The sequence below is a fragment of the Chiloscyllium plagiosum genome, unplaced genomic scaffold, assembly GCF_037043375.1.
Source record: "Chiloscyllium plagiosum isolate Xiang-an unplaced genomic scaffold, Cpla_swu_hap1 HiC_scaffold_2, whole genome shotgun sequence".
NCBI classification, from domain to species: Eukaryota; Metazoa; Chordata; class Chondrichthyes; order Orectolobiformes; family Hemiscylliidae; genus Chiloscyllium; species Chiloscyllium plagiosum.
The window spans coordinates 43,587,317-43,659,405 of record NW_028270140.1 but is presented as its reverse complement, the minus strand read 5'-3'; the positions used below and the strand labels follow the sequence as shown (position 1 = coordinate 43,659,405).

General features: G+C 43.3%; 1 long non-coding RNA gene across 1 annotated transcript; it reads left to right on the top strand.

Moving 5' to 3' along the window:
* Positions 1-32,536: 32,536 nt before the first annotated feature.
* LOC148151871 (uncharacterized) lies at positions 32,537-60,957 on the top strand. The gene is made up of 3 exons (XR_015760135.1): positions 32,537-32,669; positions 51,340-51,823; positions 58,085-60,957. It is a non-coding gene; the product is annotated as an uncharacterized LOC148151871 (long non-coding RNA).
* The last annotated feature ends 11,132 nt before the right edge of the window (positions 60,958-72,089 follow it).

The window sequence follows — 72,089 nt, the reverse complement described above, 5'->3', positions numbered from 1 at the left end:
AATTTCTTAATTATCAATTTTCTAATGGGTTAGGGGACAGTGTGTGTAAAAGACATAGAAGTGTTTAAACAACCATCTTTGTAATAAATAGTGGAACAGGCTTAGTGGACTGAATGACATATTCCTATTAATACATTATTACAATCTGATGCACCAATCTTTACAAAGGTGGATGGAGCAAACAGTGGAAAGAGAGAGCAACAGTTAAGATCAGCATTATTTTATTTGAATCCATATGTTGTATCTCTGCAGGAAGCAAAAATAATAAGTGATATTACAGATCCTCACATAAATGGGTTTTCTGCAAGGTATACCATCAGGAAAGTTAAAATTCAGGCAAATGACCCAAATCCTTTGATCCCACTGCCTTCGCCTGGTTTCATGTAATTCACCTTCACTTTTTAAGTAGCTGAGCTGAACACCCACTCCAGGTTGTCTGATCCTGTTAAAATATGCTGATCTAAGGATAACACTTCTGACTATATCTCTGACATTTCCATTATGTCCCTTAAATCTCAATCAACAAGAGAAGGTGTTTCCTCATGAATTCAATGACCTCTTTCTGTTGGATATAATATACTTTAGGTTGTTACCTACAGTCTCCTGCCTTTTTGGCATATGGTGCACCTTAATATTCCACAACATGGTTGTGGATCAAGTGCTGGGTGGTGGGATTAGAATGGGTTGTGGCCAGTGCAGAAATGATGAATGACCACTTTCTCTGCCACAACATTTTGATGGTTCTGCAAGCATATGTAAGCTCTGGAACTGCTAGACCCTGAGGAAAAAAAAATGAAGCAGCATGGGAAGACTGAAATCATGTGGTGATATTAGCCTCTTAAAGAGGCTTCCAAAAGAAGTGAAGAAATTAATTAAATTGATTACTGAAGTGTTATGGTATTCAGTTCATTATGTCTGCATTAGCTCTCCCAATGAGCATTATGCATTAGTACCATTCTCCTGTCTTTTCCTCATGCCCTTGCACATTGTTCCTGTCTAATTAATCATTCACTGACCTCTTAAATATTTAAATTGAACTTGCTTCTACCACATTTCTTGCAGTGCAGTCCATATCCTAACCACTTGCTTTGTGAAAACACTTTTCCTCACACCATATTTGCTTGTTTTGCAAATCACTTTAAATCTGTATCCTCTTTTTCTTTATGACCTGGAACAGTTTTCTGTATCTATCCAGTCCCCTTGTATCTTTGTAACTACAATGGCTTGCCAGCCTGGACCCTGAAGAAAATTTTAACTGTTGGGCCAAGGCTTGGTTTTGTTTTGGGTTTTGCTGTGGGCTAACCTGGAGTCCCTTACATCAGGGTATGCCCAGAGTTAAGCTAGGCAATTGCCTGCACTCAAGTGGTGTTCCCCAAGCTCAGTCAGATAGGCAGATTTCAGCTGAGGGGCTCTTTTGCATGGTTATATCATTACTCCTACAGACCAAACTGTTTCTAAGCATATCATTAAGGGATAAACCAAAGTCACATGCCTCTGCCAGTTGTCTTAACCTCGTCAAACGTCCTGACAAGGATTCCCCGGTTCTCGAATTGCCAAGTAAGAATGACAGTGTGTCAGAATTAAATTCAAAGGCAACTATTGCAAATAAATTTCTTCAGGAACATGCTTTACTTTTGTCACCACTGAAATAACGCCATAGAGGCTGGTATTCCATCACCAGGTTACCCTTTATTTACATGCGAAAAGTCCTTGCTGTGCTCCTCCTGGCCTGGCATGGCGGCCTACTATGGCAGCCTCCTGGTATGGCATGTCAATCCACCGGCGTGACATCCTTTCAGCCTGGCATGCTGGTCTCTCAACCTGGCATAGCCTCAGCATGGTGACCCAGCTTTGAGGCGGTATCAGAGCAATCTCCCAGTCTCACGGTCCTCAATGTAAATCCTGGCACAGTCTGGAGCCAGGGGCCTGTGCAGACTGGAGGCCAGGTGCCAGCATGGTATGGGTTGGAAAACTGCTGTTCTGGACTTTTATTTCTGCAATGCTGGACATTTCGTTTCTCTATTTTCGAAGATCTTCTAACTAAAGAAGTTATATCTGCATATCTTTGTATGTAAAATGGCACTTTCAGTGGCAACGTATAAACAGTTCACTGCACTCCTTTGAATATATGTGGCAATAAAACTAATTCAGTTCAATTCAATTCAACTCAATTCAACAACCTCATTACAGTCAGCACCCAGAGAGTCAAAACCTCTGACACTCCTATTTTTATCTATCAGCCAGAGCTCCCTGATTGGACCAGACTAAAAGCCCCAATTCAGAAATTCATATCCTATCATATCCAGCTGACTGACCTCATTACAATCGCGACACATTTCAGACAGGAAATGTCAAAAGCGAGTGAGAATGTTGTGAAGTTCCATCACTCTCATATGTCAGGATGATGTATCCTCTTGTATTGGGAATCAATCTAATGCTAGCAACTTTAAAAGATATCATGACATTGAAATTCCAAGCCTGTAGGTCTATCAAGGATTCCACTGGAGCATATGTGGCATATTGCAGGTGGTCACTTGCAAATTACAGAGGTTGTCAATGTCCTTTCAGAAGAGCCAATTATTAGATTCACTACAATCCCAAAGAGTCAGAAAGTAGGAATTGTGGGACTCACTGCCGTCATTGGATTTTCACAACTCCAAAGGTCAATCAACTGCACACCCATGGCACTGGAGCAGCCAACAACACTCATAAACTGAAAGAGTGGTTACTTTTCAATGTACAGCCAGTGTATAGTCACTGGAAACAAGTTATTGAGATGTGTGTGTGCTACCTTGGAGCTTTCATGATCCTTACACTGTCAGTCAAGTATTTGCTGCTCCTCACCATCTATAGGATAAGCTCAGAGGGGCCAGGAGAAAACCACAGAAGGCATAGCTAATGGTACCTGTGTGGAACTGGCGAAGTCCAAGAGAGAAGATGTCCAATGCTATCCACATCTCGACAAGAGCAACAATAAAACAGACCATCAGACTACCAAAGATGAGCATCCAAATCTTGTATGGTTCATTGTTGTACATGACAGAGAGAGTGTTTGGGATTATCCTGATCTCCTGTACCTTGCACAACCTCATGTCGCAAAACAGTGAGGAGTTTACAGACAGGAATGGATGGCACAGCTTTTTGCTGGGTGATGTGGCAGAAAGGCTTTTGATATTGAGCAGAACATCCTCAATGCAACCAGACTCCAGCTAGGATGAGGCCCCACAACATGCCTCAATGTAGTTCTCAATAGAACCCGAGGTGGTGTTGCCAGCAGGACTGGAACAACACCTCAATCCCACAACTTCTGGTCCTTTGAAGCGATAATGTTGCAGGCCTTGACATGATCAAGTCTATTTGCACGGTAGATTGAAAGCTGAATGTGCTTGTAATTTTAAAGTAAGTTGTCCTTATCTCAAGAAATGAGCGTCATGCCAATGGGCATACAGTTGTTTAATGAGCAAGTGTGCCCATGCATGAGTCATCCTATACCCTCTCTAATAAGTGTTCCACACAGAAATCATCATGCAGCTGGAATAATTTCACAAATTTAGTACACATGTGCTATCAGAGTCTGAGGCCTGCAGTCCAAACTTCTGATTGACAGTCCTCTTCATTCACACATTGATTTTGCTTGATGCCCTTATAAGTACCAGCTTGAAGTGAACACAAAGTGTCACTTACCCCCTTTCCTGAACTGTAACCCAGTTCTAGTGTGGACCCTGAGCAATCACAGGATTTCAAATTGAGTCAATCTGAATAAATCTGACTTTGGGGTGCCTATTGTCCAAAGGGCATAATGCTTCTTGTTTTGCAAACATATTTGAATTGGCACCAAATGCAGAGGTTGGAGATTGCAATGACATCTCTCACTGCAGACCTAGTGAGTTTACAGTTGTAAAGAACTGAAAGGGAAGTCTTTAAAAATATCTATCTGCACCACCAATCCACATTGCCCTGAATTTTCACCATACTGAGTTGAGGAAATCCAAACAATCAACTCTTTTCATAGACATTTAAGGGCCTATTGTTGAACTTGATGCAAAATAAGTTCTCTCCTTAGATTTGTGAAAAAAATTGTATTATAAAGCATAAAGACATAGTATCATAGAGATGGACAGCACAGATACAGACCCTTTGGTCCAACTTGTCCATGCTGACCAGATATCCCAATCTAATCTAGTCCTACTTGCCAGCACCCAGCCCATATCCCTCCAAACCCTTCCTCTTCATATACCCATCCAGATGCCTTTCAAATGTTGTAATTGTACCAGCCTCCACCACTTCTTCTGGCAGTTCACTCCATAGATGTACCACCTTCTGCGTGAAAAGTTGCCCCTTAGGTCTCTTTTTATATCTTTCCCCTCTCACCCGAAACCTATGCCCTCTAGTTCTGGACTCCCCAACACCAAGGAAAAGATCTTGTCTATTTATCTGATCCATGCCCTTCATTATTTTATAAACATCTATAAGATCATCCCTCAGCCTCCGACGCTCCAGGGAAAACAACCCCAGCCTGTTCTGCCTCTCCCTATAGCTCAAATTCTCCAACTCTGGCAACATCCGTGTAAATCTTTTCTGAACCATTTCAAGTTTCACAACATCCTTCCCATAGGAGGGAGACCAGAAATGCAGACAATATTCCAAAAGTGGCCCAACCAATGTCTTGTACATCCACAACATGACCTCCCAACTCCTGTACTCAGTACTCTGACAAATAAAGGAAAGTATACCGAATGCCTTCTTCACTATCCTATCTACCTGCGACTCCACTTTCACGGAGCTATGAACCTACAATTTCAGGTCTCTTTGTTCAGCAACACTCCCTAGGGCGTTACCATTAAGTGTATAAGTCCTGCTAAGATTTGCTTTTCCACAATGCAGCACCTCGCATTTATCTAGATTGAACTCCATCTGCCACTTCTCAGTCCATCGGCCCATCTGACCAAGATCCCATTGTAACCTTCTTCGCTGTCCACTACACCTCAAATTTTGGTGTCATCTGCAAACTTACTAACTATGCCTCTTATGCTCACATCCAAATCATTTATATAAATGATGAAAATTAGTGGACCCAGCACTGATCCTTGTGGTACTCCACTGGTCACAGGTCTTCAGTCTGAAAAGCAATCCTCTACCATTATCCTCTATTTCTTACCTTCGAGCCAGTTCTGTATCCAAATGACTAGTTCTCCCTGTATTCCATGAGTTTTCACCTTGCTAACCAGTCTCCCATGGGGGAACCTTGTCAAATGCCTTACTGAAGTCCATATAGATCACGTCTAATGCTCTGCCCTCATCAATCCTCCTTGTTACTTCTTCAAAAAACTCAATCAAGTTCATGAGACATGATTTCCACACACAAAGCCATGTTGACTATTTCTAATCTCACATTAGTCAGACATTCGAATGGATCTTTGGTAAGAGTTCCTCATTTAAGATTTTAATTCCCTCCTCAGGGAGTCCTCTGCCTATCAAACACTCACTGGGGATTCACGTGTCTCAAATCCCAAGGCCCCAGTTAGATTAGATTAGATTACTTACAGTGTGGAAACAGGCCCTTCGGCCCAACAAGTCCACACCGATCCGCCGAAGTGCACCCACCCAGACCCATTCCCCTATATTTACCCATTCACCTAACACTACGGGCAATTTAGCATGGCCAATTCACCTAACCTGCACATTTTTAGACTGTGGGAGGAAACCGGAGCACCCGGAGGAAACCCATGCAGACACGGGGAGAATGTGCAAACTCCACACAGTCAGTCACCTGAGGTGGGAATTGAACCCAGGTCTCTGGCGCTGTGAGGCAGCAGTGCTAACCACTGAGCCATCGTGCCGCCCACTTTTTTTTTAGATATCTGTCCACTGACTGGTGACTTGCATTACTCATTCTCTCTCCTTTAGTTGTACATCTGTATTCTGACTTTTGCCTCTCATTTTCCCATCTCTCTCTCTCAGGGGGATTAGTGTATTTACTTAGATTAGTTACTTTAGCCCAAGGCTTCAAACCTGTTTTAAAAATGACAGGGCCACAATCCAACAGGACCCAGTTAACCACAGGCCCTGTAAAAAGCCATCCCTCCACCAGAGAGGACATTAAGCCTTGGGATAATATGCAGAACAAAACTCACCCGCGCACCATGGGGTGCAGCCTGTCGAGTAGGCCTCAGGACCATGTCCCCATCTTGTTTGAAAGTTTCATGGTCCCAAACTCTATCACTTCGAACCTTCAAGTGGCCAGAAAGATCCCTGGGCCCCACGGGAGGGCAGAGCAGTAGATGTGATCTATATGGACTTCAGTAAGGCATTCGACAAGGTTCCCCATGGGAGACTGGTTAGAAAGGTTAGATCTCATGGAATACAGGGACAACTAGCCATTTGGATACAAAACTGGCTCAAAAGTAGGAGACAGAGGGTGGTGGTGGAGGGTTGCTTTTCAGAATTAATTCTTAATCACAATGTTTGGAGTTGTAAGCACAATTTCTTATGTGATATTAGGTTTTCATGTGAAGGTTGGTGCGTGAATGGAATGAGCTGCCAGAAGAAGTGATGGAGGCTGGTACAATTACAATATTTAAAAGCCATCTGGATGGGCATATGAATAGGAAGGCTTTAGAGGGATATGGGCTGAGTGTTGGCAAATGGGACTAGATTAATTTAGGATATCTGGTCAGTATGGACGAGTTCAACCGAAGAGTCTGTTTCTGTGCTGTATATCTCTATGACTCTATGACTGTCTAACTCAAATAAATATTACACAGCAGTTTAGTATTGGCTTGGCTGTCAGAATGGCCTCGTGGCAATAGATTGCCCACCCATTGTGGAATCCACTTAGTCCGAAGGGGTCTGGTTTGCAGTCAGTTATATTTCTGATGTTTAAGCGTATCAAATCGCTCTCAATGCCTGCTTCTGCACACTGGACTTATTAATCAGGATGTAATGAAAAGGCAACAGACAGATGTTTGAGGTTAAAAAACCTCTGATTTTATTTTGTGCAGCAAAGGTAACACAACAGTACAAGACAAAGTAATAAAACTATTCACTATTTTAGAGGATGCACTACTGTTTAAAATACACTATAAATTAGAATTACAACACACTGATACTATCCGCCTCCCACTAAATTGGAACTCTGAGGACTTGGGATTATGCTTACCACTTCGACTGTGGTTTTGAAGTTTGTCTGATATGATTGTTCTGGTTTGTCATACCTTGAGTGTGGTAGAGGACTTCAAGCTAAGCAACCGTTCAGTCTGGGTTGAGTCTGCTGATGCCATTAGGTGCACATTGGATCTATCAGATAAATGCTTGGTTTTCTTGACTTTCACTGGTTTATTGGGTTAGTCAGTGCTTCGAATTTTTGTTGGTCTGGGTTCTGGTTAGCTTGGTCATTCGTGATGGCCGTTGTGATTTGCTGTTGAGTTTCTATCACCTGATTCAGAAGCTCTTGGTTTGGATACCTCGGTTTGGATACCTCTCAAGCTGAGATCGGGGCCTATAATTAGACGCATTGCAGGTCTCCAAATCTCCACACCAAATCTCCCATTGTCTTGTCAATGATCCTTTTGAGTGCTTCATTGTTTCAACTGGAATTCTGATGTTTAGACAAGATAATAATGGCTTTGACCGATAGATGCTGGTGATTCTTACAGTAATCCTCTTGGCCCTACACTATTTGCATAAATTGATATCTTCTGGAGCTGTGTGGCCAGAGGTTTAAAAACCATCTCGGATTGGTTTCCTTTGATTTTTGGGTCGATTGTCTCAGATGCAAGGTGTAAATTGTAGTTGCAAGATAATGGATCGAAACAATGTTCCCCGCTGACAGTCATTCCTTTGTAGTGGCCTCCAAGCCCTGTTCACTGGTCTGTTGGTGGTTTGTTTGCTCCTCTGCAGACCCAGCACAGTTTTTTTTAAGTTTTAAAAATCCAGAGCTCTCTCCATGTGTTTCTGAAACGGAGGACTTATGCAAAATATTACAAATCTTCATCCCCTTAAATAAAAACCAGGCAGAGATTTAGAATGAGAGAGAATCCAGGTGGGTAAGGTTGAGAGTGATTCCCATTGAATCCAATTGCACGCTGACGCTATGAGGGATTCTCTGTTACATTAAAAACCTTTTCATGTTAGTTATCGTTAATGAGGTTTGCAATAGATACTGTGATGAGAGAGGGCATTAGGTGGGGTGGGGTTTGATGGCAGCCTCTTTCTGGACAACATGATTTCAAATGTGGAGAAAATGAGCCCTGCAGATGCTGGAGATCAGAATCGAGATTGTGGTGCTGGAAAAGCACAGTAGGTCAGGCAGCATCCGAGGAGCAGTAGAATCGATGTTTCAGGCATCAGCCCTTCATCAGGAATGAGTTGATGTTCCTGATGAAGGATTTATGCCCTGAAACGTCGATTCTTCTGCTCCTCAGATGCTGCCATGATATGAAATGTATCTATCTGATAATACTTTTACCATCAACATTAGAGCATGAGGAGGGACATTTTAAACCTGCTTGTTTGTTATGTTGCAGTTCTGTTACCAAGACTGAAGCTAGAATTTTTAGTAATTAGAAGTACCTCCATTGGACTTGTGGTATGAATTGCACTTAAACGTTACTTTGATGAAATGATAATTCATCTGGTGACATTTTGAGTTGACTGCCATTCCTGGCTTGATGCTACAGTGAAAGGGACAAATGGCTAATGACAGATTCTCACCTCAGGCAATAATATGTCTGCAACAGAGTTGATTAAAGGCTATTTTGAGCCACATAAATCTCTGCAGCTTCCTCGTTAGTTCATCTCTGCATTAAAATAATAAAAATAAGTTGCATAATTCCAAATCAGGGTGACTAGCTCTTTCACCACATTAAGTTAAATAAATCAAATGCTTAATCCTTTTCAGAATATAAGTAATTATCTTTGGGCTATCACAACTGTCATAATCTTTCTCTTCAAATGCTCACTTTTGACAATCTGACCATACAAATTATTGCTCCATCTTCAAGTTCCTTTACCTCTGCAGATGTCTGTCACTACCCACAAGTGCTGTCCCCAAAGCTTGTGACCATCTGTTCTGCAGCTCCCACTTGGTATCTCGCCAAGGTTTTGCCCTTGCCACAGAACCAAATAGCCCAAAGCAAAGTCACAGTGATATTCCATGTAGGCATGATTGGGGTAAACTATTCTTCTTAACTTCTTTCTAGCCCTTAACAGGGCTAACCATTCTACTCCAAAACCTGAATAGGTCAATTGAATTGCCACCACTCAGTATCACTAATACCCATTCAGACTTACTGGCACCTGGTTCATAGCCATGCAGATTTTTGCACTTTGAGTCTTGATTCAAGTTCCTTTTAAATGAAGTGAGTGTTTTCCCCTTAACCACAAAACTGGGCAGCAAGTTCCAGATATCCACCAGCATCTGGGTGAAGATGTCTTTCCTCATGCCTCTCTAATCCTTTTGCAAATCACCTCAAATTCCCTCCTCCTCACAGTCATTGGCCTTTCAAATAGGAAAAATGGCCTTCCTCATCAACTCTGTTCAAAGCACCTGTTCATTTGTACACGTTGATTAAGTCACCCCATAGCCTTGATTTGTTAGCCTAGAAAAGGTTTTCTCATACCTGCAATTTTTAAGCACAGTCATCATTCTTGTAAATCTCCTCTGTGCACACTTTCTCTCTCTCGCTCTCTCTCTCTCTGTCTCTGTCTCTCTCTCTCTCTGTCTCTCTTGTAAGGCCATAAAAGATAGGAGGAGAAGTGGGCCATTCAACCCATCAAGCATTCTCTACATTCAATGAGATCATGATTGATCAGATAATATTTCCCCAAAACCATTTCCTCATAAGACAGTCTCTCTATATCAGGGTAAACGTAGTGAACCTTTTCTGGACTGTCTCCAATGCCAGTGTATCTTTCCTTAGATAAGGGGCCCAAAATGTTCACAAATTTCCAGCTGTGGTCTGACTGGTGTCTTGTATGGTTTTAGCAAGGCAGGAGAAAGTGAGGTCTGCAGATGCTGGAGATCAAAGTTGAAACTTTATTGGCTGGAACAGCACAGCAGGTCAGGCAGCATCCAGGGAACAGGAGATTCGACGTTTCGGGCACAGGCCCCCTTCCTGAAAAGGGCCTGTGCCCGAAATGTCGAATCTCCTGTTCCCTGGATGCTGCCTGACCTGCTGTGCTGTTCCAGCAATAAAGTTTCAACTTTAGCAAGGCAGCCCTACTTTTACACACCATTCCCTTTGAAATAAAGGCCAACATTCCATTTACCTTCCCTATCACTCGCTGAATGTATATGCTATATATAATATACTGGAGAAAGTGAGGACTACAGATGCTGGAGATGAGAGTCGAGAGTGTGGTGCTGGAAAAGAAGCAGCTCAGGTAGCATCCGAGGAGCAGGAGAGTCGAAGTTTTGAGCATAAGCCCTTCATCAGGAATCAATATAATTTAGGTACAAGGACTCCCAAATTCCTCTGTGAAATTCTGTCTTTCTTGTAATGTTGTGACCAGAACTGTACACAAAATTCCAACTCTGGCTACACAGTTTCTTAAATAGTTCCAGCATTACATTTCTGCTCTTATATTTAATACATGTCTATTAAAGGGAAGCATTCCATATGCCTCCTTTACTACTGGTGGACATGCCACTCAAAGATCTCTCACTTGCTCTACCCCACTACAGGGTAAATGTTGTTGTGTCGCCATAGTCTTGCCAGTCCCTAGGGGCTGCTCTCTCATTAGAGAGAGAAGCAACTGGTGGTGATTTAACCTCAGGGCCATCAAACCTCAGGCAAGGGAAGAGGTTGGAAAGGTGAGCCCTTCATGATAGCCTCAAACTAGTAATGGGAATTGAATCCACACTGTTGGCACTACACTGATCTGTAAACCAATGATCCAGCCAACGGAGCTAAACCAAGTACCACCCCACTAAATGACATCCTAATTACGGTGTATTTCCTTGCTTTGTTTACCCTTTCTAAGTGCATAAGCGTGCACTTCATTGAACTGAATTCCATTTGCTGCTTTTCAGTCCACACCATCAAACAATTGGCATCAGTGCAGTCAATAACTGAACTTTTCCTTGTCAATAAACCAGTAGATTTTTATGTAGTCTGCAAATTTTCTAACCTTAACTCCCACAGTCGGAGAAACTTCAATGTAGCCTCTGCAAAGGAAAATATTGCAGATGCAGGAGATCTGAAATAAAAACAGGAAATGCTGGAGAAACTCAGCAGGTCTGGCGGCATCTGTGGGAAGAGAAACAGAGTTAATATGAAACAAAGTTAATATATAGTGTCCAATAATGAGTCCAATATGAAAAGTCATATTGGACTCTAAACTTCAATTCTGAGTTTCATCAGCACTTCCCGTTTTAATTTCAACATCAGTTCATCTTCCTCCCTCCGTGTACTAGTCTCAAAGTCTCTAGTTTACCTCAAAAGCATGATCAGGTCCTACCTATGCTGACAACATGCACCTCTAGCCCACTGTCATCTCTCTCAAAACTCATTACTTCCTCGGTATTGTCAGACTGGTATCAGACACTGAGTGCTGGCTGAGCTTCAATTTTCTCCAGCTAAATGTTGGACAGGTTCAAAGATATCAACTATGACACCCAACACTATCTCTAGAATTCAGCTACATGTTCAAACCTTCTCTTTAATTAGGCAGTCTCCAGCTGAGTCAGACTGTTTACAATAGCCTTTTCCTATTTAACACCACGTTAGTTGTCTGACCCCATGTACTCTGCACCATATAGACTATTTATTTATACCTCTGTAATAATGCTGCCTCAGACAAATCTCTGCTGAAGGGTTCTCATCTATGGCTTTTTCTGGTCAATGCTTGACTGTTCTAGCACTGTAAAGGCTAATCTCCCCTTCACTGTCTGCATACAGCTGATTACGTGATATATTGTTGCCTGCATAGGAACAGAGGAAAAGACAGTTCAGACCACCAAGTCTGTTTGACCATTCAATGAGATCATGGCTGGTCTGTTACTTACATAAATCCACCGAATTAACACATGCAGCAGGTACTGGGGATAGCACAACAGTTGCATTCAACTGATCTTCTGGGTGTTGGGTGTAATGGTACATGCATACCTACATTGCCTATTTCAGAGTGAACCTAATGCTAGGGGAGGACACAGCTTTCATGTGGACATTGTGCAGCTTGCACTTCTACAGTTTATATTCATATGACACCATTGCCATGAGGTACATATCTTCAGCATACTTTCTACTAACATACACAACATACTCCTACATAACACTGTAAATTGTATACAATGGATATTTAAGGCAAGGGACTTCTTTTAAAAGAAATATGTTTTCATGGATGTGGAAAGACCAGAACTTGTTGACCAACCCTCATTGCTTTTGAAATGAGGAGCTTACTGGGTCATTTCAGAGAAGTAGTTAAGAGTCAACCACATTATGTGATTCTGGAATCACATGTAAGTCAGAATAGATGGGGATGGCAGGTTTCATCTCCAAATGACTTCAGTGAATAAATTGAATTTTTACAACAATCAATGCTGTGGTCACAATTATAATAGCATTCATTTATAAATTTTATCAGTTGAACTTAAATTCCAACAGCTCCATGGTGGGTCATGAACTCATGTCCCTAGAACATTAGATAGCGCTTTGGATTAGTAACCATGAATATTAGCAATACACCATTGACTTCCCCTTTGTCAATTAGAATTCTGGATAATGGGAGTGAATATGAATAATTAAATTCACTACCCCAGAGAGCTCTAGCTATGTTAGATATATCAGTCCTTATGTGCGTTCATATCAAACATTGATAACTATCTAAATACTAAGGGAATTAAGAGATGTGAGGATAATGCAGGAATTTGAAGCTAAGGTAAAATACCATTCATGCTATTGTTGAACGGTAAGCAATTTGAAAGAGCCAAATGGTCTATTTCTGCTCCTATTTCTTGCATCTATGTTTTTATCCTTCACTACCTCTGGCTCACAACAAGCTATCAATCTCAGTTTTAAAATTAAGAATTGGTCTAGCGTCAATTGCGGTTTGTGGAACAGGGTTCTAAATTTGCATCAAATATTTGTTTCACACCTAATTTCACTCCTGAAAGATCTGACATAGGTTTTTGGCCATGTCTGTGAAACCTAGAAACTCCAAGCAGAAGAAAGAGTTACTCTTTATCTATCCACTATATTACTTTCTGACACCCCAGAGTCTGTGCACCATGTACACAAGTCAGGAGTATGATGGAATATTCCCCTCTGCCCTAGATACGTGTAGCTCCAATAGCACTCAAGAAGCTTGATATCACCCACGGCAAAGCTTCTGGCTTGATTGGCACCACATTCACCACTTGAGCATTCACTTTCTTCACCAATGACGCACAGTGGTAGCAGTGTGTACCATCTGCAAGATCTGATAACAACATTCTAAACCTGAGCCCTCTCTATCAAGATGGACATGGGTAACACTTGTATGGGAATGCCACCATCTACATATATCCTTCCAAGCCTCACCGCATCCTGACCTGGCACTATATCACTATCCCTTCATTGTTAAATTTCTGAGACACCCTTCCTGATGTGGGTGTACCTACATGATGTGTACTGCAGCAATTCAAGAAGATATGTCACCAACACCTTTGCCAAGGCATGATGTGGATGTATTGGTGTTGGACTAGGGTGGACGAAGTCAGAAGTCACACCACACCAGGTTATAGTCCAACAGGTTTATTTGAAAGTCCAAGCTTTTGGAGTGCTGCCCCTTTGTCTGGTGAAGTGAAGAGAATACCTTGGCACAGACTTTATAACCAAAGAGATCAAAGATCATACAAATGGTGTGAGTGAAGTGTCAACAGCTGAAAAGCAAGGACGAGATGATCTATAATCCAATTAATTGAGGCAGCGAGATAATGACAAATAATTAAAAATGAGATGGTGCTGGAGACAAACCAAGTGACTGGAATAACATTCTAAGGTATAAGAATCACATGCTTAGGGTTTAACCCTAACAAGTAACAAGTAATTCAAAAGGTACAAACTAATTAGAGAGATCATAACAAGTTGAAAATGTGTTGCTGGAAAAGCGCAGCAGGTCAGGCAGCATCCAAGGAGCAGGAGAATCGACGTTTCGGGCATAAGCCCTTCCTCAGGATTTTTTTTAGAGGGAGGAAGAGAGCTTCTTCAAGGAAGGCATCCTTGCAAGAGGATTCGCAGTAGGTTAAAATCTTCTAGGAGAAAGTGAGGACTGCAGATGCTGGAGATCAGAGCTGAAAATAAGTTGCTGAAGAAAGACTCTTGCCTGAAACGTTGATTCTCCTGCTCCTTGGATGCTGCCTGACCTGCTGCGTTTTTCCAGCAACACATTTTCAGCTCTGATCTCCAGCATCTGCAGTCCTCACTTTCTCCTAGATCATAACAAGTTGTCAAGGTGATGATGCTAAATCAGGACAGAAAGGAAGATTTTACAAAATAATATGGTGAGGTTACATGTAGAGCGATGTGACCCAAGATCACGGTTGAGGCCGTCTTCATGGTTACGAATCATCGACCATCACATGTAGGAACACCACCCACCAGATACACGGTGTGTACTCATGTGACTCAGCCAATGTTGTCTCTCTCATATGTGCAGACAAGGATGCCCTGAGGCATAGTACAATGGCAAGAGCATGCAGATGCTAAGACAGTGAATAAATGACCACCATGCAACAATTACCAGACAGGAATGCTCTCTCCCAGTTGGGGAACACTTCAGCAGTCAAATTTAGCCTCCGATCTTCGGGTAAGCATCTTCCATGGCGGTCTATGAGATACAAACCAAGCAGAATTGCCAAGCAGAAACTGATAGCCAAGTTCCATATATCAATCATGATCTTGGTTTCATGTCGCTGTACATGGGAATTCACTATACTGTTCAGTAAAATCTTCCTTTCTGTCCTGCTTTGGCACCATCACCTTGATAACTTGTTTTGATCTCTGTATCTTCATTAGTCTGCACAGTTTTGGACTCCTTGTTACTTTGGTTAGAGGTGGAAATGTGTTGCTGGAAAAGCGCAGCAGGTCAGGCAGCATCTAGGGAACAGGAGAATCGACGTTTCGGGCATTAGCCCTTCTTCAGGAAGGGCTAATGCCCAAAACGTCGATTCTCCTGTTCCCTAGATGCTGCCTGACCTGCTGCGCTTTTCCAGCAACACATTTCCATCTCTGATCTCCAGCATCTGCAGACCTCACTTTCTCCTACTTTGGTTAGACCCTTGGTATGTGACTCTTATACCTAGCATGTTATTCCAATCATTTGGTTTATCTCCAGGACTACCTTCTCTGCCTCAATTAATTGGATTATAGATCATCCCTTCACTTGTTATCCAGCTGTTGACTCTTTGCTTACACCATCTGACACTCTTGATCACCTGCAGAGACTTATTATTCAGCCTGTCGACACTCCACTCACACCATTTGTATGATATTTTGATCTATCTGAGTATAAAACCTGTGCCTGGGCGCTCTCTTCATTTCACCTGATGATGGGTTTGCGCTCCAAAAGCTTGTGATTTCAAATAAATCTATTGGACTGTAACCTGGTATCATGTGACTTTTGACCTTGTCCACACCAGTCTGACACCGGCATGTCCACATCATTTCTCCAAGGCAATTAGGGATTGGCTATAAATGCTTTTCTTGCCAGACAAATGCCTAAAAGATTTTTTTTTAAAGTTGCCAATATATAAATGAAAGTACAGAGACCAATGATCATGAAAGAAAGCGAGACTTCAGGATCTTTTATGCAACTCAGGGACATCAATGCAGTTCTGTCAATATTTGCATTAGGCACTTAAATCTGACAAAAAGCGTTTTCAATTCAGGTCACCCTCAAATGTTAGAAGAAGGTAATGAGAGAGATCTGAAATCTGCAGTGTCATTAAATCTAGCATCAGGCACTGTTTCAGTTCAAACACACCTCATATTTCACATTTATGGCACTAAAATAACACATAAAATACTTACTTCTGAGTTACCAAGGGTACTTCACACTTAATTGAAGGAAACCTTGAATGGGCACTTCCATTTCGTACAGAAATTATAATATGGCGTGCAATAGTAATTTTAATTTGTGATGCAAGAACTATATTAGAAAATGTGAAAATGCATTCACTTCTCCCACCAGTAAAGGCCAGTTATTTAAAAAAATAGGTATTTGCTATTGATTTACTAAATATCAAATCACAAGTCTTATTTTCACTCATTTCTGTTTAAACAAAAGAATGCATATTTCATTGCAAAAGCCCATAAAATGTCCACCTCCATTTTACTATTCACATCCTGATATAGTTTGGTAATTCCTCCTGAAGCCTTCATTCAACTTGTCTCAGTTACTGTTAATAATGTACAGAAAGAAACATCTACATTTATGCAGTGCCTTTAATACTTTAAAACATCTCAAGGCATTTAACAGGCTGATTAACAAAGAAAACACTGATCCAATAAAGTAGATATTAGGATGGGAGAGGTAGTGTCTTGAATGAATGTTTTAATGGAGAGGGTAGAGGTCAAGAATTTGATATGTTTGCAGGGGGAGGAATATTTCAAGGCTTAGCTATGGCCTGGACATAGGAAGGTGCAGCTGCCGATGGTGGAGAGATTAAATTCGGAGATGCAGAAAAAGCCAAAATTAGAAAAGCTCAAGGATTTTGGAATGGAGGTGATTTGCTGGGACAAAGAAAACTGAAAATTACAAGAATGGCTTATTCAAAGCTTTCTAGCTTCACAGTGTCACATCATCTACATACACATACACATATTTAGCTGCCCGACCTGTAGTCAAAATTGCTGTGTACTCAGTTACTGCGTAAGATGGTGACTTCAGCTAAACAACAAGCTATTGGAAGCATGGGTGAAAAATAGTGAAGTGTTTTAGTCACATTTTCAATTACGTTTTTTGGTTATTCGTTATGAGATAATGGAATTGAGGTTAAAGTTGATAGATGGGCTAGGCACTTGCTATGGGAAGTAATTTGACAATATTTCCAGGAGAATATGTTCAGTCAGAGTTGACAATGGCATATATTAGTGCATATAGCTAATTTAGATACTTCAGTATTCAATAATGGCTGTCATGGAATGGTTGCAGATGAGCCACAGTGGATATGTGCAGATGGTGCAAGACAGAAAAGCATGGACTAACATGGCAGCATGTCTACTGCTGGGAGCTGCTTCATGCAGCACCAGCAGCAGTAGACACTTCAACATAACAATGTTCTTTGCTACAAAGCTTAGGTAATATATACAGCTATGGAAGAATGCGTGACTTGGACAGTATATGAGTCATAATGTGGACTTTACATTTTGCACTGATTATAGAATCATAGAATCCTACAACACGGAGACAAGGCCTTTGGCCCAACTGGTCCATACTGATCAAAATGTCCATCCACACTAACCCCATTTCCCTGCACCTGGTCTATATCCTTATAATCCTTTCCTATCCATGTATTTGTCCAAATGCCTTTTAAATATTATTAATGTGCCCACCTCAACCACTGCCGCAGTCAGCTCATTCCATATGCATACCACCCTCTGTGTATAAAAGTTGTGCCTCAGATTCTATTTTATTCTTTCCTCCCTAACCTTAAACTGATGCCCTCTGGTCCTTGACTTCCCAAATATGGGAAAAAGAGTGAGTGCATTCACCCTATCCATGCCTCTCATGAGCTTAATACCTCGATAAGAACCCCTCACTCCTACGCTCTGAAGGAAAAAGACATAGCTTGTCCAGCCTCTACCTATAACTCAGACCATTGAATCCACCAACATCCTTGTAAATTTCTTCTTCACTCTTTTCAGTTTAATAACATACTCCAAGTGTAGCCTCACCAATGTCCTGATTCTTGGTGTAAATATAAATTTAAGAAGGCAGAGGTGAACTGGTCATAGTTGGGTTATTTTCAAATGGATCCTAAACAACCCATTTAGAATTTGTGTTAATATTTAATTTCTGATTGTAACTCATATTCTGCACAATGGATATTATGGGTGTAATTTTAATATTTGTAAAATGAGGCGGGGGGGTGAGGGATGTAGAGGATGCAGGGGGTGGGGACTTACAACAAACCAAAATTGTTGACCAGATCAGAACTTATGTCCATCATGTCTGTTTCTATTTTTAACTGAGGGAGATTGAGGAGCAGATGACCATCATCCTCTCAAGAGGTTTTTGTTTTGCTTTATCTGGATTTGATATTCAGCGAGGAGAAAGTGAGGACTGCAGGTGCTGGAGATCAGAGTCGAGAAAAGCACAGCAGGTCAGGCAGCATCCAAGGAGCATGAGAGTAGACGTTTCAGCATTCCTGATGAAGGGTTCATGTCCAAAACATCGATTCTCCTGCTCCTCAGATGCTGCCTGACCTGCTGTAGTTTTGCAGCACCATGCTCTCGACTTTGATGTTCAGTGCCAGCCTGTTGGGTTTCTTTCTGTACCTGTAAGTTAAAATGTTGGTTTCCACGTGACTGGACCCTTCAAGGATCCCCCCACACTTTACCCCCTTCTCTGCTCATTACCTAGCAGTCAAGTGTCTATGCCTCCAGCGTGAACTCTCCAATACTTGACTGACCTCTTTTGCCATGCAATGTATCCTATCCATGACTGAGCTTTCCCTGATAAACCGCCTGTCCATCCCAATTTATACTCTTACCTCAATCACTCCAGAATCTCTAGTGAGGTCATTCCCCTTCAACGACAAACCCATGATCTTTCCTTCCTTTGTACTCCCTATGTGTGTGTGCATGGCCTGATGTCTTAAGCCTATCCTCCTGATGGTCAGGTGCCCTCTTAATCTTGCTGGTGCCTGAGAAATTGATTCGAAGAAAGATTAATCAGTTTACAGTAGGGCTTCGAGAAAAATCTACCCTTGTGTTACCCAACCATTAAGATCTCCTTTCCACTTTCTTTGATCCCCCTGAAAATATCAAAACCTATCATTAGATTGGGTTAAAGTAAATATTCCCACAGTTCTTTTGCGGTACTGTTTTAGAAACACGTGTTGCCGAAATGATCATGCTCATAATTTTCATGACAATTTCACTCTTTGTTTTTTCTGATATTCATACATTATCCCTTTTATTGGTCTCCCTCAACTACAGGTAAAACAACCCACCAAGGAATATGCAAGTGAACTCCAGTGGTGACTTTCTCTGCAAAGAAGGAACAAAAGATTTCATTTTCTTTTTCAGATCATTTCAAAACTTTAGGATATCCCAGAGTGTTTTTAAATCAACAGCTAATTTTGAGATGGTTGATGTTTGTCATGTAGAAAACATGCAACAATTTTTTTCTCAGCACCCTCTCAGAAACACCTATGAATTGTGCCCAGATGACCTGTTTTTTGGCAGCTTTGGTGAAATACTAGTACTTTTGGGATTGCGCTAAAAATGACATTGGTAATTCTTCAGTGTGAGGAATAATAAGTTTCGAATCAATGTTTCATCTTCCTTTAGCATCATATGTTGGAATCAAATAAAATGCATGTCCTATTATCGAACAAGGCCTCTTCTAATTTATCAGCCATGTGGAATGTTGCTGAGAATCAATTTTATCACTTAACCATGCATTTGAAGTTAATCTAGAAATTGGCCAATCCCAATTTCTCACTGTGGGAATGTTGAATTGTGACCTGCCTGCTCTGATTCCACTGGAGATGCATAGCATGCAGATTTGGTGCTGTAACCCCATTCATCATGATTGTCATCCAGGGCAGAGTGTCTTCTCCATTGCTATTTGCCTATGTGCTGCTTTCAGGTACCATTGTGTTCAGCAGAAGGCCTAACAGCATTGTGTTGAGAGCCCATATTCTTATAACACCATAAAATCTGCAGAAACACTTCTTAATACTTCCAGAGATGTTTCAATAGCAGAATTCCTTTGAAATTGAATATCTTGCCTGCAACATGTGCAGCCTGTCCTTCAAATCAGGCTCTAATGTCTGAAGTCAAAGATTGGTGAGAAATGGATTTGTACAGGGCCGGTTTAGCAGCTCATGGTTTCCTGTTGGCAAAATGCATACAAATTCATTACCTGGATCTGCATGGTCCAAATTACAAAGTCCATTGTCACATTCGCTGGTAGGACTTTGTTATATATCATGAAAGTGACCCAATACTTCCTGCTGGCACATGTGTTGGTCACCCATCTGGCTACCTTTCACAAGAGGGTATGCTGCCCAAGTCACATCAGAAATGGCTACCAGCACAGCACACACTTCCAGGAGAGCATAAGGTACACTTAACATGGCGTGCAACTATACAACAGAGATTAAATTCACATTCGAGATCTTGATAGATCACAAGCAGAATTGTATTTGAGATGCCAAATCTAATTCATTTTAAGATTCTTTCTAACCATGTCCATTAACATTTTGAACTAACCAATAATTCATAGTTAAGATGGCTGATTATATTTGGACTTTTGACTCAGCTAGTTCTCAAGCCTTCAAGCAGTCACCCGCAAAATAATTACAAAGAACAAAATCAATAGCAATACCAAATGGTTTATTAACTGTGACTTCAAAAACATAAAGCACATTGAGCTGTGTTATATTACACTGATATAGGTTGAGACATAAAGAATTAAATCGCACTGTTGTGGGAACAGATTTGTTTCAAAAGGCACTTAAATTTGAATTATCCAACCCTAAGCCAATTCCCTTGCAAAAAAGCTGTTGTGATAATACCAATTATACAGTCCATGTAAATTGACTGAATAAATAGCAACATTTTTAACCACACAATCAAAGGAAATGTCATTGTTTTAAAGTACAAATCTCCCCTAATTTGCATCCCTCATAAACATGAGGATTATAAAGGGCCAAAGAGATTGGGCAGAAAACCAAAAATTGACATAGAGTGTATGAGGTATCATGGAAGGTGGCTGTGTGTGTTGGGTGGAGCACACAGTGACACAGTTTGGCCTGAATTGGACTTAAGGAGCATGTGGAAAAAGCAGGGAAGTGTGGGAACTCAGACTTTGTCAGGCTATTTCATGTCTCACACATGTTTTTGATACTTCAACACACACCGGTGTACCAAGGCAGGCCTTCCAGCCAGCCTACCTCCAGGTCCAACATCCTCCACTTTCATTCTGGGCCCACCCAGCCTGGCTCCCAGAGAATTTTACAAACCCCAGAAGGTAGATCCCATCTTCTGGGCTACTTTTTACAGGGTCAGGCCTGCAGAGCCAGTAAAATGACCAGAATTTGCACTCCAGACCCCAAGCAATAACTCAGGCATTGGTATCAAATGCATTTCTTTGTTGTTTGACCACGCTGAGTACCTCTGGCATTTAATTCTGTCTAGCCTTGTGCTCACAATCATATGTCACAATCATATGAATAAATAAGTGTGTAATCTAACCAGTCTTTAAATCTTTTATGTCATTCATTTCGAATCATGTATTTTTCCTTTAACTGCAAAAATAATTGTGTATGTTTTTAAACAGCAAAGAACAAGACACTGTTTGAGTTAACCTTCAAACAAAATTGCTCCAATTAGTTTAGATCAAGCACTGCGAAATGACAGACTCTATTGCCATTAAACATATCCCCATGTAGCTATTAACAAAATGGAACACACATCGAGAAGCTAATGTTTGAAGTGGCTGTATGAAATCACGCATTAGTTCCTGGGTAATAGGATGCAAACTTTTAACTCTTTAAAGTACCTATCAGTTCACTTGTTGAAAGTGTGAAACTTATTCATATAATTCATGGAAAAAGAAATAATATTTCACATTTATCACATGAGGATTTGAGTACAGGAGCAACAAAATTGTACGGAATGCTGATGAAACTGCACCCTGAGTATGTGCAGAGTTTTGATCCCCTGCCTAAGGTAGGATAGACATGGAGGGAGTGCAGCAGAGGTTCACCAAGCTGATTCCTGGGATAGTAGGACTATGTAATCAGGAGAGATTGAGGGGACTAGGCCTATGTTTAGCTGAATTGAGGGGTGATTGCATAGAAACTTGCAAATTCTTAGAAAGATAAACAGAGTAGATGTAGAAAGAATCAAAGACAGAGAGTGCTGGAGAAATTCGATGGGTCTGGCCGCATCTGTTGACAGAGAGTGAAAGTTAAAGTCTTGAGTCTGGTAATTATAGTTCTTCAGTTGTGAAGTCTCAGCCAATGAGGTCTGCAAAATAGCAGATGCAGGGACGTTCTGAGCCAGCTGATCCATAACAAACAGAACAGTCAAAGAAACTGAAAGAGGGCAACTATGAGCTTTTCATGTGCCTCTCTGGCTTATTGAACCATAGCCTTGTTATCCTAGTGTTTGTGACAGCCATGATTTGTCATCACAACTTCCTTCGTGTCATCTTCTTCTTTGTGGGAGACCTCCCACTCCTGCATCACTTCCTCTCCCAAGACTTCCCTTCTTTGTTCGGAGAGAGCACAGCAAATAGCAATGATGTAAAACACTGGAGTGCACAGCCTTGCACCACTTGATGAGTGAGACATTTGAATCTAATTTTCAGAAGCCCTATGGTCTGTTCTACATTAAGGAGGAGAAAGTGAGGTCTGCAGACGCTGGAGATCAAAGCTGAAACTTTATTGCTGGAACAGCACAGCAGGTCAGGCAGCATCCAGGGAACAGGAGATTCGATGTTTCGGGCACAGGCCCTTCTTCAGGAATGAGCAGAGAGTGTTCAGCAGGAGAAGATAAAAGGTAGGGAGGAGGGACTTGGAGGAGGGGCGTTGGAAATGTGATAGGTGGAAAGAGGTCAAGGTGAGGGTGATAGGTCGGAGTAGGGTGGAGGCGGAGAGGTCAAGAAGAAGACTGCAGGTCAGGAAGGCGGTGCCGGGCTGGAGGGATTCGGCTGAGACAAGGTGGGGGGAGGGGGGATGAAGAAACTGGTGAAGTCCAAGTTCATCCCCTGTGGTTGGAGGGTTCCCAGTCGGAAGATAAGACGCTCCTCCTCCGACCGTCGCGTTGTTGTGGTTTGGCGGTGGATGAGTCCAATGACCTGCATATCCTCGGTGGAGTGGGAGGGGGAGTTGAAATGCTGTGCTACAGGGTGATTGGGTTGGTTCGTCCGGGTGGCCCAGAGGTGCTCTCTGAATCGCTCCGCAAGTAGGCGGCCTGTCTCCCCAATATAGAGGAGGCCACACCGGCTGCAGCGGATGCAGTAGATAATGTGGGTGGAGGTGCAGGTGAATCTGTGGCGGATATGGAAGTTTCCTTTGGGGCCTTGGAGAGAAGTGAGGGGGGAGGTGTGGGCGCAAGTGTTGCACCTCCTGCGGTTGCAAGGGAAGGTGCCGGGAGTGGAGGTTGGGTCGGTGGGGGGTGTGGATCTGATAGAGGAGGGGAGGGAAATATATCCTTGGTGGTGGGGTCCGTTTGGAGGTGGCGGAAGTGACGGCGGATGATGCGCTGTACATGGAGATTGGTGGGGTGGTAGGTGAGGACCAGTGGGGTTCTGTCCTGGTGGCGGTTGGAGGGGCGGGGCTCAAGGGCGGAGGAGCGGGAAGTGGAGGAGATGCGGTGGAGGGCATCGTCGATCACGTCGGGGGGGAAATTGCGGTCCTTGAAGAAGGAGGCCGTCTGTGTTGTGCGTATTTTGAACTGGTCCTCCTGGGAGCAGATGCGGCGGAGACGAAGGAATTGGGAGAATGGGATGGCGTTTTTACAGGGGGCGGGGTGGGAGGAGGTGTAGTCCAGGTAGCTGTGGGAGTCGGTCGGTTTGTAGTAGATGTCCGTGTTGATTCGGTCGTCTGAGATAGAAACAGAAAGGTCTAGGAAGGGGAAGGAGGAGTCCGAGACTGTCCAGGTGAATTTGAGGTCGGGGTGGAAGGTGTTAGTGTAGTGGATGAACTGTTCAACCTCCTCGTGTGAGCACGAGGTAGCGCCGATACAGTCATCAATGTAGCGGAGGAAAAGATGGGGGGTGGGGCCAGTGCAGTTGCGGAAGATGGATTGTTCCACATACCCTACGAAGAGGCAGGCATAGCTGGGGCCCATGCGGGTGCCCATGGCTACTCCTTTTGTTTGGAGAAAGTGGGAGGATTGGAAAGAAAAGTTGTTCAGGGTGAGGACCAGTTCAGTCAGTCGAAGGAGGGTGTCGGTGGAAGGGTACTGGGTGGTACGGCGGGAAAGGAAGAAGCGGAGTGCTTTGAGTCCTTCGTGATGGGGGATGGAGGTGTACAGGGACTGGATGTCCATGGTGAAGATGAGGCGTTGGGGACCGGGGAAGCGGAAATCCTGGAGGAGGTGGAGGGCGTGGGTGGTGTCACGGACGTAGGTGGGGAGTTCTTGGACTAATGGGGACAGGACCGTGTCGAGGTAGGAGGAGATGAGTTCGGTTGGGCAGGAGCAGGCTGAGACGATGGGTCGTCCGGGGCAGTCAGGTTTGTGGATTTTGGGCAGGAGGTAGAAGCGGGCGGTGCGGGGTTGTGGTACTATGAGGTTGGAGGCGGTGGATGGGAGGTCCCCTGAGGTGATGAGGTTATGGACGGTCTGGGAGATGATGGTTTGGTGGTGGGGGGTGGGGTCATGGTCAAGGGGGCAGTAGGAGGAGGTATCTGCGAGCTGGCGTTTGGCCTCAGCGGTGTAGAGGTCGGTGCGCCAAACTACTACTGCGCCTCCCTTGTCAGCTGGTTTGATGGTGAGGTTGGGGTTGGAACGGAGGGAGTGGAGGGCTGTGCGTTCCGAGGGTGAGAGGTTGGAGTGGGTGGGAGGGGTGTGGGAGTTCAGGTAGCGGTTAATATCGCGGCGGCAGTTTGCAATAAAGAGGTCGAGGGCAGGTAGGAGGCCAGCATGGGGTGTCCAGGTGGACGGGGTGTGTTGGAGGTTGGAGAAGGGGTCGTCAGAGGGTGGGTGAGGGTCTTGATTGAAAAAGAAGGCACGGAGGCGAAGGCGGCGGAAGAATCATTCAATGTCACTCCGTGTATTGAATTCATTGACCCGAGAACGTGTGGGAACGAAGGTGAGACCCCTCCTGAGGACTGATCTCTCATCCTCAGAGAGGGGCAGGTCCGGAGGGATGGTGAACACACGGCAGGGCGGGGATCTAGGACCTGGTGTGGGACTGGAGCTGGATGTGGGGGCGGGGTTAGGCCTGGGGGCGGGGACAGAGGTCGGCGGGGGGGCGGGGTTAGGCGCGGTGACGGGACTCGGCCGGGGGGCGGGGTTAGGCGCGGTGACGCCTAATTAAGGGTTCTACATTAACCCTTTGGAAGCATGCACAGATTTGTCCCTCCCCTCAGTGTCAGTCTATGGATTCCTGACTGAAGTCCTGAGCCAGGGTTTCAGAGACAGCCTTTATCACTGACCAACCATCCCTTCATGTGGGAACTCGCTGGATACTAGGCACACACCTGCATTATCCAGCTGATGCAGTTACAGGTGATCTGAATGTCCATAGAATGGAACTGTTGTGTACATAAATGCCACTGGTTGCTAATAGTGCAATCTGATGGCAAGAACGTACTGCTAATCACACCCTGCACATGTGTAAATCCTGCAATGGCAGCAAAGCTGTCCTGGCTGCATAACTCGTTGCTTTGCAGGGAAATTAATTAATCAGTGAGCTTCGGTAAAGACAGCATTAGTCATTCCCTCTATATGTTTCTGAGTGGATGCCTGAGAGATTTCACAGAGATTTCTAGTGGCTTCCTGAAATGGTACACTGGCAAGGAAATTGATTTCATTTGATTCGATTTATTTATTGATATTTAGTTATAAAATACAGTGAAAAATGTTTATATACCGTCGCCACTCTTTGGTGCCAGCTTAAACCCAGAAAAATAAACCAAAGCGGAGAATATGAAAGGCAGAAGGATAAAGAAATATAGAAAATGTGTTCAACTTTACAGCCCCCTTGTTAAATGCTCCACCATAGGCCATGGGTCTGGTGACCAGGCACATGTACCCTTCACTGCACCACCACTGGAATGAGAGTTGCCACTCTTCGGCATCATCTCGATTCCACGAACCCTCACCACTATGAGTCCTCACTGGACTTTGCAAATGCAGACGGCACTGATGGCACTGGATACCACACCGGGCCAAACTCAGATCTTCTGCTGCCGTTAGTCTGGTTTGGGCCCACCTCGCTAATGCGGTCACTGCCAATGCTGCAGGGTCTCGCACTGAGCTCAAACTCACCTCTGGCACTACCTCAATGAATCTGCGCTGAGCCCACTCACATACCGCCTCGAGTCTGCGCTGGGCCCACTCACATACCGCCTCGAATCTGCACTGGGCCCATTCACATACTGCCTCGAATCTGCACTGGGCCCACTCACATGCCGCCTCGAGTCTGCACTGGGTCCATTCACATACTGCCTCGAATCTGCACTGGGCCCACTCACATGCCGCCTCAATTCTGCACTGGGCCCACTCACATGCCGCCTCGAGTCTGCACTGGGCCCATTCACATACCGCCTCGAATCTGCACGGGGCCCATTCACATACTGCCTCGAGTCTGCACTGGGCCCATTCACATACTGCCTCGAGTCTGCACTAGGCCCATTCACATACTGCCTCGAGTCTGCACTGGGCCCATTCACATTCCGCCTCGAATCTGCACTGGGCCCATTCACATACCGCCTCGAATCTGCACTGGGCCCATTCACATTCCGCCTCGAGTCTGTACTGGGCCCATTCACATACTGCCTTGAGTCTGCACTGGGCCCACTCACATACCGCCTCGAGTCTGCACTGGGCCGACTCACATACCGCCTCGAGTCTGCACTGGGCCGACTCACATACTGCCTTGAGTCTCCACTGGGCCCACTCACATACCGCTATGAGTCTGCACTGGGCCCGCTCACTTACCGCCATGAGTCTACACTGGGTTCACTCACTTACCGCCTCGAGTTTGCACTGAGCCCACTCACATACCGCCATGAGTCTGCATTGAGACACTGCCGGGAACCCCAAGTCACCTCTGCCGCAACAGCCATCAGTTGGCACTAAGACCACCTCATCGATGCAAACATTGCCAAGAATCCAAAGTCTCCAATGTTGCCGCGATAAGTATGCACAGAGCCTACTCACCGACCAGCATGATTCTGCACAGAGCCCACTCACATACCGCCTCGAGTCTGCACTGAGCCCACTCACATACTGCCTCGAGTCTGCATTTAACCCACTCACGCACTGCCTCGAGTCTGCACTGGGCCCACTCACATACCACCTCGAGTCTGCACTGGGCCCACTCACACACTGCCTCGAGTCTGCACTGAGCTCAATCACATACCGCCTCGAGTCTGCACTGAGCCCACTCACATACCGCCATGAGTCTGCACTGAGCCCACTCACCACCTCAAGTCTGTACTGGGCCCACTGACATACCACCATGAGTCGGCACTGGGCCCCTCACTTACCGCCATGAGTCTGCACTGGGCCCACTCACATACTGCCTTGAGTCTACACTGGGCTCACTCACTTACCGCCTCGAGTTTGCACTGGGCCCACTCACATACCGCCATGCGTCTGCACTGAGACGCTGCCGGGAACCCAAAGTCACCTCTGCCACGACAGCCATCAGTTGGCACTAAGACCATCTCATCGATGCAAATGTTGCCATGAACCCAAAGGCTCCAATGCTGCTGCGATAAGTCTGCACAGAGCCTACTCACTGACCAGCATGATTCTGCACAGAGCCCAATCACATACCACCATGAGTCTGCACTGGGCCCACTCACATACTTCATCGAGTCTGCACTAAACCCACTCACATACTGCCTCGAGTCTGCACTGGGCCCACTCATATACCGCCTCGAGTCTGCACTGGGTCCACTCACACACTGCCTCGAATCTGCGCTGGACCTACTCACATACCGCCTCGAATCTGCGTTGAGCCCATTCACATACTGCATCGAGTCTGCACTAAACCCACTCACATACTGCCTCGAGTCTGCACTGGGCCCACTCATAAACCACCTCGAGTCTGCACTGGGTCCACTCACACACTGCCTCGAATCTGCGCTGGACCTACTCACATACCGCCTCGAATCTGCGTTGAGCCCATTCACATACCGCCTCGAGTCTGCACTAAACCCACTCACATACTGCCTCAAGTCTGCACTAAACCCACTCACATACCGCCTCGAGTCTGCACTAAACCCACTCACATACCGCCTCGAGTCTGCACTGGGCCGACTCACATACCGCCTCGAGTCTGCACTAAACCCACTCACATACCGCCTCGAGTCTGCACTGGGTCCACTCACATACCGCTTCGAGTCTGCACTGGGCCCACTCACATACCGCCTCGAGTCTGCACTAAACCCACTCACATACTGCCTCGAGTCTGCACTAAACCCACTCACATACTGCCTCAAGTCTGCCCTGGGCTCACTCACATACTGCCTCGAGTCTGCACTGGGGCCAATTGACGACTGTCACGAGCCTGTCACTGATGCCATCGCCATGACCAAACTCTTTAACAACAGGTAAGTAAAATGAAAGAGAAAATAAAATATAAGAGAGGGAAAGAAGAAAAGAAATGAGAAGCAAAGGGGATGAGCCCTGGGTTCAGAAGCCCTACTCCACTGCCACCTTGTTGGAAATTGAAGGTAATAGATATTCCACTGATAGTGGCCTTTCAAATTCCACCTTATTCTCCAATGTCAAATTGTATTTTGAGTTCTTTGTTGTGATGAAAGGAGTCTACTTTATACATATTAGTTTTGAACTTTGGATATTCAATATGATGGAATATGGATGTTGGTGACTTTAGCGAAATGCTTTTAAGAAAACCCTTCACAAAAGTCAGCAAGGTCAGACCGTCCTTCCGAAACAGTGACTTAATAACCCAGTAGTGTCAATGGAAATTTGTTTGTTCTGTAGCGGTTTAAAACCGTTGGGTAAACCTGAAAGCCATGAGCTGTAATTATTAAATATGTAATTATTGTGAGATCAGAAAATCTAGAAGTTGAATTTTTGTTTTGGGGCAATTCAGAGGAGACTTGACTCAGGTCAGAAACAAGTTTAGTTTTCCCTCCTAACAGGAGTATTGGACAGTTGAGTGACAAAACAGTCACATCAGTAGAAACTTTTAGTCTGTGTAGCTTCCAAAGAGAGTTTGTTTAGAAATCTACAAATTATTAGAATTGAGAAAATTTAGGCTGTCACGGATGTGGAAAAGTCCTTGTTGGCAGATTTGGAAAAGGCTAATCAAATTGTGTCCACATTTCATAACCAAGAAGCTGTCAGAAATCAGTTAAGTGGAATCTGAAGGCATTGAGAGATGCAGGTTACTGTCTGTAAATTGATAGTATTGGGAAATAGTTTGAAACCTTTGTTTTACTATGTTTTAAGATCTTTCTAGGCTGTGTTCTATATCTAGATACCATGTTTTGTTTTGTTTGTGTCATTTTCATAATTACCTTCTGTCCTTTTGTTAATAAAACTTGGCAGCCTCCTGTGATTATGTTTCAGCAATGGCTGCTGCATTAAATAACCAAACAAAAAATAAGAAATGACATATCAGGCCAGATTTCCATCTGGGATCTGACTTATTCAGTATTGCCATCAGCTGAGATCAAAACATTGTTTAAAAGTTAGGGATATAATGCTAAGGTGGGCTTTAACTCATTTGTAAGTTTATCTCAATAAATTTCCATCATCCTTGGTGCTACAGATATCTCCAGTGAATTATCCAACTCACAAGACTAGCTTCTTTGTTTGGTTACAGTTTCTTGTTTCAAGGTATGATGTACTTCCAGTCTGTAATTGGAGCTGACGTGTCCATTATAGCAGTATGTTAAGGTTCACATCAATTTATTGAGACTCAAAGAACGTTCATCTTTCTGGCAGATGCCAAGTTCATATAAAAGGAATTGAGTGAGCAATGATCTATTTGGCTGTCTACTCCATACCGTCAACAACCTCAGGGAGAGTAACCTAAACTAATCTGACGTTGGTTCTTCAGGACAGATTGATGAAAGCATCCTATGCCGATATGCCAATGAAAAGCTTACTGCAATTTAAACAGAGTCGAGAGTGCGTTGCTGGGAAAGCACAGCAGGTCAGGCAGCATCCGAGGAGTAGAAGAATCGATATTTCAGGCATAAGCCCTTCATCAGGAATGAGTTATATGGGCCGGGGTGGAGAGATAATTAGGAGGGGGTAGGGTTAGAGGGAAAAGTAGCCGAGAAAGCAATAGGTGGATAAAGGTGACGAAGAAGCTGATAGGTCAGAGGGGGGAGTGATGGACAGGTCCAGAGGACGGTGCTGAGTTGGAAGCTTGGGACTGGGATAATGTGCGGGGAGGGGAAATGAGGAAGCTGTTGAATTCCACATTTATCTTGTGTGGTTGCAGGATCTCAAGGCAGAATATGAGGCATTCTTCCTGCAGGCATCGGGTGGTTAAGGTATGGCGATGGAGGAGGCCCAGGATCTGCATGTCCTTGACGGAGTGGGAGGGGGAGTTGAAATGTTCAGCCACGGACGACGGGGTTGGTGGGTGCAGGTGTCCGAGAGATGTTCTCTGAAATGATCTGCAAGAGGGTGCCCTGTCTCCCTGATGTAGAGGAGACCACATTGTGTACAATGGATGCAGTAGATGGCATTGCTAGAAGTACAGGTAAATTTCTGACAGATATGGAAGGATCCCATGGGGCCTTGGACCGAGATGAGGACAGTAGTATGGGCGGAGGTTTTTCACTTCCTGTGGTGGCAGGGAAAGATGCCAGGAGTGGGGTGTGGGTTGGTGGGGGGTGTGGACCTAACAAGGGGTCACTGAGGGAATGGTCTTTTCGGAAAGCTGATAGAGGTATGGAGGGAAATATACCTTTGTTGGTGGAGTCTGGAGGTGGCAGAAGTGGCAGAGGATGATGCGATGTATGCGAACGTTGGTATAATGGAAGGTGAGGACCAGGGGAGTTCTGTCCTTGTTGCATTGGGAAGGGTGGGGTTCAAGGGCGGTGGTGCAGCAAGTGGAGGAGATGCGCTGGAGGGCATTGTCAATCACATGGGAAGGGAAGTTGCAATCATGGAAGAAGGAGGTCATCTGGGACTTTCTGAGGTGGAATTGGTCATCCTGGGAACATATGTGGTGGAGGAGGAGGAATTGGGAATAAGGGATGGCGTTTTTACAGGAGGTAGGGTGGGAGGAGGTGTAGTCTAGGTAGCTGTGGGAGTCTGTGGGCTTGTAGTAGATGTCTTTGGTTAGTCAGTCGCCGGAGACGGTGATGGAGAGATCCAGGAAGGGGAGGGAGGTATCTGAAATGGTCCAGGTGAATTGGAGGTCAGGTGGGAGGTGTTGGTAAAGTTAGTGAACTGCTCAACCTCCTTGTGGGAGCACGAGGTGGCACCGATATAGTCATCGATATAGCGGAGTAAAAGGTGGGGAGTGGTGCCGATGTAACTGTGGAAGATGGACTGTTCCACATATCTGACAAACGGGCAGGCATAGCTGGGTCCCATGTGGGTGCACATGATTACCCCTTTGGTTTGGAGGATGTGGGAGGATTGGAATGAGAAGTTGTTGAGGGTGAGGACCAGTTCAGCCAGGTGGATGAGGGTGTCAGTGGAAGGGTACTGGTTGGGACGGCATGAGTAGTGGATCGATTTGTACGGGGACTGGATGTCTATGGTGAAGATGAAGCATTGGGCGCTGGGGAAACAAAAATATTGGAGGACGAGAAGGGTGTGGGTGGTGTCCTGAATGTAGGTAGAGAGTTCCTGGACTAAGGAGGACAGGATGGTGTCCAGGTAGGAAGAGATGAGTTCAGTGGGACAGGTGCAGGTGGGACAGTGTGTCGACTGTGGCAGTCAGGTATGTTAATCTTCGATAGGTAGAATTGGGCGGTGTGGGGTTCACGAACAATGAGGTTAGAGGCTGTGGGTGGGAGATACCCAGAGGTGATGAGGTTGTGGATGGTCTGGGAGATGGGAGGTGAGGTTGTGATTTAGGGGAGATTAGGAGGAGATGTCTGCGAGTTGGCACCTGACTTCAGCAGTGTAGAGGTCAGTGCACCACACTACTACTTCCCCACCCGCGCTGTTTGCAGGTTTGATGGTGAGGTTGGGGTTGGAGGGGAGGGAGTGGAGGGCTGTGCATTGTGAGGGCGGGAGGTTGGAATGGGGGAGGGGGGTGGACAGGTTGAGGTGGTCAATGTCACGGCAACAGTTTGAAATGAAGAGATCAAGGGCGGTTAACAGGCCGGCACAGGTTTCCAGGTGGATGGGGTGTGTTGGAGGTGGGAGAAGGGGTCCTCGGTGGGTGGGTGGGTGTCCTGGTTGAAAACGTAGGCCTGGAGGTGGAGGAAGAAACGTTCAAGGTCGTGACGGGTATTGAACTCATTAATCTGGGAGAGTGGAGGGCTAAAGGTGCAGCCTTTGCTGAGGACTAAATGTTTGTCTTCAGTGATGGGGAAGTTTGTGGATTGGTGAACACACGGCAGGGATGGAAGCTAGGACCTGGAGTGGGGCTGGAGCTGGAGATGGGGGCAGAGACAGTTGATTGAGTGGGCGTGATTATAGCATCAGGAGTGACATCACCAACAGAAGTGACGCTCACAAAGGGGTCAAAGTAGGGCTTATAGCTGTGTCCATTGGGGCAGAATTGATGTCATGAGTGAAGCGGGTGACATTTTTGTTTTGTTCTCGGCGGATGATGTCACTGGTGGCGGAAGTGACATCGACGGTCAAGGCTTCTGTGTCTAGGTGAGTGATGTCCATCGCGGTGGAAGTGGCTGCCATGGCAGTAACTTCGGGGGAGGAAGTGATGTACAAGGTAGGTATCGCATCTGTGCTGGGGGCTGTGAAACTGCCGGTGATGGTGGATACTGCAGCTGTCGGGCCGGCGGTAGTCTTCCTGACTGTGTCGAAGCTGATTGGGTGGATGGTGATCTCAGAGGTGGTGTGGTGGGCAGTGGCAGCGGAAGTGGAAGTGATGTCATTGATCGCCCCGGTGATTCTGGAAGGAACGGCCGCATGGCTAATGGCATCTGCGCGGTTCCACAGGCCAGGACAAGATTCGAGGAAATCTGTGTATTGAGGGAAGTACATGAAAGCTTGTTTAACTTGCGTTCTTTCATGTCTGATGTTGTGGAGAAAAATAATTCGTTGAGTGTATGAATCCTTCTGAGAATGTAGAAATGCAGGTCTGGGAAAGTGAGGCTCTGAGCTGGGGCAGGATTGACTGTAGGTAGTGTAGACAGCAGAGCATGGCTGATAATGTAGAGCGGAGGATCCAGAAAGAGAATCATTGCTGAAGGTTTCGGATTTGTGGTATGTACTGGGAATCCTGTTCAGGTCCAAACTGTGTTGGTCTGAATGTGGCCCGGAGTCCATGTGGGATCAGACGATTCCATAGACAGGCACTGAGGAAGGAGATGTGGCTGTGGTAGTGAGTCTGGTTGAGGACGTGGCTGAAGAGCTTCAGGGCAGAGGAGAGGACTTGGGGGGAGTGCAGTGTGAGAGGGACTCACTAAGATCTTTGTAGAGAGAGGAGAGAACTTCTTCAAGGTAGGCATCCTTGGAAGAGGCTTCACAGTAAGGTTAAAATAAACTAGTAGAAAGTGAGGACTGCAGATGCTGGAGATTAGAGTTGAGAGTGTGGTGCTGGAAAAGCACAGCAGGTCAGACAGCATCCGAGCAACAGGAGAATCGACGTTTCAACATTAGCCCTTCATCAGGAATGAGACTTGTGGGTCTTTTAATTGTGGGCAATTTAAACAACAGAGTAAACTAACACTCTAGTCCCATTAGTCTACAGGTCACCACAAAAAATAAAAAAAGTTTTGCAGTTAGTTACCAAGATGACCAGTTAAACACCTTATCTATCTCAAATTTTTAAACATGAAGATCTTTCATTGAAGGCTCTAAAGAAAATCCAGTATTGTCACACCTCCCCTCTTAAAAAAATGAACCATCAATATTCAAAGATGTCTTCATTTTTAAGAAACCTTTAGCCTTACTTTATTAGTACACTACAGTACATAAACATTATGCTAATTCTCAACTTGTAACCATTCACTGCTACAGTCCATTTCATTCCATTTTTATATAATCACCGAATGCTTCAGTCTTCCTTCAAAGTCATGACAATGTGTCAGCAATTACGTTCTCACATCCTGCCACGTGTATAATTTTCAAATTGAATGGCTGCAATAATAAGCTCTATCTTGAGTCTGATACTTTCAGCCCTACTTTTTTTCCAAAAACTTTAAGGGGTTATGATCAGTATATACAATTGTCTCAGACCCATTTCTAGCAATCGAAATGTTGGTATGTTGCAATGCCAACACCCATCTCAAAGTCTCTCTTCTCAATTATGGAACATTTCTGTTGATGATTATTTAATTTTCTGGTAAAATTCCCTAGGTCTTTCTATCTTCTCACTGTCTCCTTGCTAAAGTATAGCACCAACACTCAAGTCATTTGCATTGATAGCTACCTTGAATGGCTTTACGTAATTAGGTGTGGCTAATGCTGGAGCAGTAGTTAATATAGTTTTCAGGTTGTCATATGCCTTCTAAGATTTCACTGTCTACTGAAATGTTTTCTGCTTCTTCAATCAGTCAGTCAGTCAGTGGAGCAACCACGTTGCAATAATTCAGTGTGAACTTCAGATAAAAACCAGTCAGTTCCAGGAGTTATAGTACTTCTTCTTCATCATTGGCGAGGAAATCTCTCCTTAAGTTTTGTTTTCACATCCCATGAGGCTATCTGTTCATGTCCAATGACATGGCCCAGGAATATGGCTTGGGCTTTTGCAAACTCACTCATGGCCAGGTTTATCACTTAGTCCGCCTTGCAAAGTAGATTAAACAATTCCAATAGATGGTGCAAATGTTACTCCATGTGTGACTAAAAAACACCAGATTATCAATGTACACCACACAATTGGGTGATCACAAAATTACCTTACTGGTTAGTCTGTGAAATGTGGCTGACATTTTTCATACCAAGTAGCACGAGTTTAAACTATTACAGTACATTCACTGTTACAAAAGCCAAAACTGTTTTTGGTCTTTTGGATAAAGGTACCTGGCAGTATCCTCTGAGTAAGTGCAACTTTCAAATATAAGATACTTGTTCTACCTTCTCAATACAGTCTTCCAAACTTGAAATTGGTTATGAATAAGATTTTATAATTCCATTGATGTTGCAATAGTCCATACATAATCGTTGGGTACCATCTTGTTTTGGCACCATTATTATGGATGAGCTCCATTCACTGCAATTCACTTTGATTAGATTGCTTTGAGCATGCATTCAATCTTTTTTGTATTTTTGCTAACTTTTGTATTTTTGCTAACTTTAGAGGGATAAATCTACAAAAGATGTTGCTTAAATTGGAACAGCATTTCCTGTATCTACATCATGCGTAATTAAATTAGTACTTCCCATCTTATTGCCACAAATCTCCCGCTGTGTTTGTAATAACTCTTCCAGGTCATTTTGGTTTTCCTCTGTAAGGTAACTCAATAATTTATCCCAAATTTTGAGAACTTCCTCATTGTCCAATTTAACTTGAGGAATGTCCAATTCAGAATTATCTGAACTTGGTTCTTCACTCTGTGTTGTAATCAGTAACACATTCTCTTTTTGCTTTCCTTCCCTAAACTTCCCTAAAAGCACCTTTTGAACATATTCAGATGGCACACAGATTTCTTTCCATCTGGCATTTTTAATCAAATAATTCAGCTCACTCAATTTCTTTCCAATTTGATAAGGCCCAATAAACCTTTAAAGGTTCACATACCACAGGAGCCACAGTAACATTTTACCTCCACTAGCAAAATTGCTGATTTTCAATCTCATCTTCTTCCTGTTTCATCATATGCTGTGCAACTTTCAATGCTGTCCAGCCAAATCACCCACACTATTTAATCTTTCCCTAAAATTTGACATATAGTCCAAAGATATAGTCTCTGAACTCTGACTCACCAATTTCTCCTTAATTAATTTCAGCAGTTCTCTCACCTCATGCCCCTAACTGGACTTGACTTGACCCAACTTGGATTGAATTTAGTTGATTCATTAGGTGCATCCCCAATTGCAAAAAGTACAAATGGAATTCCTTTATAACAATCCTCTGGATAGTCTTGACTGTAAGCCCTCAACACGGTCTTAAAGTTTGATGCCACCATTCTAATGTTCCATGATTTGGGATGGTACATAGGGATTTGAATTGTTTTATTCCAAAGCAATCCATAACTTCCTCGAATAACTTGAATGTAAAGTTTGATCCTTGATCCGATTATTTTGCTGTGGATAGTCCATATCTCAAAGATTTTGAGTAACTCTTATACAATCTTTTAGGCCGTGATACTGAGTAATGGAATGGCCTCTAGAAATCTAGTAGACACACCCAATATGGTCAATAAATACTGATTCCCACTTTTTGTTTCAGGTACAGCTCCCACACAATTAAGATTCTTGTAAAAGGTTACTGAAAATGTGGGAATGGGTATTAAAAGTGCCAGTTGTATCACTGCCTAAGGTTTTCCAATCAGCTGACATGTCCAACAAATCTTCTAGGAGAAAGTGAGGACTGCAGATGCTGGAGATCAGAGCTGAAAATGTGTTGCTGGAAAAGTGCAGCAGGTCAGGCAGCATCCAAGGAGCAGGAGAATCGACGTTTCGGGCATGAGCATGAAGAAGGGCTGATGCCCAAAATGTCGATTCTCCTGCTCCTTGGATGCTGCCTGACCTGCTGTGCTTTTCCAGCAACACATTTTCAGCTTCATGCCCAACAAATGTCAACCACATCCTTATGCAGTCCAGGCCAGTAAAAATGTTTTTGTATTTTGGCTTGAGTTTTCCTTACTCCCAAATGACCTCCTACTGGTAATTCATGTGCTATCCACAACACCTTTCTATAACCCTCCGGTAAAAGAACTTGATGAGCTTCTCCCTGTTTCTCATATGCCTGAATATGTGATGGTCACCACTTACTCATCAAGACTTCATTTTTACTCTCTTCTTAAAAAAGAAAGGACAAAATGCACTTTGTGAAGCCATTGTATCATCACATCTATTAAATCTTTCCCCTTTCACCTTAAACCTATGCACTCTAGTTTTGGACTCCCCTACCCTGAAGACAAGACCTTGGCGATTCATCTTACCTATGCCTCTCAAGGTTTTATAAATCTCTATCTGGAGCCTTCTATAGTCCAGGGAAAAAAGTCCCTTCTTTTCTGTATAGCTCACACTCTCCAGTGTCATTTCCATCCTTGTAAATCTCTTTAGCATCCTTTCTGGTTTAGCAATGTCCTTGCAATGGCAGGGCAACATGAATTTTATACAGTACTCTGGCCTTACCAATGTCTTGTACAGCTGTAACATGATGACTCATCTCCTATACTCAGCTCTGACCAATGAAGGCAAGCATGCCAAATACCTTCAGCACCCTGTATGCCCTTGATACAACTTTCAAGGAACTATGTACCTGCACCCCTAAGTCTCACTGTTCAACTATACTTTCCAAGGCCCTATTCATTAACTGTGTAAGTCCTGCCCTTGTTTGTCTTACCAAAACATCGCATCTTGCATTTATCTGAATGAACCTCCATCTGCTATTCCTTAGCCCATTGGCCCAATTTATCAAGATCCTGTTGTACTCTTTGATAACCTTTGTCACTGTCCATGATACCACCTATTTTGGTGTCATTACTAACCATGCTTCCTACATTATCATCCAAATCATTTCGAGGAATGACAAACAACAGTGGACCCAGCACCGATCCTTATGACACACTGCAGGTCACAGGCCTCCAGTCCGGACAACAATTGTCTATCACCACCCTGTCTCCTACCTTCAAGTAAATTTTGTATCCAATTGGCTAGCTGATCCTGGATTCCAGGTAATCTAACATTACTAACCAGTTGCTCATGCAGAACCTTGTCAAACACCTTGCTAAAGTCCACATAGACAATATCTACCATTCTACCTTCATCTGTCATCTTGGCCACTTCTTCCAAAAACCCAATCAAGTTTGACAAACATGATTTCCCATGCACAAAACCATGCTGACTATCCCTAATCAATCCTTGTCTTTCCAAATGCATGGAGATCCTGTGTCTCAGAATACACTTCAACAACTTACCCACTTACCAATCTATAGTTCCCTAGATTTTCTTTGCAGCATTTCTTAAATAATGTGACAACATTAACCATCCTCCAGTCTCCTGGTACCTCACTTTGACTATCTATGATAGAAATATCTCTGCTAAGGCCCTTGCAATTTCTTCCAAGCTTCCTTCAATGATCTGAGGTACTTTTGATCAGGTTCCAATATCTACCTCTGTGCATCTTAAGATCTTCTGTACCTCTTCCTCTGTAATGTGGACTCTTTAAAACATCAATCTTTATTTCTGAGTTCCTTAGCTTGCAATTTTTTTTCTCCACAGTAAATAGTGATGCAAAATATTTGTTTAGGAACTGCCCCCATCTCCTGTGTTTCCATACATAGATGGGCCTCATTGACATTTGAGGGGCCCAATTCTCTCCCCTTAATATATTTGTAGAATCTTTGGATTATCCTTCACCTCGACTGCCAAAACTACATCCCATTTTTGCCCAGCTGATTTCGCTCTTAAATATATACCTACGCCCACTGTACCTCTAAAGGGATTCACTTGAACCCAGCTGTCTATACCTGACATACATCTCCCTATTTTTCTTGAACACATCCTCAGTATCGCTAGTCATTGAGTGTTCCGTATTCTTGTCAGCCTTCCCCTTCACACCTTCAGGAAAATGCCAGCCCTGAACTCTCATTTCGCTTTTGGAAGCCTTCCACTTGCTTGATGTCCCTAAATCTGCAATCAACTGTTTTTCTTGCCAAATACCATCAAAATTGGCCTTGCCCCAGTTTAGAACTTTAACTTGTGGACACACCTATTCTTTTCTGGAAGCATTTTAAAACTAATAGAATCATGGTCACTGGATTCAAAGTGCTCCCCCACTGACACCTCAATCTTTTGCCCTGCCTTATCTCCCAAGAGGAGATCATGTTTTGTTTCTCCTCTAGGTCTATCTACTTTTGTTGAGAAAGTTTTCTTGAACAGATTTAACAAATTCCACCCCATCCAAGCCCTTAACACTATGGCAGTCCCAGTCTGTGTTCAGAAAGTTTAAAACCTGCTATTACAACCCTATCATTATCACAGTTACCTGCAATCTCCCTACATGTTTACTCCTTAGTTCCCCTCTGACTATTGGGGAACCTATAGTACTATGCCATCACACCCTTCTTATTATTTAATTCCATCCATATAGCTTCACTGGACTATCCCCCAGGAATATCCTCTCCAAGTACTGCTGTGATACTTTCCCTAATAAAGAAAACACTCCCCCTCCTCTCTTGCCTCCCCTTCTATCCTTCCTACAGCATCAATACCCCAAAACGTTGAGCTGCCAGTCCTGTCCCTTTCTTAGTCATGTTTCTGTGATAGCTATGATATCCCAGTACCACATTCCCATCCATGGAGAGTTCGTCTGCCTGACTGATCAGACCACTTGCATTGGAATAAATGCAGTTTAATTCATCAATCTTTCCTCATTCTCTGCCATGCTCTTGCCTTCCTTGTCTATTTAATTTATTTTAACTTCTGTACCAGCCTCAACCTTCTCTCTTGTCCCACTACTTCTTAGGGTCGACCCTCAGCCAGACTACTTAAAAACCCCTACCAAATAGCTCTCGCAAATCTCCCCACCAGGAGTTTGCTCCCCACTTCAGTTCATGTGTAACCCATTCCTTTTGTACAGGTCACTTCTGCCCCAGATGAGATCCCAATTAAGAAAAAAAATCTGAATTCCTGCTCCTGCATGAGTTATTCAGCCACACATTCCCACTCTCGTTAGCACGTGGTACCAAGAGTAATCTAGACATTACTACCTTTGAGGTCCTGATTTTTACCTCTCTCTGACTCCTTATATTCACTCTGCAGGACCTCACAGCTTTTTTCTATCAATATCATTGGTACCAATGTGGACAACAACGTCTGGCTGCTCACGCTCTCCTTTGAGAATTTCCTGCAGCCACTCCAAGATGTCCTTGACCCTGGCACCAGGGAGGTAACACACCATTCTGGAGTCTTGCTCATGGATGCAGAAGCACAAGTCTGTGCCCTGACTAGAGAGCCCCATTTCACAATTGCTCTGTTGAACTTTGACATACCCTGCTTTACAGCAAAGCCAGTTGTGGTGCCACAGACCTGGCTGCTGTTGCTGTTTTCCCCTGAGATGCTACTGTCTACACACGCCCCTCCCCCCAACACCACCACTACCACCACAACAGTATCCAAATGGTATAACTTGTTTGAGAGGGGGCTAGCCACAGGACGCACCTGCACTACCTGCCTACCTCTTCTGGTGGTCACTCATCTATTTGACTGAACCTCTCTGAAGCTGCTATCTATACTCTCAGTCTCCTGTGTGCTCCTCAGTGTGTCCAACTGTCACTCCATGTGGTAAATCCCCAAGAACTGAACAGGTGTACCTTAGAACACTGTGGGAAGCTAGGGAAATGATTTCTGGGCCTGTTGCTGAGATATTTATATCATCAATAGTCACAGGGGAGGTGCTGGAAGACTGGAGGTTGGCTAATGTGGTGCCACTATTTAAGAAAGGTGGTAAAGATAAGTCAGAGAACTATAGACCGGTCAGCCTGACATTGGTGGTGGGCAGGTTGTTGGAGGGAATCCTGAGGGATAGGATTTACATGTATTTGGAAAAGGACTGATTAGGGATAGTCAGCATGGTTTTGTGCATGGGAAATCATGTCTCACGAACTTGATTTTTGAAGAAGTAATGAAGAGAATTGATGATGAGACAGCAGTGGACATGATCTATATAGAATTCAGTTAGGCATTCGACAAGGCGCCTTGTGGTAGGCTGGTGAGCAAGGTTAGATCACATGGAATACAGAGAGAACTAGCCATTTGGGTACAGAACTGGCTCAAAGGTAGAAGACAGAGGGTGATGGTGGAGGATCGTTTTTCAGACTGGAGGCCTGTGACCAGTGGAGTACCACAAGGATCGGTGCTGGGTCCACTGCTTTTTGTCATTTATATAAATGATTTGAATATGGATATAGGAGGTATAGTTAGTAAGTTTGCAGGTGACACCAAAATTGCACACCACCCTCTGCGTGAAAAAGCTGCCCCTTACATCCCCTTTAAATTTTTCCCCTGTCACCCTAAACCTATGCCCTCTAATTCTGAACACTCCCAACCTGGGGAAAAGACCTTGTATATTTATCCTATCCATGATCCTCATAATTTTATATACCTCTATAAGGTCACCCCTCAGCCTCCAATGCTCCAGGGAAAAGTAGCCCCAGCCAATTAATCTCTCCCTGTAGCTCAAATCCTCCAAACCTGGCAACATCCTTGTAAATCTTTTCTGAATCCTTTCAAGTTTCACAACATCCTTCTGATAGGAAGGAGACCAGAATTGCATGCAATATTCCAAAAGTGGTCTAACCAATGTCCTATACAGCCACAACATGACCTCCCAAATCCTGTATTCAATACTCTGCTCAATAAAGGGAAGCATACCAAACACCTTCTTCACTATCCTGCCAGAGGTCATGGTGGAAGCTCGTACAATGACAACTTTTAAAAGGCATCTGGATGGATATCCGAATTGGAAGGGCTTAGAGAGATATGGGCCAAGAGCTGGCAAATGGGGCTAGTTAGGATATCATGGACAGGTTGGACTAAAGGGTCTGTTTTGGGCTGTACATCTCTATGTCTCTATGACTCAAAATGTGAGAGACCAGCTGGAAAACCTCTTTTTAGCAAGCTTCTCTCCAACTCAAGTTGTCCTTTGTAGGCTTCGATCCAGCTGTACCATATTGAACTAAGCCCTTCTCCAAGTCAATCACTTTTCAAATTATCCTTGGCAGGTTATGGCACAAACTATCCTTTGTAATTTGATAGAATTCCAGGGAAGACTTGTTAAAAAAAACTCCCACTCCACAGCGAATTTTCAATTATCTTTTTTAAAGGAACCACTTGAGGTATCTCCACAAACTTGAAACAATTTTTCACAATCATTCAAACCATAAATCTTCAAAACAATATTAAATATAAAGCATCATTGTAACTGAAATAAGAATCAAAAATCCACACCTTGAATTGACAAACTTTATTTTCTATTTCCTCCAATGGGGGTAATTTTAAAATTTGCTGGGAGAATTTTCTTTCAGTAAGATAGTAATTTTAAAACATTTCAAATCCACTCATTGTCAGTTTCAACAGCGAGGACATGGATCGCAGGTGAGTAGGTGGAATATTTATTAAAAGCTTATAAAGTTACTTCAAGTTTCCTATTTTACAGGCTGTTTGTAATTTTCTGTCACTAGCAATGTGTTTCCAAACCTTGGGAATTCTGAACAGGTAAGTGTGCCTTTCAGGTTTAGTACTGTAAATCCATCTGTCATCTGTCCCATCTCAGCAGGATTTTCAAAATCTGCTCACAGACTCACACAATATCATTTTATCACCATCGACCGTGATATACTTCATTCACTCTGCTACATAAGCACCATCTCATCACTGCCCTGAGATCACCTCAGCTTACAATCCTTCATTCATTCCCCCATCTACTACATCTAGTTTTTTGTAGATGGATCCCAGAGAAAGTAGCCCTATTTCTCCTTTTCTTTTTTTTTCTTTTTTTCTATTTTTTAATTTAACCCCACACTACCACCTAAGTGCGGTAGTGCTTATTTTTTCCCCAGCATCCATGGTGTGTGTGTGCAGGTGTGCGACACAGTGAAAGACACAAAGTGCACGAATCTTTATTCAATTTCCACCACCAGGAAGATAGGAAAACACCCCGGTGGCCAGTGACAAGCACTGCCCTTCACATTAAAGGACAGTGCTGTGTGTTCAAAACAGTGAAAGGGAGGGTAGGGACTAAATCAAAATAGAGTTGGAGGGAGAAATGATGCACTCCACTCCCTGCGGCGCCCACCTCTCCCTGAACAACTCCAGGGTGTTGGTGGACACCGCGTGCTCCTTCTCCAAGGACACCCGGACCCTAACGTAACCGCGGAAGAGGGGCAGGCAGTCGGCCCTAACGACATTAGGGCTGACTGCCTGCTCACTCCTGTTTATTTATTTATTTATTTTATTTTTTTTCTTTTCTTTTTCATCATGTTGACACTCCTGTTTTTTTTTTATTTTTTTTATATTAACCCCCACACTACCACCTAAGTGTGGTAGTGCTTATTAGTAGCCCTATTTCTATTTCTTTTTTTACCCCCACACTATCCCCTAAGTGCGGTAGTGCTTATTTTTCCCCAGCACCCATGGTGTGTGTGTATACGTGTGAGACACAGTGAAAGACACAAAGTGCACGAATCTTTATTCAAATTCCACCACCAGGAAAACACCCGGGTGGCCAGTGACAAACACTGCCCTTCACATCAAAGGGCAGTGCTGTGTGATCAAAACAGTGAAGGGGAGGGTAGGGACTAAATCAAAATGGAGTTGGAGGGAGAAATAGCCCTATTTCTCATTTTTAAATTAACCCCCACACTACCGCAACACTCCTGTTTTTTTTCTTTTTTTTTAACCCCCACACTACCGCCTAACTGCGGTAGTGCTTATTTTTCCCCAGCACCCATGGTGTGTGTGTGTAGGTGTGAGACACAGTGAGAGACACAAGGTGCACAAATCTTTATTCAATTTCCACCACCAGGAAGATAGGAAAATACCCGAGTGGCCAGTGACAAACACTGCCCTTCACATCAAAGGGCAGTGCTGTGTGATCAAAACAGTGAAGGGGAGGGTAGGGACTAAATCAAAATAGAGTTGGAGGGAGAAATGATGCACTCCACTCCCTGCGGCGCCCACCTCTCCCTGAACAACTATCTCTGGGTTATATTTTTTTTTAGTGCTGTGTGATCAACACTCCTGCTTTTTTTTCTCTTTTTTTTCTTCTTTTTATAATTTAACCCCCACACTACCACCTAAGTGCGGTAGTGCTTATTTCTTTGCCCAGCACCCATGGTGTGTGTGCATACGTGTGAGACACAGTGAAAGACACAAAGTGCACGAATCTTTATTCAAATTCCACCACCAGGAAGATAGGAAAACACCTGGGTGGCCAGTGACAAACACTGCCCTTCACATCAAAAGGCAGTGCTGTGTGATCAAAACAGTGAAGGGGAGGATAGGGACTAAATCAAAATGGAGTTGGAGGGAGAAATAGCCCTATTTCTTTTTTTTTTCTTTTTGCAAACGCCCAAAATCTCCTGGGTTTTTTTCGAACGCCCAAAATCTCCTGTTTGTTTTTTTTCTTTTCTTTTTTTTCTGTTTTTTTTAATTAACCCCCACACTACCACCTAAGTGCGGTAGTGCTTATTTTTTTTCCCCCAGCACCCATGGTGTGTGTATATACGTGTGAGACACAGTGAAAGACACAAAGTGCACGAATCTTTATTCAAATTCCACCACCAGGAAGATAGGAAGACACCTGGGTGGCCAGTGACAAACACTGCCCTTCACATCAAAAGGCAGTGCTGTGTGATCAAAACAGTGAAGGGGAGGGTAGGGATTAAATCAAAATAGAGTTGGAGGGAGAAATAGCCCTATTTCTTTTTTTTCATGACTCCTGTTTATTTTTTTTTTCTTATTTTGTTTTCTTATTTAACCCCCACACTACCACCTAAGTGTGGTAGTGCTTATTTTATCCCCAGCACCCATGGTGTGTGTGTGCAGGTGTGAGACACAGTGAAAGACACAAAGTGCACAAATCTTTATTCAAATTCCACCACCAGGAAGATAGGAAAAATAGCCCTATTTCTTTTTTTTTTCTTTTTTTTACAAAGTGCATGAATCTTTATTCAAATTCCACCACCAGGAAGATAGGAAAACACCCGGGGACACTTCTATTTATTTATTTATTTATTTTTTTTACAAAGTGCACAAATCTTTATTCAAATTCCACCACCAGGAAGATAGGAAAAATAGCCCTATTTCTAGCTGATGGCTGGTCATTAATAAAGCAATCAAAAGCAATTAGACTGAGGATGCTTCTCTGAGGAATTGCTGCACTGGCATACTGATCGTTAATGACTAACCTCTCACAAACCACAAGTTAAGTAGATTGATGCTGCAATAAATCAGCTGGCAGAGAAATCATTTACAGTACAAACACCAGGATGAAGCATTAGAGATGTAACAATCTGTGCCTGCATGCTGGTCGACCTGGACATTTTCCAGATTTGAGCTGGTATGTCCTGAGGAATATTTGAATAACAAAAAGTACTAAAAATTTCTAACAAAAGGCAGCAAAACCACTAAAACTAGACATTCAATGGCATTTTGATTGTTGAATCAATGTCCTTAATGTCCTGGGGGTTATCATTGACTAGAAACTTAACAGGACTATTCGCATCAATAGTAGAAGAGTAAATCAGAGGCTATGAGAATTCAATAATATATGCTTTAGTTCTTTGATGCCTGGTTTCATCTCCTATTTGGTCTAGAGGTATGACATAACATGTCTGAATAGTTTACTTAAAAATGTCTGTGACTTACATCTGACCACCATGGATGAGATCAAGTCAGGAATGTGATGGAACACCCTACACTTGCCAGGACAAGGGAAGCACCAAAAACATCGAGAAGCTCCACACATCCATGACAAAGCACACCACTTGATCAGCATCTCAGCCACCTCATTGCTTGCTGGGGTTTTCCATTTTCTTGGTAAAGCATTGGTGCAGGTGTCTTTAAGGGTGAGCAAAGCTCACTGGATCAAATGCCAATGAGGTGCACAAGTGGTGACTATGGCCTTCTCAGGCAAACTTGTTCCACAACTGAGAGGTACTGCCCTAGAATCTGTGGTCAGAGGCTGGAGTCATAGAATTGTGCAATAGTGACTTAAAGGTGGCCTATAATGTTAGTTGAACACCAGCACTCAAAGAAGGGAGTAGTAATAAAGTAAGTGATATTTTGTGGTGGGGAGGAGGATTGCTGGATAGAAGCCACAGTGAAAGTGGGGTCAAGATGGTAACAAGCAATGATGAGGGGTGTCTTTCAATGATCACCCCTCTGGACCCATCCTTGCCTCCAATTGGCCCTGATTGAGACAAGTGGAGACCTCCCCATAATACAAGCAATCATTGTAGTTTCCTTATTGGGAAAACAGCTACTTTCCTGCTAGCCAGGAAGGTGGGGTAATCAGACTGATGGTATTTGAAACCCTTACGTGGTCATTAATTTACCATTTAGGGACGTTAATTTGTAACAGATGAAGAATGTCAACCACAACCATCTCCTACTAGAACTTAAACCTCAAGATTGTGGGAAGCAGGTGGGTCTTCCTGATGCCAAGTCAATCAATTGTTTGCCCTTCCTGCCTCCTCCCCTCCACTTCTAGCAGAGAAAATCTCAATGAAACATTCACACCCTTCATTACTTGTAGTACATGACTGCAGTTTATCGTCACCAAGGTCTTGTTGACATTATGTCCCAAAGCCATGACCTCTCCCATTAAGACACAAAAGTGTGACAAGTGTATCCAGTCATTATCATCTTCCTTCCAAGTCACATATATCACTATTCTTTCACATCACCAGGTCAAAGTCCTGGAATCCAGTAAAGAGTTACTCAAGGAAGAGATCTGGACAATTGGGATAAAAGGAAATCTTTTTATGGGGATTGGATGAATTTTGAAATGAGTAGTTCACAAAAAAAAGATTGAAGTGAAAATTCTGTAAAGAAGCAAATAATACAAAACAAAATAGATAGCACAGAACTAGAGGAAGATGTCAAAACATAACCCATTCCAAGATGGAATGAATCCTAGTTTGCTGAGAAAAGTAAATGTGATAACTTTAAAAAAAGAGAGTCCATGGGATCTGAGCATCAATGGATGGGCCAGCATTTGGTGTCAAACTGAAAAGCTTGTTCGGCCATTTTAGTGGGTGCTTCAATGTCAATCTCATTGCTGTGGAGTCTGGAGAAAAATCTGCCCAAGTAGGATAGCAGATTTGCTTCCCTAAATGACACTAATGATTCAGATGGGCTTTTATGACAATCAACAGTAACTATATTAACTCCATTAAATTTTTTTTTGTATTTGATTCAGATTGCCACCATCTGACGTGGTGAGATTTCAATCTATATCCTCAGGACATTAATCACTCTAATCATTACTAATCAAGTGACACTATGCCACAGCCATCCACTGCAGAGCCTCTGGCCATGACTTTCTGATCTTTCAATGCAGAAATCAGTGAATATTTTTAAGGTGGGCTAGACAAAATCTTGACAAATAAAAGACACAAAGGTTATCTGGGGTAGACAAAGTTGAGACCACAATCCGGATCAGCTTATTGAATGGCAGAGCAGCTCAAGTGGTTTACTCCTGCTCCTAATTCAAACGTCTGTAAGTGTCTTCCTCAGATATGGGAGTGTTGACAGAGTAAAAGACAATTAAAAATGTTATACCTCTGTTTGAAAAAAAAACAGACAGATGAGACAGGTGAATAAACCAAATATCAGATATGGCACAAAAGTTAAAGGTGTTCATCTGAGTTGCAGTTAGTTGGTACTCCGGAAACATATGAGTTAATAAATGAAAATAAACTCCAAGTCCTATTTGACTAACTAATTTGATATATTTACTAAAATCATGGAGAGGTCTGATGAGAGTAGTACAAATGGTGTAGATAACTAGACTTTCAAACAGCATTTGATAACAATTGACTTGTTAGCAAAATTGAAACTCAAGAGATTAAAGGGGCAGGAGCTGCAGGAATGGAAAATTAGCTCAGGGACAGAAAACAGAGAATGGCAGTGGTTGTTTTTCTGACTGAATGGAGTAGTGCAGTGATGACCCCTAGGGATCTACCATTCTTTTTGATATATATTAATAATCTGAACTTGGGTGTAAAGGACATTTTCAATGTTTACAGAAAACATGCAACTCCAAGATGTGGTAAGCAATGAAGATGATAGTGAAAGTATTCAAACCAAAAAGACTTGCTGAAAATGACTTACTTGTGGCAGATGAAATTTAACACAGAAAAATGGGAAGTGATACATTTTCATTGGAAGAATGAGGAGTAACTCTAGAAGATAGATAGTACAATTATAAAAGGGATGCTGGAAAAGAGGGACTTGAATATATACTATTACAAATAACTGAAAGTTCCAGTAAAGTTAAGAAGTCTGTTAAAAATATACTGCTTGATAGATTAAGGCTTACTTTAAAAAAAAGAACATAATGATAAATTTTCATAAGCACTTGTAAAGGATTCTTCCACTCCAAGAGGTGGGGATCTTGGAAGCAGAAAGATTGATTAGATTGGGTGCTGTCCTACCAAATTTTTTTTTAACTAAATCCTACCAAAGCCTTCTGCCTCCACTATGATTAAGTTCTGAGCAGAGTGTCACAATGCTTTAGCTATTACTTCGTGATTACTTTGAGGTCTCAGCCTGGGGTACAGGGATTAACCCAACTGCAGGCTGATCTATGTATGGCTTTGTGGCATTCCCGAAAACTACTAGCTTTTTTTCCCATGTATTTATTTTGTGGGATGTGGACGTTGCTGGCTGGCCAGCATTTATTGCCCGTCCATAGTTCCCTTAAAGGTGATGGTGAGCTGCCTTCTTGAACCACTGCAGTCAACCTAGTTTCAGGCAGCTTCTCAGCTTGTCAGGAAGGGATGTCTTTCGATCAAAGGCAATCAGTGCCTGCTCATGAATAGAGATTGCGGAGGGGGATCCACTTCCCTATACTTTCTTCTGAACCCCTTCCCTGGTGTCCCAAATCTTCCCTCCATCATACATTATTTACTTGTGTCCTCGGTTGCTCTATGATCCAGAGATTCCAGTTCTTCCACCCATCTTAATGGCACTGTTGAGCAAAAACGCTGACTGGGTGGAACTTTCCCTGCTGGGAAAGCCTACCAGTGGTAGCATCACTGCTTGATTGATGTTTGACTCAGAGGACTTTCACTAGATGAGGCAATGTGGGTCATTTGCCAGTTTCCAATCTGGCAGGTGAAACCTCTAGCCCTTTCACAAGATTTTGCTCATTGTGTCCGATGCTGAGCAACACATTTTGGGAACCAGGTCATGGCTAAGGAGTTTGATGAGAATGGTACCAGTGGTGAAAGATTTAAGTTTTGTGCACCGAGTAAAGAAGTTGGGCTTGATCTCCCTAAAGTGCAGAAGTATAAGGGAAGACTTGATAGGGATGTTTAAACTCATTAACGGTTTGTTCAATTAAATCCGGGAGTTTTTTTCTGTTGGCAACAGATTCAATGGCAAAGGTTTTAAGATAATTGGTAATAGAATCAAGCCAAAAAGAGGAAACAATAATTTACACTGAGAATTATTTTAATTGGCCGAGTGGCCTGCTTCTACACTGTAGGGAATCCATGAAGTAAAGTGCAGTAATTGATAAGGTTTCAGTAGATTCAACAATAACTTTCAGGAGGAGGTGTAGAAAAACATTGCAAGGCTTTGGGGAAAGAGCAGCAATGTAACTAAATAGGTGGGTCTTTCAAAGAGCTAGAACTAACACAGTGGGTTGAATTGCTCATTTTGAGGTAAATAACTCAATGATTCTATAAACCACACTGAATGCTTCCACAATAATATTTAGAACCTAATTTCAAGGCAACAACTTAAAACCAACTAAAGTGTCTGCACTCACCAATTTGGAAAAAAAATCTTTCCAATCTGCCATTACAGAGTTAATTATTCCGGTAGGATTCCTCAAGGCACTATTTGTAATTATGTCCTGGCTGGCATATATTACAGATTTCTTGCCAGGAAATTAGCAAGGTCAGTCATTGCAATAACACTTTGATACTAAAATACTTAATTGCTGTTTATTTTATTCAACTAACATTTTTAATTAGACAAACTTCTCTAGATGAAACATTTGGATGATTGACATTGATTTAAAAAGTGTAGAAATAAGAATATAACGCAGTAATACTGTATATTTACATATATAATGAAGGGAGTCAGATTAACAAATACACAAATCAATAGATGAAGAACTCGATGCAATTATTAGGGGATGTTTTTGGGACTTTTGTTTTTGTGCAATTGCCTGGAAAATTATCCACTGCTTTTGCTTGCAGCGCTAATTAATTTTTTAAATCTGTTCAATTCATGGTTCAGAACACTGCTTAACAGCATCAAAGCAAAATATGAAATATTTATATCAGTTTATACTTTGCTATTGTGACTTAACTCGTACTCAGGAGAGCACAGATGTCAGAAGATATGTTATTTCAGGATTAACTGGAGAAATTTGCATTAACTAAATAACCAGTTTATCTTTCTTCAAAATGTTTATAGGACAATTAATGATAATGCTTATCCTCACTTGCTTTTTTTTTCCAAAATTGCTGGAAGCATTACTTGAATATATCATTTTAGCTTTCCTAACATCTGTATCACACTGTTTGGGCCTTCATGATAAATGGAAGAAAATAATGAATAAATCAATTCACAATTGCAAGTGTGATTATGAAAATAAAACAATCAAGAAATATTTAATGTTAGGATGCTTAATACATGCATGCAATGTTACTCTGTCATTTTGCTTAGAATATTGTACACAGTTCTAGTCTCCTAGCTGTTAAAACAACATGGTGCTGGAGAAAGTGCACAAAAGAGATTTACACAGATGGTCACAGAAGTGAGAGATTACATCTCTTCACAAAGCTGAGCAAGATGTGTTTTTTCAAAGAAGAACTTGGAGGTCTTTAAATGAGGAATGAATTAAACATGATAGATTTGGAGATAATGTTTCCCTATGAGGGAGAATCTAACTTTCAGGGGCTATAAATACAGAATAGTTTCCAATAAATTCAACTGCTTCAAGAATGATTAGAATGTGAAACTTGCTACCACTGGTAATGAACAAGTTTCAGTGGTTTTAAAATGAAACTAGCTAAGTACTATACATGAAGGAAGAGTAAATAGAAAGATCTGCTGAAAGGACAAGATGATATACTTAGAATAGGAGGAGTCCTGTGTGGAGTATACAGAACAACCTCAATTATCCAATGAGTGGGGAGTACTTTGTTCGGATAACTGATCTGATCATAAACAAAGGAAGCCATACTGAACATAATTTCATAAAAAAGCATGTCTACAAGAGTTTTTATTTCATTTAATCGATAAAATGTGCAGACATACTGGATTTCACTTAAAAATCATGATATTTTACAAATTAAAACACTTTTTGACCAGAATTTGACTGAAATCTGTGACATTTTTCGTCGACATTTTCCTCGGTTTTATCCCGATCCTTGACAGCAGCCGACACCTTTCCGTTCGGTGTCGTCCCACCGTACAGACTAACCAAGTGTTGTCCCTCCCTCCTCAGTGACCGCCGAGACCTGAGAGAGAGAGAGACGCAAAATACAGGGGGAACACAAGAGAGAGGGAAGAAAAGCAACGGAAACGAAAAGTACGAACGCATTTTTTCCATTTAACTCTCCAGAGAATGAACTGAGGAAACAAATTATTGGATTTGCAAATTGGAGCGAGTCAATGTTGAAAGGGAATCTTGCTGTTAAAGCGCACAGCTCAGACTTGCACATATGTTGTTCTTGTGTGTTCACAGTCACAAACCTTTGTTCTCGTGGAGAATAAATATCGGAGAGCCTTTTTATAAAAAGTACAAGACGTAACTCTAATGTCACGTCTTGAGTATATATTTGAAGTTAATTATTTATTAAAGCATACTTGCATCTGTGAGAAACAGAACTCACTCACAAGTCAGCCTGAGACAAAGCCTTGGAAACAAGAACAATTTATTACGGCCTTGCAAGTACCGGACGCCTCTGCAATCAAGCAAAAATGCGCACGTAACAAAACATGTATACTTTCTTTGTTCAGTTTGCAAGTTGCTGAATCACGCCTCCCTTTTCTCATTGGTCTAATCTCATCCTATCATAAGCCGGTTACCTCACTTGTGTTTTTCTCTAGTTATTTTCTTATCTGGCCATTCTGCTGTGCTTGTATGTCTGCATTCTTTGTTCCTTGTTTGTTACAGCTTGTTCTTTTATCCAGTTTCTTTTATCATACTATAAGCTTTATTGTGAAATGCCCCTGCTGCTTCTTTTGAGGTCAGCTACAACCCTTCATAGTTATTTCCTAGCTTAAAACTATTTTCTTTAACCGACCCTCATATTCATTAAAATCTTAGCCTTAAGTATGCTACATGCTACAAGAATTCCGCGACCGTTTGTATAGTGTCCCACCTCTGCAACACCCACCCCCCCCCACCTGCAGAAACTACATTTCTAACCTCCCACAATTTCCCCTTTTCTTTTTTTAAAACTGTTATTTCTGCACTTATTAAGTCTGCTGTGGTTCTGTTCACCGAGCTGGAAGTTTTTGTTGCAAACGTTTCGTCCCCTGGCTAGGCGACATCATCAGTGCTTGGGAGCCTCCTGCGAAGCGCTTCTTTGATGTTTCCTCCGGTGTTTATAGTGGTCTGTCCCTATGATAGTAGTGTTGTCCCAGTCGAATTCATGTTGCTTGTTGTCTGCGTGTGTGGGACAACACTGGGACAACACTACTATCATAGGGCAAGCCAGACAGAGAACAGCCAGGGAATTCCTAGAGGCATGGCATTCATCCACAAACTCCATCAACAAACACATCGACCTGGACCCAATATACCAACCACTACAGCGGACAGCTGAAACTGACAACCGGAAGCGGCAGGGACAGACCACTATAAACACTGGAGGAAACATCAAAGAAGCGCTTCGCAGGAGGCTCCCAAGCACTGATGATGTCGCCTAGCCAGGGGACGAAACATTTGCAACAAAAACTTCCAGCTCGGCGAACAGAACCACAACAACGAGCACCCGAGCTACAAATCTTCGCACAAACTTTGAACACTTATTAAGTCTCCTTTAATCCATTTTCTTATGTTCTGCCCTCTTACGCCTTTTGGTGATGAGGTTCACAATCTTACATTTTACATTTGTGTTGTTCGTCCCTCGAACTCTAGAAGCATTCTTTGACTTTCTCTTTGTTGCATATCACCTGCTGATTGTAAAAGCATCTGATGATTTATTTGGGTTCCTTCCCCAAGGGTTGTCATCAGTCGGCTCATTACGCATTTTTGGACATTGAACCCTACCGCCAGACCCACAAACATCAATAATCCATAGATAGCTAGATTGACTAATCACCTTCCCCAACCAGTCAATCCCCAATTCCCCCATTCCCATCCTTTTTCGTTCCGGTACCGATTACCAGCCTCCCTTATCTTGGCGATTTTGTCTCGCACATGTTTGGAGATATCAGTAATGTTAGAGGAGACCTCAGGTATGTACGTACAACATTCCTCTCCAATTAGTGCACAAGTATCACCCTTCTCTGCTAGAATATAATCCAGAGCCATCCTGTTCTGAACGTCGTTAGCCTAGTGGTAATCATTTCGGTCGTTATGGCTGCTACTTGGGATTGGGTTTCGGCCAACGCATCAGCAGTATTGTTGGCCAACTCTTCCAGGGAAACCGCCAACTTTTGTATTTCTACTCCTGCTCGAGCAGTCCCATACATAGGTATCAAAGTCCAGAGGAGGCGATCTCCTTCGGTTACTTTCCGGGTTACACACCTTCCTCCCTGTTTATTCCGAGGGATTTTTGGGGCTGTCTTTAACAGCCTCAAATGGGGAATTATGTAGGCAAGGTAGCAGCAGCCACTCCAACCTTTCTGGCTTTGAGGCAGTGTTTGATCAACATCATAACATGCATGCATTCCTATACATTCGGTCACGCGAATGTATTTTTCCCCGGGAATAAATGGATAGGCCTTCAGGCCGCATACCCAATATGTTCCGTTTAATATTCAGGGAATGGTCGTGGCAGTGGCTTGGCTGGTGTAGACATGAGATGATTTTCCTAATCGGAAGGGTGCGGTATCATTCTGATTACAGAAACAAGTGGTATTTACTGCTCCTTTCGGTGGGGAAACTCTAAGGCCATCGATAGCACCCAGAGTTTTCGGGGCTGGTCGAGGGAACCATCCCGCAAAGTTATAATTACCCCTGTCAGATCTCCATTTTGTATTGTTTGAGCCCGAGTCAAATTGTTGTACATCGTACACTTCTCTTTTGGTAAGTGGTATTACTGTGAGAGGAATTCCAGATTCCCCATGGTGTGGGATCTCAGCACATACCCAACAGTCGGTATGCCCCTTTAGTTTAGCATAATTCTGACATAAAGCGGTAAAATGATTTTTCCCACCCCCCCCTTGGCAGCTAGTGCCAATATTATCATGACAGCATAAAGCTGACCATTCATTTCAGCTCACAACCCTATTTGTCTATTCCCTAACCCTTTTAAATACCAGGGAGGAGTGAGTCCATGCAACACTTACAATTGTTTTGGGATACAGTTTTTTTAACCGATACTTAATAGTCTCTTATCTCAGTCCATTCTTTTTGCTCAGCTTGACTTTCAAAGGGTTATCTGTAGGATGAGCTTGCCACTCTGCCGAAGGGGAAAGAGCGTCCACGGGGCCCTCAACATAAGTGTTATGACTCCACCCTTTCTCAGCAGTTTGGATGGTTGTTTCAGTAGTCAGGAGGGTTAGGAACGGTCCCTCCCAGCTTGGGTGCAGTTTGGTATCTTTCCAGGTCTTTATCAGGACCCAATCACCCGGCCGTATCCGATGTACTGCGAACTCAAGTGGAGGTGTCTGGGTCAACAGACCCTTCATCCTAAGGACAGACAAAGAAGAACCGAGCGCCACAATATAGTTTTTTTAAGGACTTATCATTGAACTCTACAGTTGGTAATTGTCCAGTCACTTCCTCATCATTTCCTTTAATTAGGGTTGGCTCAAAAATAGGCACCAAGAATTCTTCACCTTTTACTCCGGAAACCCTGAGATTCTTGTTAATCAATTTAACACCGGTAGGTCTAAAACTTAGGGATGACCATGCCGCTCCCGTGTCTACCAAAAATACTGGCTCCTCCCCTTCAAGTTCCACCTTTAAATTTATCAAGGGTTCCCGGTGGGTCTCAGGAGGAAGGAACCCCTGACTCCCCTAATCTTCTTCTAACATCATTAGGGAAATGACTTCCCTATCTTGTGCTAATTCCGGGCATTCCCGTTTAAAATGCCCCACTTTCCCGCAATGGTAACACCCTGCCTGTTGCCTCCTTTCCCGGGTATCTGACCCTTGTCTTTCGTGTCTTCCCCTACCCTTCCTGTTATCCTTTGATCCCATTCTCCTTTTTGTTATTTCTTCTACTGCCGCCACCATCATTTTGGCTTTCTGCTTCTTGTCTTCCCTTTTCACATACACTTTCTGTGCCTCACATAACAGTTCTTCCATCTGTCTTTCACTCCATCCATCTAATTTCTGTAATTTCTTTTGTATGTCCGGCCATGATTTAGTTACAAACTGGACCTTTAAGAGTCCCTGTGCTATCGGATTATCTGGATCCATTCCCGAATACTTCCTTGTGGTCTCCTTGAGCCTCTTAACAAATGCAGAAGGGGTTTCATCCTTCTCTTATCGTACTTCAAAGGCCTTAACAAAGTTTTGTGATCTAGGTGCCGCCTCTTTAATTCCTAATATTACCATTTCTCGTAGATCCCGTATTGACTCCCGATCTTCTCTGTCATTATTTTCCCAATGAGGGTCAACATTTGGGAATTTATGTCCTGCTGGGGCCCCTTCTTCCCCAACTGGGTGCTTCCTTTCCCATTCCTGTAAAGCCACTCTCTTAATCATACCTTGTTCTTCCCCTGAAAATAACATTCCTAAAATTGCCATCAGTTCTCCTCAGGTATATAAATTAGGCCCTAGGAATTGATCTAATTGTTCAGCTAGTCCAACCGGATCCTCTATTAAACTTTTCATTTCCTTTTTGTGGGATATAGGTGAATTAATGTTATTTCTGCAAATTATAAGTTCTGATACAGAGTAAATGAATTCACATTAGTCTGTGATTGTTTTCTCAGCTAGGAGCTGAGTTAGCAAAAATGGGAACTACATCGAGGAAGGACTTAGCATGAGACGTGATTACAGAACAATGGTAGAAATACAGGTACTAGATAAAATGCTATGAAAAGAGGCCTTTATAAACATTTGTTTCCCACTTGCACAGAGACACAGGAACAAACCCCAATTAAAAGGGCTTAGTGATAAGATGCTGTGAGGGGCAGCGCAGATGGAGGGAGCAGATAATGGTAAGCAAAGGATGGGATGACGTCAAACAACCTTATGGGAGGCAGAGATAGACATTTGTCACTGACAAGGCCGGATAAACAGAAGTTGTGGGATCAGTCTTAAGGAAATGAATGATGTAAGCGGAGGATGGGGGCAAACAATGGAATAAGGAAAAATATGGGGATTCAAACTGTATAAATTTCGAGAGTTTGTTGGATTTGGTGTGCATTTGTCATTGCCTTACCTGGCATTAGACATGGCACCCACTTGCAAGTGTACAAATAAACGACACTGTTTCAGATTTTTAGTCTCGGACTGAAATTATTGAAGTGAGTGAGCTTTTGTTTCTCACAATTGGGGGCTGTCTGGGATTTTCTTCCATCACCAGGGGGAGTGGCTGGCCTTGGACACTGGGAAGACGCGTCCCGTTCCCCATTGAGGAGCGGTCTCGTGTCCCGGTTTGGTCTGCTCCCTTGGGTGACTGGTGTGAATCCTACAAGAGAGACATCTGAATCAGACAGTGATAGGCGGTTGATAGACAATACGGAAAAAAGGGGCCAGGCAGCTCTGTGCACAGACCAGAGTAAGAAAATTGACTTTTAAGTATTGCCTTGGTGGCCGGGATTGAGTTTTAGTAGTTAATAAGGGACTAACGAAGGAACTCAATATGGATTGTGCTGTGGGTGAGGAAAAAGCCTCCGGAAAAACAGAAGGCGAAAATGATGGTAGCTACGGTTGATGAGGTAGTTAAGAGGAGAATGGAACCAATAGTGAGCAACCGGAGCAGCGGGTGGCAGCATGTAGGACAGAGAGGAAGAGGGAGAGGGAGAGGACAAGGGGGAGCATTTGATAGAGGGTTTGGGCGACAGGGGCAGAGATGGAAGTCTCCACAGGCAGGATGCTATTATTGTGGAAAGATAGGGCATTTTAAGCGGGAGTGTCCTGATCTACAAAGGGAAGAAAGGGCAATTCCGCTTATGAATTTTGATGAAGAATAGGGGTGTCAGGGGTTCCTGCCCTCGGGGGCCCACCAGGAACCCTTGATAAACTTGAAGGTGGGACCCTGTAGGGAGGAGGCAGTCTTCCTAGTAGATACGGGGGCACTACGGTCATCGCTGAATTTTAAAACAAAGAAGGTAGAAATGTCGACACAGTTAATTACTATTTTGGGGGTAAAAGGGGAAGCATTTACTGTTCCAGTATTTGAACCTATGATGATAGAAGGTCCTAAGGATAGGGTCACAGGGGAACTGCTGTATATCCCTGATATAGGAAGTAACTTACTGGGAAGAGACTTAATTATCCTCTTAGAACTAGAGATTGGAATTCAGGAAAAAGAATTAGTTGTACAACTGGCGATGTTGACAGAGGATGCAGAGAGAGAGATAGACCCTATTGTATGGGCTAGAGAAGGGAGTCGTGGAAAACTACAGATCCGTCCCCTTTTAATTTAAAACGGAAAGGGGACGTTGTCTATGAACGACAATACCCTATTTCCATAGAAGGTAAATGAGGACTGCAGCCAGTAATTGAGGGACTGATTAGAGATGGACTGTTGGAGCCATGTATGTCTCCTTATAATACCCCAATTCTACCAGTGCAGAAATCCGATGGAACTTATCGATTGGTGCAGGATTTGAGAACATTGAATCGAATAGTACAGATCAGGCACCCAGTGGTGCCAAGCCCCTATACGTTATTAAGTAAGATCCCTCATGATTACAGATGGTTTAGTGTGATAGATTTAAAGGATGCCTTTTGGGCTTGTCCCTTGGTGGAGGAAAGATTTGGGACTATCCCCCTATGAAATTTTATTTGGATTACCTTATCTGGGAATGAATGGAGAATTGCCAATTCCCGAAACTAAAGATTTGTTTTTAAAGAAGTATATACTGGGCTTGTCCTCCTCTTTATCTTTCCTCAGAAAACAGGGTCTATTAGCACAGACTCCGCCCCTTGAATTCACTGTTCACCCCATCCGGCCGGGTGATTGGATCTTAGTAAAATCATGGACAGAGACTAAATTGCAGCCGGACTGGGAAGGGCCGTACCAGGCTCTTTTGACTACCGAAACGGCAATAAGGACGGCGGAGAAAGGCTGGACTCATTACACTCGGATCAAAGGGCCTGTGGACCCTCCAGTTGAGGAAGAAGTCTGGACAGCCGAATTAACGCAAGACCCGCTAAAACTCAGACTAAAGAGACTTTGAGTAACTGACTATACAGTGGCGGCGCGAGCGCGGGATTATTTCTGTAAGATTGTATATTCAGCCTTTTTGTGCTTCAGCATGATGATTAGAATACTGGGAATGCTTCGAGTTATGATGCTAGCCCTCTTGGTATTGGGATTTTGTCAAATATCATTTTCATATGTATTATTAACGGTTCCTGAGTCTGATAATCCACAAGTAATAGACACTGATGCATGCAGCTTAGTAAATTGTGGGGATGCAGCTAATCAAAGACAGTACCACAGCTCAGAGATACATCTTAAGTCCTATGGGAATGGCCTCGGGGATGGTACCTGGTATAATGGTCTCGTCACAGTACACCGGGCCCCCTTCCGACCAGCTCGTGATTGTCTCGATAAGAAGTGTAATCCAATATACTTAACGATAAGGAAAACCACATGGCGCGAAGCAATTCTGGGGGGGGGGCACTTATGAGATACAATTAAATGAAACATTTGGGATTGAAGTGAAAACAAATGGGAAGGAGTTCGTGGGCTGTTGTTTTCGAATTAGCGTAGGACAGGGAAAACAGGTAGAATTACTGGATAATGAGATACAACATTTCACCCCTCCCGATGATCCTAAAGTAGTAAAAATTATAGAGGTAAAAGACTTGAAACAGACCATCGAGATAGAAACTGGGTACGGGGATGCAAATGCCTGGGTTGAATGGGTAAAGTATACTGTAAAACGGTCTGAACAAGAGCAATTGCTATGCATGTGCCTCTGGTAGGCCAGTGGCCCAGGTGGTTCCCTTTCCGCTCGGGTGGAAGCGAGACAGGAAGGGCATGAAATGTATGATAACCCTGTACCAGTATGAGACTGCATGGAATGATAGGAATTGTACCTCCCTATCTTTGATGTTCCCTCCCTTGGAGAAGAAAGATGTAAAAGGTGCCCCCCACATTTTCCGCCGCAGTTGGAAATCACACGTCGTGTGTGCGCAGGCAAGGTACAAGTTGATCGAGAGATTTGGGGGAGCTGAAATTATGTACAGAGATTAAGAATGTTACCGAAATGGAGAAGGGAGGGAACTACTCAGCACTAAAGGTTCCCCGAGCGGATTTGTGGTGGTACTGTGGAGGCAAAATATTGAGACCCACCCTACCTCCGGATTGGAGAGGGATATGCGCAATTGTATAATTGGCAATTCCATTTACCTTGGCATTTGAGAAGGGAAAGATCGTAAAGAAAAAGGGAAGGGGTAAGAGATAACTGTTAGATACTTCTTTTGATGACAGGATTTATCTCGACTCGGTAGGAGTCCCTAGGGGAGTACCTGATGAATTCAAGGCTCGTAACCAGATTGCAGCAGGCTTTGAGTCAGCTCTCTTTTGGTGGGTAACAATTAATAAAAATGTAGATTGGATAAATTACATTTTCTATAATAACAGCGATTTATCAATTATACAAGAGATGCAGTTAAAGGAATATCAGAACAGCTTGATGCGACAATAGGATGGCATGGGAAAACAGAATAGCCCTTGATATGATTTTAGCAGAAAAAGGGTGTGCGTGTGTGATGTTAGGAGGAAGCTGTTGTACCTTTATTCCTAATAATACTGCGCCTGATGGTTCAATTACTCGGGCCTTACGGGGATTGACTACTTTAGCAGAGGAACTGGCTGAGAATTCAGGAGTAGACACATCTCTCACGGGATGGCTTGAATCCTGGTTTGGAAAATGGAAGGGGGTGGTGGTTTCAATCCTTACTTCCCTGATAGTAGTAGTCGGGGTATTGGTGGCCATTGGTTGTTGTGCCATACCCTGTATACGAGGGCTCACCCAAAGACTGATTGAAACAGCCTTGATGAAACAGATGCCCCTAAGAGGGAATCAGACAGAGGAACTTTATCGGCTAAATAATGAGGAGATGAGTGAAACCAAGATGGATGAAATCTCTGAAATGATGCTTGCGAATTTTGGGAACGATGTTTAAAAAGAAAGAGACAAAAATGCAGAAGATAACAAATGGTAATGAAAAGAAAAAGGGGAAATTGTGGGATATAGGTGAATTAATGTTATTTCTGCAAATTATAAGTTCTGATACAGAGTAAATGAATTCACATTAGTCTGTGATTGTTTTCTCAGCTAGGAGCTGAGTTAGCAAAAATGGGAACTACATCGAGGAAGGACTTAGCATGAGATGTGATTACAGAACAATGGTAGAAATACAGGCACTGGATAAAATGCTGTGAAAAGAGGCCTTCATAAACATCTGTTTCCCACTTGCACAGAGACACAGGAACAAACCCCAATTAAAAGGGCTTAGTGATAAGATGCTGTGAGGGGCAGCGCAGATGGAGGGAGCAGATAATGGTAAGCAAAGGATGGGATGACGTCAAACAACTTTATGGGAGCCAGAGATAGACATTTTTCACTGACAAGGCCGGATAAACAGAAGTTGTGGGATCAGTCTTAAGGAAACGAATGATGTAAGTGGAGGATGGGGGCTAACAATGAAATAAGGAAAAATATGGGGATTCAAACTGTATAAATTTCGAGAGTTTGTTGGATTTGGTGTGCATTTGTCATTGCCTTACCTGGCATTAGACATGGCACCCACTTGCAAGTGTACAAATAAACGACACTGTTTCAGATTTTTGGTCTCAGACAGAAATTATTGAAGTGAGTGAGCTTTTGTTTCTCACATTTTTAAAGACCTTAACTTCACTGCTAATTAAGGGAGCGTTTACATATCCGATTGTACCTTCCCCAATCGGAACCTCCCATAAGGGACATAATTTTACATTTTCCATTATCTCTGCCCCCCCTTTACGTGTGGTGGCTCGAGTGATTCTGAGCGCTCTTTTAGTTCAGAGTCCGTTTCCCTTTCTGTGTCTGGACTCGGTTCTACTTCGGGAGCTGTAGTCTTGTTCCGGGGAGTAGTATACGGGGGCGGCAAGTACGTTAAGGGATCCCATTGTGGCTTCCCTTGTTCATTCTTTTTCTGTTCTTTCCCTGATTCCTCCGTGTTCATGGGACATAATTTTACTCCCACGCTCCTTATCTAACATGCCGCATAATCGGACTCTTTTTGACTGAATGGTTCTTTTCGATTGACATATATATTAAGATCTTGACACAGCCAATCCTCATCGGACCCATATTTGGGCCAAAAAATACCAGACTCCTTAATGCTTTCTCTAGTCCAAACGAAACAACAATAGTTTATCATCGTAGCCTTATCCTTCTCCCGCGTCCGGGAGATGTATTCCCAATTACCCAACATTCTCCCCAAAGAACTGTCGGGCGGGATATATCCCCCTTTAAAGTTATTTACAGATCGATCGTTACACAGGCAACTCCTCGTGCCTCCCATTGTTGCTAATTTAATTAATCTTAACGAGGTCCGGTGTCACCTTCTTCCACACCCCCTTCAGGATCCTGACTAGACACCTTACTCGTCCGATTAATTTGACCAATTATATGCTTTTTGAGACTTCAACTGTTCTCCATAAATCACTTTTATGTAAGGATAAAAGAGATTAGTTAGAAACTAGTAAGACAGTCATGACCTATAAAAAGAACAGGAGTGAACATTTTGTTTCATAATCTGAAAAATCCTTAACCTTAAAAGAAATCATGTTAAAATTTCCATAGTAGAAATCAGATTCAAAACAGTTCCGGATCTCAAGCTCCAGGGAATAAAGCACAAACATTCAATCACCAACAAACAAATGTGCATTCAAACCGAATCACAAAGGGTTAAACTTTCTACTAGCTGTACAGCACTTTTCTCTCTCTTTCTCTCTCTCTCTCTCACACACACAGACACCGTGTCTCACAGACACTGACTCCTCTAGCTTTTGAATATTTGTCTGGACGTCTGGCCATAAGTTAGTTACGAAGTGCACCCTCAGTAGCCCTTCAGCTACTAGCCCTTCTGACACGGGCTGTTTTCCATTGTCATATGCTTTATTTTATATATCGCCAATTCCCCATACTTTCCGTACATCCCGACCACCAAGGCAATACTTAAAGGTCTCTTTTCTTACCTTGGTCTGTGCACAGAGTTACCTGGTCGTTTCAGTGCGCCCCGTCTTGCGGCAATTCCTGCAGCAAATACCGCTGTCGCCGGTCGCCCGGATATATCCTTTAAGATCTTTCCGTACCCGAGTCTTGTGCACAAGAGTTGCCCGACTGAACCCGTCGCGTCTGCCCACCTTGTTTCCAGGGTCTCCCAGTCCGGATTGTACTCGCCCAAACTGCGAACGGCAAACAAGGGAGTCGGAGATCACCGAAATCGGCAGGGTGCACCTTCCCCATTATCCCAACAGTGTCTAGGGGTTGGAGTTTTGGATCCCGGGCGAGGCCCCCAATTGTGAGAAACAGAGCTCACTCACAAATCAGCCTGAGACAAAGCCTTGGAAACAAGAACAATTTATTACAGCCTTGCAAGTACCGGACGCCTCTGCAATCAAGCAAAAATGCACACGTAACAAAACATGTATACTTTCTTTGTTCAGTTTGCAAGTTGCTGAATCACGCCTCCCTTTTCTCATTGGTCTAATCTCATCCTATCATAAGCCGGTTACCTCACTTGTTTTTTTCTCTAGTTATTTTCTTATCTGGCCATTCTGCTGTCCTTGTATGTCTGCATTCTTTGTTCCTTGTTTGTTACAGCTTGTTCTTTTATCCAGTTTCTTTTATCATACTATAAGCTTTATTGTGAAATGCCCCTGCTGCTTCTTTTGAGGTCAGCTACAACCCTTCATAGTTATTTCCTAGCTTAAAACTATTTTCTTTAAAAGACCCTCCAAAGCACAACCCCCCCCATTCCCCTACATTTACCCCTTTACCTAACACTATGGGCAATTTAGCATGGCCAATTCACCTGACCTGCACATCTTTGGACTGTGGGAGGAAACCGGAGCACCCGGAGGAAACCCACGCAGACACAGGGAGAATGTGCAAACTCCACACAGTCAGTTGCCTGAGTCGGGAATTGAACCCGAGTCTCTGGCACTGTGAGACAGCAGTGCTAACCACAACCATTTGTATAATGTCCCACCTCTGCAACATCCCACCCCTCCCCCCCACCCCCCCCCCCCCCCCCCCTGCAGAAACTACATTTCTAACCTCCTATAATCTATATTCCTCTTCAAATTTACAAAATGTTACATTAAGTGGACGAGGAACGGAATTTTCCTACTTCAATTGAAATGCATATACAGGAACTTTGAGATCTTGAGATAATTCATGTTTGGATTACCGACAGTGTTCTGTAAATGTCAGGTTGGACTGAAGTAGGAAGAGACTGATGCCCTGAATCTACAAATCCTCTCTGTGAGAAAATTACTAGTTTGCTGCCTCTTGGAAGATCTGGATGACAGCAACTAAATTTCAAAAGTGGAATATGAACAAGGGTGACAGCATCATCAATTTATTTAAAGTTTTAACCCACTTGTTTGGATTAACCTTCAACAGACCTTAGGAAAAAGACTTTAAACATTTTCACTCAGCAAATAATTGAAGTGTTGAACGTTCACTGCTGAGAAATGTGATGATGGCAGGTTCAATTGAGGTATTGGATGATGATTTGGAAATAGTCCCCAAGGATATTGGGAGAAAAAACAAGACAGTGGCACTAGATAATTATGCTCAGTTGAAGAGCTGGTATGGGGATGATAGGCCAAATTGCCTACTGCTCATAACAATTCGGTGATTCTATGAACTTGAAACCATCTACCACACCCTACCCCCAGCCGAGCAGCTGATCCAAAGCTACCCATTTTTTGAGTTAAACCTTTGCTCTTTCTTTGCTGCATAAATATATTCTGTTTGCTGTAGTTTATTTGTAGATAAAAAACGTAAGTCCAGACCAACTTACACATGAGTGGCTGGCATAGTGGTGTTAATAGTATCAGATCAGAATGAAGGTACGCAATCATAGGGCAGACTTGTTTGGGGTCTGTGTTGCTGTGGTCAGTTGTTCAATTTGGGGAGGTGAAGAGGTATGAGGAAAGACCTTCATGAGGGGGAATTAGGAAAGGGGTCTGTGAGCAATGATCAATATCACCATTTCTGCCTGATGTCTAAGCAGGCTAACCTGCTGGGCTTTCCCCAAGTCCTTCACCCTCTCCCGTCTGTCTACAGATTGTGGCACAATCTACATTCATTAAATAGTCAACGTCTGTCAATTAACATAGAGATTAAAAGTGAACTGAACTTTAACAAATAGATGAATGATAAATTTAGAGCTAACAATTTGCAGAAAGTAATGTGAAACTTAAAAAAAAGATTAAAAGGTGAAAGTAGAATTTACCAATGCTGAAATATAATATATAATAAAAGAATAGGGGCTTTTCCACATTTATAAGGCCTTATCTTTGTGACCTGCTTGGTTGAGTTGACCTGCTTCCTTTCTAGAAACAGAAGTTCAGGGACAGCAAATCAGTGAGTCCATGCACTGATTCGATTATCTGCTTGACTTAGAGTCAGAGAGTCATAGAGATGTACAGCATGGAAACAGACCCTTCAGTCCAACCCGTCCTTCCGACCAGATATCCCAAGCCAATCTAGTCCCACCCTGACCATATCCCTCTAAACCCTTCCTATTCATTTCCCCATCCAAATGCCCCTTAAATGTTGCAATTGTACCAGCCTCCACCACATCCTCTGGTAGCTCATTCCATACACATACCACCCTCTGCATGAAAAAGTTGCCCCTCTCTTTTATATCTTTCCCCTCTCACCCTAAACCTATGCCCTCTAGTTCTGGACTCCCCAATCCCAGGGAAAAGACTTTGTCTATTTATCCTATCCATGCCCCTCATAATTTTGTAAATTTCTATAAGGTCACCACTCAGCCTTCGACGCTCCAGGGAAAACAGCCCCAGCCTGTTCAGCCTCTCCCTGTAGCTCAAATCCTCCAACCCTGGCAACATCCTTGTAAATCTTTTCTGAACCCTTTCAAGTTTCACAACATCTTTCCGATAGGAAGGAAACCAGAATTGCATGCAATATTCCAACATTGGCCTAATCAATGTCCTGTACAGCCGCAACATGACCTCCCAACTCCTGTACTCAATACTCTGACCAATAAAGGAAAGCATACCAAACGCCTTTTTCATTATCCTATCTACCTGCGACTCCACTTTCAAGGAGCTATGAACCTGCACTCCAAGGTCTTTTTATTCAGCAACAATCCATAGGACCTTACCATTAAGTGTACAAGTCCTGCTAAGATTTGCTTTCCCAAAATGCAGCACCTCGCATTTTTCTGAATTAAACTCCATCTACCACTTCTCAGCCCATTGGCCCATCTGGTCCAGATCCTGTTGTAATCTGAGGTAACACTCTTCCCTGACCACTACACCTCCAATTTTGGTGTCATCTGCAAACTTACTATCTGTACCTCTTATGCTCGCATCCAAATCATTTATGTAAATGACAAAAAGTAGAGGACCCAACACTGATCCTTGTGGCACTACACTGGGCACAGGCCTCCAGTCTGAAAAACAACCCTCCACCACCACCCTCTGTCTTCTACCTTTGAGCCAGTTCTATATCCAAATGGCTAGTTCTCCCTTTATTCCATGAGATCTAACTTTGCTAATCAGTCTCCCATGGGGAACCTTGTTGAACGCCTTACTGAAGTCCATTTCGATCACATCTACTGCTCTGCTCTCAGCAATCCTCTTTGTTACTTCTTCTTGAATCTATCCCAGTTGCACTTGCCTGAACTGAGCTAAGTGCCTGACCTCTGCCTGTTGTGAGCCACAGGCTCAATTGGATGTACTTGCTAATGCTGTTCGGGAGGGTTTAAACTAATTCAGCAGTGGGGTGGCAGCCTAAACTATCGTCCTAATGTCCAGGAGGTTGAGAGTAGTGAGGTCAGAAGTAAGGTTTCAAGGTCACAATCGTGCATTGGCAAGCAAGAAGGTGGTTTTAAAGTGTGTCAACTTCAATGCCAGGAGAATCCAGAATAAGGTGGGTGAACTTGCAACATGAGTTGGTACCTTGGACTTCGATGTTCTGGCCATTTCGGAGACATGGATACAGCAGGGATAGAAATGGTTGTTGCAGGATCCAGGATTTAGATGTTTCAGTAAGAACCGAGAAGGTGGTAAAAAAGGGGAAGGTTTGGCGTTATTAGTCAAGGACAGTATTACGGTGGCATGAAGGACGTTTGAGGATTCGTCTACTGAGGTAGTACAGGCTGAGGTTAGAAACAGGAAAAGAGAAGTCACCCTGTTGATAGTTTTCTATAGGCATCTGAATAGTTCTAGAGATGTAGAGGAAAGGATAGCAAAGATGATTCTGAGGGCATCCTTCAGCAGGGGACCCCCAGCTTCTGTCGCGACGCAACAGATTTCTTAGCATCCATGGACTTGTCAAACTGGGAACATTCCTCGTCACAATGGACAATTCAGCATTCTATAACCAGTATCACCCATGATCGCTGCAGCAGCCTCAGTACTCAACACCAACTATTGCCAATCTCCGGACACCATCCAACAACTTATCTCCTTCATCCTCAACCACAACATTTTGACAACCAGTTCTTCATCCAAACACATGGAACAACCATGGGGACCAAATTTGCACCTCAATGTGCTAATATTTTCATGCATAAGTTCAAACAAGACTTCTTTGCTGCACAAGACCTCTAACCAACATTATACACCAGAAATTTTGACATTTTCTTCCTCTGGACCCATGGCGAGGAGTCAGTGAAACAACTACAGGGTGATACCAACGAGTTTCATTCCACCATCAGACTTACCAAGAACTACTCTTTATTATGTACCTCATTGTTGGACACATGCATTTCCATCAAGGAGGGGCACCTCAACACCTCACTCTAATGTAAACCCACAGATAACCTCACAATGCTACACTTCTTTAGCTTCCATCCTAAACATATTAAAACAGCCAACCTCTACGGACAAGCCCTGTGCACACACAGGATCTGTTCAGATGAAGAGGAATGTGACAGAACCTGAGAGAGGTCACGGATGTCCTCATCAGACACAGTATGATGCTCAACTCATCGATCACCAGTTCCAATGTGCCACAGCAGGAAACTGTAATGACCTCCTCAGGAAACAGACATGGTTGCAACCGATAAGATGCCCTTCATTGTTCAGTACTTCCCAGGAGCCAAAAAAACTATGCCATTTTCTTCACAGCCTGCAACACATTATCAATGAGGATAAGCATCTTGCCAAGACCTCCCCTACGCCTCCACTTCTCATCTTTGAACAACCGCCAAAACTTAAACAGACGATTGGCAGGTACTCATGTAACTCGGCCAACATTGTCTATGGCATACGCTGCAAGTAAGGATGCCCTGAGGCATGGTACATCGGCGAGATCAAACAGATGCTAGGACAATGGATGAATGGACACCGCACAACAATCAACAGACAGGGCTGCTCCCTCCGATTCGGGAGCATTTCAGCGGGTCAGGGATATTTGATGTCAGACTGTCGGGTGACCATCCTCCAAGGTGGACTTCGGGATAGGCAACAATGCAAAGTAGCCAAGCAGAGGCTGATCACCAAGTTTGGTACCCATGAAGATGGCCTCAAAATCTTAGATTCATGTCACACTACAGGTGACTTCACTACACTATATACTCTTCCTCACACATGTATGCGCATACACATGCGAGCACACATAGACACATTCTTACATACTCACAGACTCTCGCAGACCCTCTCTCATACACACATGCTCTCTCTCATACAAACACACACCGCACTCATGCGCACGCACATACCCTCTCACAGGCTTATACTCCATCACACCCACACACACACTATACCAAGCTTTCACACATGCAAACACACACTCTCTCACATGCACTCACACTCACACTCACACTCACACACTTACATGCACACATTCACTCTCTCTGTCTCTGGCCCATGCACGCACACACACGCGCACGCATATAAGTCTATGGGGGTGAATTTGTGTTTGCAGAATTATATTTATAGATACATTCTATTTTGCTCAATAACTGCACAATCTGCAAGCAGTCAATGCAGGCAGTCAATCCATGTAATATTTTGTAAATTCCATTTTGGAAATAGAACCAGTCTGATTCAAGATTGGGATACCGACAGACTCTGACCTCACACATTTAATGCATTGTCTGAGCTGACATGTTGCCTTTTGTTATGAAACCTTGTTATCTCGAGAAGGTGACTTAAAAGAAGTTCTGGGATTTACATATTAATGAACTGAAACCTGCAACCCATTCTAAAAGATGAAAAGACTTAACAATCCAGGTTTGTTCAGTTGCTTGACACTGCAATCTTTTGCTGTAAATTCTGTGTCTTATGATCTTATATTCCACAACCACCTGGTGAAGGAGCATCACTCTAGAAGCTCCTGCTTCCAAATAAACCTGTTGGTCTATAACCTGGTGTTGTGTGATTTTGAACTTTGTCAACCCCAGTCCAACACCGGCTCTTCCACATCATGACTTGTATTTCTTAGTCAGCAGCTTGTGAGTATAAGTCCCAAAACAGAACCTATGAATATGCAATCTAGCCTTTTGCTCCAGTAAAGTACTGGGTAAGAGTCACATTCCTTGAGATGCTTTCCTTTAGACTGAGCTTCTGCCTGCGCAGCAGATGAAACTGAATGATTGCTTGCTATTAGTTAAAGAAGAATCTGTGTCCTGACCTATCAACGGATATGATTGAGTTGGTGTAATTTGTGACTTTGTTGATTACAAATTGGCTTCCACATTTCCTACTGAAAATGTGTTGCTGGAAAAGTGCAGCAGGTCAGGCAGCATCCAAGGAGCAGGAGAATCGACGTTTCGGGCATGAGCCCTTCTTCAGGAATGAGAAAAGTGTGTCCAGCAGGCTAAGATAAAAGGTAGGGAGGAGGGACTTGGGGGAGGAGCGTTGGAAATGCGATAGGTGGAAGGAGATTAAGGTGAGGGTGATAGGCCGGAGTGGGGGTGGGGGCGGAGAGGTCAGGAAGAAGATTGCAGGTTAGGAAGGTGGTGCTGAGTTCGAGGGTTGGGACTGAGACAAGGTGGGGGGAGGGGAAATGAGGAAACTGGAGAAATCTGAGTTCATCCCTTGTGGTTGGAGGGTTCCTAGGCGGAAGATGAGGCGCTCTTCCTCCAGCCATCGTGTTGCTATGGTCTGGCGATGGAGGAGTCCAAGGACCTGCATGTCCTTGGTGGAGTGGGAGGGGGAGTTGAAGTGTTGAGCCACGGGGTGGTTGGGTTGGTTGGTCCAGGTGTCCCAGAGGTGTTCTCTGAAACGTTCCGCAAGTAGGCAGCCTGTCTCCCCAATATGGAGGAGGCCACATCGGGTGCAGCGGATGCAGTAAATGATGTGTGTGGAGGTGCAGGTGAATTTGTGGCGGATATGGAAGGATTGCACTTCAGAAGGATTACTTGGCCATGAACCTGGTGGAATATCCTGAAGGTGGAACAGGTGCAATCTAAATGTTGGTCTTTTAAACTGTCTAGTTTTCCTGGATAACTATTCAAGTAAGTAAGTTGTTGCCCTCGAAAGATTCCAGCTTTCATTCAGAATTGCAGACTTCTTTCGTGGGAGCCAAATGCCGGGTAATTGCTCATTTGATATTCAAACTTACTGGGAATTTACCTTGTAGTCATTATATTGGGACTTTCACAGGGTCCCAATGTGCATCTTGCAGAATACATCCGATCTGTGCAAAAATAAAAGCAAGTTCCCCATGCATAGGTAAGAGTGATACGTATTTTGCTTGATCTGCATTTAAATTTCAACCCAATTTAATTTTACAGAGGAGGTACTATGATTTCTAGTGAGGTGCTAGCAAAGGTCTCTGTGCATCTGACAGCATTCCATTTGCAGTTGGCAGTGTCCAGTGGCCTGACATCCCTTAGGAAAATCATCTGACTCACTTAGTAATGTACAAACCTTTGGGTTCTCCATCGGGGTGAGTGCCACAGATTCCCAGTAACTGGGACAGACGTCTGTGTGCATATGCATTGGTACACAGGAATGGGAGGTCATTCAGCCCCTTCCAGCCCGTCCTGCTATTCTATGATTTCATGGCTACTCTGTTTGTGTGAGAAGCTCAGAATTCCAGTTACTGAACTTTGCCACATGGACCAGTGCCCTTACATCCAGGGAAAATACAATTTTCATTTTATCAAGCATTTGAGTCCCTAATGGGAAATATTGCCATTTTGCAGCACAAGGCAACTGCAAAAAAGAAAGCTTTTTTTTCCCAATTCTTGTCCAGGCAATAGTGGTGATGCAAAGTACCTCAGGCAACCATGAACCTTCCGCAAAATAGAATTTCCTTACCAATTGCCAAAATATGTTTGTTAATGAGTTATATCTGATTTAGTTTTCACCTCCAGTAAAACCTACAATAAAAAGTATTTGACAGCTTAAAACAACTTCTCCTGCCCAAAGGAAAAACAAATCATGATTTTCCTTTGATAATAAACAAAGTGGACTTGTTTGAACACTTGATTACACGTTGAACTGCATAATAAGTGAAGCAATTCAAAATCTGGCATTGTTACACAGTAAGTTCAGTCCTATTATATCTCAAGTACCATGATTCTGATTGTCCACAGTACAATTTGATCATAGAATGTTGCCACATTGAAGGAGAGCATTCACCCCACCATGTCTGTCCTGGAGTTTTTAAAGGGTTGTCAAATTAGTCCCACAACTGTGCTCTTCCACTGTAGCTCCATAGTTTTCTATTTATCACATTGCATTTTTAAAGTTAATATTGAATCTGCTTCCCCCATCATTTCAGTCTGTGAACATCAGGTTAGAACAACTCACTGCATTTTTTTATTGTCCTTAACTCAAATCCAACTCTTTTTCCAATCACTCAGTATCAATGACCTCTGGTTACCAACCCTTTTCCAGTGGAAACATTTCTCCTTATTTCCTCTGTCAAAACCCTTCATGATTTCGAATAAGTCTATTAAATCTTTGCATAACCATCTCTGCTGAATGGAAAGTAATCCCAACTCTCCAAATCTCCTCATGTAACTAAAAATTTAGTATTTCTTCTTTGAACCCTGTGAAAGATATTCACATCCTATGTAAAAAATAGAATCTAGAATTAGCCATAAGTATTCTAGCTGGGCCCTAATCAGACTCCCTAGTTGGGAATGGTATAGTGGTTAACAGTGCTGCCTCACAGCTCTAAGGATGCAGGTTCATTTCTGGCCTTGGGTGACCATCTGTGTGAGATTGCAAGTTCTCCCTTTGTGTGCATGGATTTCCTTTGGGTGTTCTGGTTTCCTCCCACAGTCTGTAGATAAGCAGGTTAGTGGATTAGCCATGCTAAATTGTCCCTCAGTGTTGAGGATGTACAGGGTAGATGGATTATACATGGTAAATGCAGGTTCCATGCTCTTCAGAGTGGTCCGTGCACACCTGATGGGCCAAATAGCCTCTTTCTGCACTTTAGGGATTCTCTGGTTCTAATCAGTGTTTTACAAAGAGCTCTTACTCTATAGGCTTGATTGAAGGTGGCTGTGGAGATCTGACCTGATGGCTGGAGAGCTGGCAAGAGACCCAATTTGCCTCCTCCAGGAAGACTCGCACAGGCACTTAATTATCCATGAGCGGGTCTTTCCCAGAATCGAGTGCCCTGTGGCCGGAACTCCCACCTACCAGAAGCTACTGGTCATCCGGAAGTTGACAGTTCTTTTGATTAGCATCTTATGGGCCAGGCCAGAATCCCTCAAACATTTCA